This window comes from Notechis scutatus, chromosome 5 (genome assembly GCF_049901735.1).
Source record: "Notechis scutatus isolate UNSWTSFEM ecotype Mainland chromosome 5, rNotScu1.2, whole genome shotgun sequence".
Lineage (NCBI taxonomy): Eukaryota > Metazoa > Chordata > Lepidosauria > Squamata > Elapidae > Notechis > Notechis scutatus.
The window spans coordinates 60,521,425-60,593,513 of record NC_142013.1 but is presented as its reverse complement, the minus strand read 5'-3'; the positions used below and the strand labels follow the sequence as shown (position 1 = coordinate 60,593,513).

Genomic DNA, 72,089 nt, shown 5'->3' with positions numbered 1-72,089 from the left:
CCTGTAGATTAATGCTTATCTACAGGAAGGGATGGTGTCCCAGCACTTTAAGGAGGCTGTGGTTCACCCACTTCTTAAGAAGCCATCGCTGGACTCCACCCAGTTGGATAATTTCTGACCTGTCTCCAATCTTCCCCCTTTTGGGGAAGGTTGTTGAGAAGGTGGTCACGCAGCAGTTCCAGAGGTTTCTGGATTAAATGGGTTATCTCAACCCCTACCAGTCAGGATTTAGGCCTGGATTTGGGACAGAAATGGCATTGGTCACACTTTTGGATGATCTCTGGTGGGAGCGGGACGGGGATAATGCATCCATTCTTGCTGTACTTGACTTCTTGGCTGCTTTTGATACCATTGACCATGGGATTCTCCTGGGGGGCTTCAGGGGATGGGAGTAGGAGGCCTTGTGCTGTCTTGGTTCACTTCCTTCCTCTGTGGCTGCTCTCAGTCAGTGTTAATAAGATCCAGCCCTCGGCCACTGCTTTACAGGGTTCCGCAGAGCTTGGTACTCTCTCCGCTCCTGTTCAACATTTATATGAAGCCACTGGGTGAGATCATCCATCACCATGGACTGAGGTATCACCAATATGCTGATGATACTCATCTGTATGTCTTGGCCCGTGGTGAGTTAAGTGTTGCTGTGTACTCCCTCTCTGTCAGCCTCAAGATCTCTTCTATACCTTTGATCCCTTCTACACCTTTTCTACTGCTATGCTCACTATTCTCTTTCGGCTGTCATTAGTAATGGGGGGAGGGGGGAACTGGAGGGGAAGAAAGCTGGAGGTGTTACATTCCTGTACTATGGGTGAAAAGGAGGAGGGGGAGTATAAATTCTTGTCTTTAACTTTCTGTTTCCTTGCTTAGCTTTCTTTCCTTTTGCGCAGCTGCGAAGTTTTATCAAAATATGTCAAGGTCAACGGACAGAGGCCTCATCACCACCTGAAGATGCCCACATGATCATATTCAGAACTTTTAATTGGAAGAGTCTTCTGGACTTTGGGGGGTAGGAACAATTCCATCCCTTTGTATATGTGATCTGCGCGCCAAATTCTTTAGATTCAGAATCTTCCCTGTAGCTTCCACTTTGAAATTTAGTAAAAGAACAAACTTTGCTCTAACCACTGGAGTCTGAGTATTTCTTTCTTGGATTTCGAATGGAGCACAGACTGACACTCTCACAGTGCCTGGAGGCTGTTAGGGGCTGGATGAGGAGCAATGGGTTGAAACTAAACCCTTGCAAGACTGAGTGGCTCTGGGTTTGGGGTTTGTTAGCTCAGAGAGAATTGCCACCTTTTTTCTTGGATGGGGTGACACTACCCCAAACAGACCATGTGTGTAATCTAGGGTTTTTCCTGGACTCACAACTCCTGCTTGAAAAGCAGGTGGTGGTTGTGGCCAGGAGGGCCTTTGCACAACTGCGAGTTGTGCACCAGTTACGCCCTTTCCTGGACCAATGACCCCTACTCACAGTCACTCATGCCCTGGTCACTTCCCGTCATGATTATTGCAATGTGCTTCAGATGGGGCTGCCCTTGAAGAGCATCCGGAAGCTCCAGTTGGTGCAAAATGCAGCAGCCCGCATGGTTTTGTGCTGACCCTGGTGTGTACATGTGTCACCTCTCCTGCAGGACCTGTCTTGGTTGCCAATTTGCTTCTGGGTGCAATTCAAGGTGCTGGTTGTCACCTTTAAAGCCCTTCATGGCTTGGGACCAGGTTATCAGATGTCTCTTGCCAGTAACATCTACTGAACCCATTAGAGTGGGGAGGCAGGGAATGTTGTGGGTCCCATCCCTGAGGGAGATATACCTGGTGGGACCCAGAAGAAGGGCCTTCTCCATGGTAGCTCCCTCTCTCTGGAATATCATTCCCCCAGAGATTAAAATGGCCCTCACTCTAGCACTCTTCCAAAAGGCACTGAAGACCTGGTTTTGCCAGCGGGCCTGGGGAACCCAGAGTGGGATGGAGCCCATCAAATGGCTGGTGTGATCTGTTGTCATCAGGGCAAGAAGTGGGAGTTGGGAGGTGATTTTGTTATTTATTTTTTCCAGATTTTGTTCTATTGTACTTTATTAATTTATTTGATTCTTTTTGTTAGTTTTTATTGTTTTTTATTTTTATTTTTTGTTTTAAATATGGTTTTACATTGTGTAAGTCACCTCGAGTTGCCATGGGTGAATAGGCAGCAATATAAATTAAATAAATAAATAAATAAATCTTGGTTCCTTTCCAAGACAATCTGTCAAGCCCGAAATTGACATATGTGGAGCCATTTTAGTTAGGCTTAGTATACATTCTTTTTCTTACTTTCTCTTTAGCTGTCATGGGGGAAGGGTTTCGGGCTTGCCACATTCCTAAGGGGGGAGGAGTGGAGATAGGGAGAGTTGTTTAGGCTAGGTGATTCTTCTTTCCATGGGAAAATGAGCTGACCATGTTCAGGCCCCTTTAGGTGGGGATTTATGACATCAAGCAAAGCTGAATTACTTCTATTGGAGAATTTGACTTTTTGGGGTTTCTAACTTCTGATATTGTGGGGTAACTCCAGGTTGTGTCAGATCGAGAATTACCACAGATTTTGCCAATTAGATGCTTTCCTAAATAAAAGAAATTGTTTTGGAAGATGGACTTTGCTCTTTTCTTTTTTAAATGGATTTCATCACTTGGAAACCTGACACAATCCTTTGTTCATTGTCAAATCCTGAACGGATTTATTCAATTAATAAGAAATTTGAAAATCCAGACAGGGTAGCAGAGAATGAAGAGAAGTTAATGGAAATGAGGCAAGGCAAGCGACCTTTGTCAGAATTCATTTGGGACTTTAGAAGGGTCGCAAGCCACCTCATGGATTGGCCTGAAAGAATGACTTTACACTATTTTTAAAAAGCCATTGATCCAGAAGTAAAGAAGGCCTGTGAAATTAGGAGAATCCCAGAGACCTTACAGTCGTGGTATACCACCTCCCTCAGCTTAGAACACAGCATCAACCCACACAGGAAACCCCTTCCGGCAGCCCCGACTAAGAGAATTGTTGCGAAGAGTCCGCCAACTGGACCAGCCGAACCTGTTCGTACCCAACCCACCAAGTGCTGAAATGTTACCAATGTGGCCAAGCTGGTCATAGGGCAGCAGACTGTCTAACCCCTGCTCCTGTGCCACAAGCTTGAAGTTGAAGCCTAATACAGCTGTTAGAGGTCGGAAGAATCAAGGAAGACCTCCGGGCAGGGACGGATTTGCCAAACACAGCTGGGAAAGCCCCCTCTGTGCAGATAGGAGCAACGGACCATCAGACCAACAGCACGTCCCCGAAAACACAAATGAAAGAAGGGGAGGGAGGAAGCAACCAAAGCCTGTTCTGCTCTCTGGCTCAGAGGCTTCGGTTTCCTCCCGCCTCGTTCCTCTCTCAGTCGCTCTCTCACTCCTCCACCAGCCCAGGAAGAAACTGCTTCAAAGAAGCCGGGGTGGCTTTTCCTGTCGGTGCAGCTCCTCCGAGCGCCCGTTCACCCCACCCCACCCGCCCACGCGGTTCAATCCAGTGCTCCATTCTGCCTGCCTGCCTGCCTTCGTTTCTGGTTGATTCGGAGAAGCTTCGGCTGATAAAAAGAGGCGAATAGTTATTATTCTCAGCCGAAGCTGCTCCCAAACAACCAGAAACCAAGGCAGGCAGGCAGGCAGGCAGAACGGAGCACTGGATTGAACTGCGGCGGGCGGGCGGGGTGGGGGTGAACGGCGCTTCGGAGGAGGTGCGGCGACAGGAAAAGCCACCCCCGGCTTCTTTGAAGCAGTTTCTTCCTGGGCTGGATGTTAGAGGTCCATCGTAGCTCTGAATGATTCCTAAACAAGGACTACAGGAGCTTCCTAGGGAAAACACACTGACTAAATGCTGCTCATTCAATTCCTGTTTTCACCAAACAGAGATAAGAGAAACATCTGCATGAAATTTTGTAGCTACACAGCTGGGCAAGACCTAGAACTAGAGAGACTGCAGTCAGGTGTCTTTAATGCTAGTTGTAGGGTAAACATAAAGTTTTGGGAATGGAAAATAGAATCTCCCCCTGCCCCCCCCCCGCCGGTCCTTGAAAAAGTGTTTCTGCTTGAAACTGGTCCCTGGTACAAAAAAGGTTGGGGACCACTGTCTTATAGGACTCCCCATCATTGAACAATTGGGCATAAGGACTAACCCGCTAAAACACCCAATCAGATTTGAGCAAGGGGATGGAATCTTAATTGGGGGGGGGGGGCAGCCACTCAATTGACAGAATTAATCAAGATGGAATTAGGCCCCCATCGTGAACTCATATGCTTCATTGTGGCCCCCAAGATGTCAGAATCAATAATACTGGGACTTGCTTGGTTCGACAAATGGGTCCTGATGATCAAATGGGAGGATGGATTCAGAAAAATCCTTATTGGACCAGGCCCATTGCCCCCTCTTCCACCCACTACAAAGCCACCAGTCAGCTCAAACCCAGAGCCTGAGCCAGCATCCATGGCATCCTACCTTCTCCCAGATAACCCCCAGGTACCCCACCAATACAAAGATTTGCCTAAAGTATTCAGTGAAGAAGAGTGTAATGTTTTACCTTCCCATCGAGCCACTGATTGCTCCATAGAATTAGAGCCCGGGGCGAAATTACCAAAACCAAAGATGTATTCCATGACACCTGCTGAAATGGCTGAATTAAGGAAATATATTGACAGCAATTTGGAATGAGGTTTTATTGAGCCTGCCAAATCAAAATTAGCTGCCCCTGTGTTGTTCAAGGAGAAGAAAGATGGCAGATTGAGATTACGTGTTGACTTTAGAAGCGTGAAAGCCGTATGCATCAAAAACATATATCCTCTCCCTCTTATGAAGGACTTATTGAATCACCTGTCAAAGGCAAAGTATTCACCAAGCTAGATCTCAGGGAAGCTTACTACTGGGTCCACATCAAAGAGGGAGATGAGTGGAAAACTGCTTTTAACTGCCCTCTGGGTAGCTTCCAATTCAAAGTCATGCCTTTCGGACTTCAGGGGGCTCTTGCAGTGTTTATGCAGCTCATCAATGAGGTGCTACACCCGCACCTTTACTGGGGAGTCCTCGTGTACCTGAATGACATCCTTATCTTCAGCAAAACCATGGAAGAACATGTTCAATTGGTCTGACAGGTTCTAGAAAAACTTCTAGCCACCAAATTATATGTGAAACTCTCAAAATGCGAATTCCACAAAGAGTCGCTAGACTACCTAGGCTACCAAATATCCAACCTGGGGATTGAAATGGACCCTGGAAAGGTGAAAGCGGTGCTGGACTGGCAACCGCCCAGAACTCAAAAACAACTTCAAAGTTTCTTGGGGTTTGCCAACTTCTATAGACAATTCATTCCGTCCTTTGCTGAAGTTGCCCTCCCTTTGACAGAGCTATTAAAAACGGGCCCGTCACCCACCAAACCAAAGCCAAGTCAACCCATGGCTTGGACTATGGACTGTCAGAAAGCTTTTGAGACATTAAAATGCCTCTTTGCAATGGAGCCCATCCTCCAGCACCCAGATGTGACCAAACCTTTTATTGTCCAAACAGATGCAAGTGATGTAGTGGTGGCAGCCATTTTGCTGCAAAAAGACTCTCAAGGCTGACTGATGCCTTGCGCTTATGTGTCCAAAAAGCTGACAGACGCAGAGCAAAGGTGGGTGGTCTGGGAGAAAGAAGCATTCACCATACAATGGGCTTTATTGACTTGGAGGCATTTTCTAGAAGGGGCACCAGAGGCATTTGAAGTATGGACTGATCATAAGAACCTCGAGGCTCTAAAGACCCCTAGTAGTTTATCACTCAAACAAGTCCGCTGGGCCCAATATTTCAAGTGATTCAATTTCAACATTAAATATATCCCTGGAGGGAAAAATGTACTGGGGGATGCTCTGTCCAGAAAACCTCAGTTTGACAGCCACCGAGAAGAAATACTACAAGCCTTAATTTCAATTGGCCGGCCAAATGACCACTAGAACCCAAGCTAACTGCAACCCCAAACGCTGACTGCAGAATTGAAAACGGCCTTATGGACCGATCCTTGGTTCCTGGACCATCAAACCGAGTTGACAATGAATGATGGACTAGCTTGGAAAGGGACTAAGCTTTATGTACCCACAACCCTAAGACTACTGGTACTAAAGCGTAGCCACGACTCCCAGCTGGGAGTTACTTCAGATTCCTAAAAACTTCAGATTCCTAAAAACCCTACATTTACTGAGAAGACAGTTCTGGTGGCCAAAAATGAAACCTGATGTCAAGGACTTTGTAAAATGTTGTTCAATTTGTGCCATGATGAAACACAGAACTGGAAAAACCCCTGGCCTCCTGCAACAAGTTGCTGAACCAACCCAACCTTGGGGAAAAATCACAATGGACTTTATTGTTGAATTACCTAAGAGTGAAGGGAATACGGTCATTTGGACTATAATTGATTTATTCTCTAAACAGGCTCATTTTATAGCCTGCAAAGGACTTCCATCTGCGAAAAAACTTGCAAAGCTGTTCGTGAAACATATCTATAGACTACATGGTGTACCTCGCAGAGTAATATTAGACAGAGGGGTACAATTTACCGCAAAATTTTGGAGGGAATTTCTGAAATCCATTCGCTCTTCTCAAGGCTTTCCATCCTGCTTGTAATGGAGCAGCAGAGAGAGCTAACGCCATGATTGATTGAACAATACATTAGATGTTATGTAAATTATCAACAAGAAAATTGGGCTGAGTTATTACCTTTTGCAGAGGTTGCTTACAATAATGCAGTACATAGCAGCACGGGATTGACTCCATTCCAAATCAACACTGGAATGGATTTTGTCCCAATGCCAGAGTTACCTAGACAACCTCCCTCATCCATGTTCCTAACAGAATGGAGGAACTCATTAAAGAAAGGGTGGGAAGATACAAAAAAAGCTTTGACTGAAGCTGCAAAAATTTATAAAAAACAGGCGGATAAACATAGATCCCTTCAACCGCCTTTTAAAGTAGGGGACAAACTATATTTGTCAACCAAGTATCTTAGGTTGAAACTGCCCAGTAAGAAGCTGGGTCCAAAATTCTTGGGTCCGTTCCCAATTTCAAAGATAATCAATCCAGTCACTGTCCAATTACGTCTTCCTCGACTATTGGGGAAAATTCATCCAGTGTTCCATTGTAGTTTACTAAAACCAGCTACTACATCGATGATAAGATCACTACCACTCACTCCCCCAAAACTGTTGATTGTACATGGGGAAACACATTATGAGATTCAAAAAATTCTCAATTTTTGATTACACCATGACTGATTGCAATATTTGGTCTTATGGAAAGGATACCCCTTCTCAGATGCTAGTTGGGTAAAGAGTTAGGATGTTCATGCTGATCAATTGGTTAACCAATTCCATGAGGATTTGCCCCACAAACCGAAGGGTCCTCGTGGGGGGGGGGAGAGGGTGTTAAGGACAATGTATTAACCCCTATATGTGTACTTTTTTCTTTTCTTTTAGGAGGAGGAGTTTTCAAGGGGGGACACCTGTCAGCTTTGAAATTCAGCTGCCACATTTTTTTGAGAGAGAGTTAGAGGAGTTGAAAAGTTCAAGGTTATTCTGTGTGTCATATTAAGAATTTCCAGTTGCAGTTAATTGGTTCTCGTGATTTTTGAAGTGTAGAAGTGGGAGGAGAGAAGGGAGGAGAGAAGGTGGGTTCTGTGTAACATGCCAAAAAACTTTCACTTGGGAAATTGCTTTTGAACATGCCAGATCTGTTCCTAATAAATCAATTGGAGATATAACGTCTTGGAGTGATTGATATCATGGATACTTTCTGGATGCTTGATCATGGATTGGTTAAAAGTGCTGCTTTCAACTCGGCTGTCAGTTTGTCTTCTCGGTGTCTGGGGCTGCGTTTGGCTTGGCCTCGGGTTGTTACTTTGCCTGTGGGTTGGGCTTCTGATATCATACTTTTCACTATCTCCTCCCGGTGACTGTCAAATTGGGGTTTCCTCAACAATGCATCCACCAATATGTTTTCCCCTCCTGGGATATATTTCATGTTAAAGTTGAACCTCTTGGAGTATTGAACCCAGCAGACTTGTTTAGGTGATAGCATTTGAGGTGTCTTTAGAGCCTCGAGATTCTTGTGATCAGTCCACACCTCAAACAGCTCCTTCACTCCTTCCAGGAAATGCCTCCAAGATAGTAAAGCCCATCACATGGCAAACACCTCTTTTTCCCAAACCACCCACCTACAACTTTTTGGACACATAAGCACAAGGCATTAGCTGGTCTTGGGAGTTCCTCTGGAGAAGAATCGCTGCGACAGCCACTAGCATCAGCTTGGATGGATTTGATCGGATCCAGATGCTGGAGGATAGGCTCAGTGGCAAATAGGCATTTTAATGACTCAAAAGATTTCTGACAGTTCATTGTCCAAGTAAGGGGTTGATTGGGTTTTGGTTTGGTTGGGGAAGGCCCAGTTTTCAGTAACTCTGTTAAAGGGAGGGCGACCTCGGCAAACGAAGGAATAAATTGTCTATAGAAATTTGCAAATCCCAAGAAGCTTTGAAGTTGTTTACATGTTTTGGGGGGTTGCCAGTCTAGCATCACATTCACCTTTCCAGAGTCTATCTCAATCCCCTGGTTAGACACTTGGTAGCCCAGGTAGTCCAAAGACTCTTTATGGATTTGCATTTTGACAGCTTCATGTATAACTTGGTGGCTAAAAGTTTTTTCACTACTTGCCTGACTAATTTGACATGTTCTTCAATGGTTTTGCTGACTATAAGAATGTTGCCCAAGTAGACAAGGACCCCTTTGTACAGGTATGGATATAACACTTCATTGATGAGTTGCATAAATACCGCGGGGGGAGGGGGGCTGGAATCCGAAAGACATGACTTGGAACTGAAAACTACCCAGAAGGCAGTTGAAGGCAGTTTTCCATTCATCTCCATCCTTTATGTGAACTCGGTAGTCGCCTTCTCTCAGATCTAGCTTGGTAAAGATCTTGCCTTTAGACAGGTGATTTAATAAGTCTTTCATGAGGGGGAGGGGGTACATGTTTTTTATACACACACCATTCATGCCCCTGAAGTCCACGTATAATATCAAGCTGCCATCTTTTTTTTTCTTTAAACAGTACTGGAGCTGCCAACCTAGATTTGGCAGGTTCAATGAAACCTCTGTCCAAATTGGTATCAATGTATTTTCTCAACTCAGTCATTTCGGCTGCTGTCATGAAATACATCTTTGGTTTTGGCAGTTTTATTCTGGGTTCTAACTCGATGGCATAATCAGTGGCTTGATTGGGGGTGTGTGTGTAAAATGTTCCATTCTTCTTCACTAAAAACCTCAGCTAAGTCCCTGTATTCTTTAGGGACTTGGGGCTCTCCGGGAGGAGAGTCTGAAGCGGTAGCTGCTGCTTCTGGTTGTGGATCCCTGTTGGGTGGCAGTTTCTTTGTGGGAGGAAGTGGGGTAGTGGGCCAACCCCAATTATGATTTTTTGGTATCCATCTTCCCACTTGATAGTAGGGGCCCATTTATCCAGCCAAGCAAGCCCCAATATTATAGATTCTGACATTTTGGAGCCACTACAAAAGGTGTGAGCTCACGGTGTCTGCCCATCTCTAGTTTGATTAACTCTGTAATTTCTGTGGCAGGAACTCCTCCAATTAAAGTTCCATCTACTTGTTCAAACTTGATTGGGTGTATCAGGGCTTTAGTCTTTATTCCTAATTGTTCAATGATGGGGAGCTCAATAAGGCATCTGGAACATCCAGTGTCTATTACTGCTTCTACCTCCCCTGCCTTCCCCATATCAGGCACCACCAACTTCACCTTAACTGTAAAAGGGGGAATGGCAGCACTCACCATGGGGTCCTCTTCTTCATCTGCCTCTGGGGGGAGGATTTCTTGGACTGGAAGTTCCTTGCTCCCTTCTGTGTGGAGGGGACCCTCTACAGCATGTCTAGCAAACCGGCTAGTGTCTGGAGGCTTCTGTGGAATCCTTCAACTCCTGGCAGTTGTACTAGGCCTCAGTTGTGGAACAGGTACAGGAGCCAGAAAGTCAGCTAGCCTAAGGGACATGGCATACCAATCCTGTAAAGTCTCTGGTATTCCTCTGATGTGCATGCTTTTTTTTAACTTCTGGGTCAATAGCATTCGTAAAGTAGTGCAGAAGTATTCTTTCAGGCTAGTTTATGAGATTGCTTGTGACCCTTCTAAAGTCCCATACAAAGTCTTTTAAGGGTCATTTGCCTTGTTTCATTTCCATTATTTTGTCCTCACTTTCTCCAAGTCTATCAGGATTCTCAAACCTAGCCCTAAGGAGTTCAATAAAGGCATCAACATCCTGTAGCTCCAGTGCTTCCTCATAGTGCAATTGAATTACCCAATTGGAAGCATCCACCTCCTTCATCCCATCTGTGATTGCGGAAACCAGGTCATGATCTGTTGCATATTGGTTTACAAATTGATCTATGTGGGACCAGATCTGAGTAAAGAAGTAAGAGAAGTGTTCACACTGTCCATCAAACGTTGCTTTGAAAGCCAATGGATCTGGTCTGAGAGGGGGTGGGGGGATTGGCATAGCAGCTGTGGGGTGAGCTGGAATGTGTTGAGCTGGCTGTGGCATGTAGGGGCCCTGTAGGGGTTCTCCAAAGCAGTGGTTGCCAACCTTTTGGACCTCAGGGACTACCAACTTATAATTTTAAATCCTACAGACCACTAATATGAATTCTGACGATGACTTGCTGACGTTGGTGGGAAAGTCGGTCCTATATTCTAGAGCTGCTGTAGTCACAGGACTGGCCCTTTGGTCATCCTGGAGCATCTGCTCCTCCACCTGGGTGCACTGGCCTGCCATGGAGGAGCTGCTCCATCCAGGTGCACCAGCCTGCCATGGAGGAGCTGCTCCAGGATGACCAAAGGGCCAGTCTTGTGACTACTGCAGCTCTGGAATAGGGACCAACTTTCCCACCAACATCAGCAAGCCACCCACGGGCAGATTTCCCTCCCCTGCCTTAGGTCTTACCTTCCAGTTCTAGCTTGCGTGACTCTACTCAAGGTAAGGTTTGCACTTGGCCAAAGGGTGGGGGCCAGTGGGTGGGCAGGCCATGTGGGCAGTCCAGCCTTGTGTTCCTGCACAGCCTGGATTAATTGCTTTGAGGGAAGTGCTTTGGGGACATTTCTCTATGGACCACAAAATTTTCCCGCAGACCACCAGTGGTCCCCATCCCACTGGTTGGCAACCACTTCTCTAAAGGATGGCTGAGCTGGTATTTGCCGAGCAACTGAGGCATGCTGGAAGAAGGAGCCCTGAAGGGTTGCTCCAAGGGGTGGCTGAATTGGAACCTGCTGAGCAGGGCCCATCTGTTGAATTCTTTTCTGCTATGGGAAGAGGGGTGGTAGTTGCAGTCTGCTGCCTGCACAGATCCCTTTGCTGAGAAGGGATAACTGCTTCTCTTTGGGCCCAGGGTGCTCCTGAACCAGGTGGTGCAATGGGTGCTGGCATCCATTGGCATTGGACCCACCCTTACCAAGATAAAATCCCCACCCTGGAGGACTACTCTCTGCAGGGAGTAATAACCTTGCTGGTTGTGGAGGGGGAGGAATTGGGGTTTGTAACATACCCAATGTCGGCTGTATCTGTTGTCTCTCTCTTGCTGCTGGGGCCTGCCAGGCTGGGCCGATCCTTAGGCCACCTCCAACCGACGCCACGCTGGTTCCACTGTCAATTCTCAGACTAGGGAAAGTAAAGGTGGGCTGCATTAGGACCCAGCTTGTCTGGAGAGGTTGTGGCTGTGAGACATAACTTTCCACCTTAAGTTGCTGGAATTGCTCTGGGATCCCTGCCAACAACTGGCTTCAGGATGGAGGCAATAGGTTCCAGTCTTGGGAGTTGTCTGATTCCAACATCCCCCCACTTCTCCGCTCTGAAGAGGGCTGAAGAAGGAAAAGCATTCAGTCAGCTTCTCTGGTCTCATCTCTGGATTCAGCTCTGTCTGGCAGCTTTTCCATGAATCTGTCTCTTGAGGCCAGTTGCCTGAATCTGTTTCCTTGGGCTGGGCGCCTAGTTTCCATCTATCCTCTGCAGCTTCTATTGCTTGCAAAAATTATTCAGAAGGGGAGCGGGGGCCTCAATTAGTTCTCTGGTGTCAAGCCTCATAGCCCCTTCTGTAGCTTCTTCCCTTTCTTTCATCTTCACTGAGTCTTTGCACTGCTCCATTTTTGGAGTCAGTTCTGGGGCTCAGCAACCTGACAGCCCCCTTTTGGGGTGCTGGAGTTTGTTCAGAGATTAGAGATAATGTCAGCATTCCAGCACCCTCCATTCCAATCAATAACTCTGAGACAGACATCTCTCAAAGGTATCTTTATTTGGACAGTAACTGACACATCTGTGGAATCCCGAATCTGAAAGTTTCAGGTTTCCTTGCAAAAGTAAAAACTACAAATCCATCTCCCCTTAGCCATCACCACATCACATGGTCCAATCACCATCCATCCTAAAGTAAGATTCCCATTTCATTATGTGCCACACTTAGTGATCTTGGACCAACAAAATAATTTTATTTTGTCTAACTAGATATACTCAAATGAATTCTGCCCTCCTACTTTCTCAGGCTCAATTGTGGCAGCATGGGAGCATCAAATCTCAACATGGCTTCCAAAGCTGACAATCTAGTATGTACTCTAAATACTTCATCCATCTTTGCCAATATTTTTTCTTGGTCGCCTCCAAGACCACCGCCAAGAACTCTGCCATTATCTCTGTTAAGTTTTCTCCCTTTTCTTCTTCCATGTTTTGAAATCTCAAATAAAAGTCTGCCATGTTCCTCTCTAATGCAACTATTATTCTATTTTTGCTTCTGTCTGCCTGTGACAATCTATAATCCAGCTCTCCCAATTTTTTTTCTGTCAATTCAGCTTTCTCTTCTACTTTTTTTATACATTGTTCATTTTTCACCATCATTTGTTGAAAAGTCTCTATTTTTTGTACTTTCTCCATTTTTTCTTCTAGTTTCCCTTCCATTTTCTCCATTCTTCTTTCATATTTTTGTAAAGCATTTGTATCATGTTTTTCAATTCCTCTTGCATAATGTTGGCTTTCTCTTGCTGTAGCAGAACATCCAAGGTTCTTTGGCCTGCTGGACTAGAAGTTGCTGAAGAAGAAGCTGAAGATGGTACAGATGTTGTTTTCTCCATGTTAAAGTCCAATATTTATAATCCACCAGAGAATAAAAAAATTAGTTCAGTTATATCCCAAAAAGTTATAATCCAAGGCCAACTTTTATCAATTTTTCTTTTCTTCAGGTTCTTCAAACCTAATCCATCTTGTTAATGTAGAAGGAATTAATATAGCAATAATTTGTAATCCAAATAGGCCCAGAAATTCAACGACCAACAAGTTTATATTCTAAAGTAGAGATCACAGAGCAAACATTAAAAAAAAATCAAAGAAGAAAGGCAATATCCAGCTTCTGTTGACTTTATCTGTTACTTTCTTTTAAGTTCCAAGAGCTACACTCTTTGAAAAACAAAGTTTCAGTGCTCCACTCTCTATTTGATTCTTCAGTCAACCCATCCTCTTATCCAGGGGTGGGATTCTACCAGTTCGCACCTATTCGCTATAACTGGTTGTTAACATTCTAAGCAGTTCGGAGAACCAGTTGTTAGAAGAAATTACTGGCCTAATCCTGTAAGGAAGGCAGGAAGGAAACATTCTGGTGTTGCTTACAGAAACTGCCTCTCCATTAACCCTTATTACATTCTTGGCAGGACTAGATTTTCTGTCTCAGGAACTTCTCTGGAGTTTTTTTCCCCCTCCTTTGCTGGTACTTTGCTTGTGTGGAGTGACCATTCAAAGGTTACAGTGGCACTGAAAAAAGTGACATGACCATTTTTCACACATACGACTGTTGCAGCATCCCCACGGTCATGAGAGACCAGGGGAGGAGATGCTTGCCTCGATTTAAGTGATATTGAGTTGGCCACGCCCAGCCAATAACATAACTTCAGCTTCAACCATAATAACACAAGAGCAAACAATAGATACAAACTCAAGGTTAATCTCACCAAACTTGATTGCAGGAAATACAACTTCAGCAACAGAGTGGTCAATGCCTGGAATACTCTACCTGACTCTGTGGTTTCTTCCCAAACCCCAAATCTTTAACCTTAGACTGTCTACTATTGACCTCACCCCTTTCCAAAGAGTCTGTAGGGGGCGTGCATAAGCACACCAACATGCCTACTGTCCCTGTCCTATTGTTTCTTTCTTTTTTTCTTATATGTATCCATGTATTCATAACTATGTTTTTACTTATACCTATTATCTTGTAAGCAATTGACAAAAATAAATAAATAAATAAAAATAAAATAAATAAACCAAGCCATGTCCACCCAGTCACATGACCACCAAGCCACGCCCACCAACTAAGCCACACCCACAGAACCGGTTGTTAAAATTTTGAATCCCACCCCTGCTCTTATCTTATCATTTTGTTCTTAAACTTCAAGCTTCAAGGCTAAGTTTTCAATCTGTATAATTTCCACTGTAATTTTCACTTCTGCCTTTAGGTGGCACTATTGCTCTGCATCTTTCTTTTTCCCTCTAATATACTGTATTCTATGTAAATTCAAAAATTATAAAAGTTATAGAATAAGCTCCATAAAGTCAGTTTGTATTGCCCAAAAATTCTAGATTGGTTTTATAGTAAGTATTATATTCTATTTGAAATATCCAGTCCAGTTTTCCTAAATACACTCTTTAGTCAATTTCCTGTCTTAATTATGGCTCATAAAAGCTCTCCTCACCACTTTTATTCAGGAGGTGGAAAGAAAAACAATTCCACCCCCATCTCCTTTTAGGTCTCACTTCCCTCAGTTGTATTTCAGGGGGCTCTTTCTTCCCTTTGTTCTTAAATATTCAGATTTAAAAGTATATCACCCAGTCTATTCACACCGTCTTCTGCTTTCACTTTCTGGTGACTGCTCCAGCTTCAGAATGACATGCAATGGTCATCTTCCTTGCTGTCAGATAGCCTTCTCCGGGTCAATGAGGGAGATTGTGGACCCCCTCAGTCACCAGAGTGTACTCTCTACACTCATCACCCCCCAAGGTGATTTAGGTCCGTTTAAGACCTCTCTGACAGCTAGATTTCAACAGTCTCACAGAGCTCTCTGTGAGACACGTCGTATTGCTGTGATGTCAGCCCTGCCCTCCCCAAAAATATTTCTGTTGGGTAACTTGCTAGAACAGTATAATAAAGGGAGTACATATTTAATTTTACATGTGTTAACAGCAGCAAGATATGTATTTGCACAACAATGGAAAAATGAAAAGATTCATGCAGAGGAAAGTGTTATAAAAATATTGGAATGGATAAACTAGCACTTTAAATAAAAGAAAAGGAAGAAACAGAACACTTCTTAACATGGGACTTGTTTTACCAATGGCTAACTAACAGAAACAGAGGTTAGAAATTAAAAAGACTAAAAGAATAATTAATTATACATATACATACATATTTTTTTTAAGATGGAGAAGCTAATTGTACTATTACTATGTGATTAATATTGATATGTATACTATGATTGCCATTATGATTATTGTTGATCTGTACTCAAAACTAATCGTACCCAGGCAACATGTTGTTCAGATAGATATGGAGTTTTTTATACATATGTACATTTATACAATGCTGTGTTTCTATCCTACTTTCCACATACTATGAAGGATTCTGCCCGGCGCCAGGCAGGGATGGTGGCTGGGCGCTTCTCCCGGGGTGGGCCGATCCTGCGCTGCGGCCCCGGGAGATTCGTCTCCCCATGTGGGGTTGGGCTTCCCTCTCGGGCAGGGGAGTCTTTGTCATACTGGTAGTAGGGTGTCATTTTTAAAAGAATTGGCTTTGCCTTCGAAGGCCCTTCGCAGCGACAGGAGCGCCTGAAGCCGAGTTTCTCCACCGAGCTCCAGTTGCAGGGAGGAGCCCTGGCTGGCTGCGCATGGCTGTGCCAAATGCCGTGGCATTGCTCTAAACGCTGCGGCAGCACGGGGAGAAGGGAAAGCAACGGTGGCAGAAGGTCTCCCAATACGAAGTGCCCCACCAATGCCAAGGTCAACATCCAAGCCATCGCCGCCCGCCCGCCCGAGGATTCAAGGGGAGGGAATTAAGTCACCCCTGAAAACACGGCCTAGCCATTTTTGGGGGGGGGGTGTCAAAAAAAAAAAGGTCCAGCCTTATTTTGTGAGAAACACGGTATTATGTATGTTTATGTATGTTTAAACAATATGGTGATTGGCACTAGAAGGGCACATTGAAACATTGAATAACTAAATAATAAAGGACTATATCTTAATATAACTATTATTAACACTAGGATTAGTAATGGTGGCCTGACTAGAAACTAGAATAGAGGTAGAAATAAGAAACGGGGGAATATTAGCATACAAATTTTATGTAATAGAATAAAAGCAATAATTAGATGGAAAGATTCGAGGTTGAAAGATGGCATGTATGCCATACTTTTTTTTTTGAACAAATTTTATTAATTTTTAAAGACATACAAAACATGAAACATAAGAACATAAAACCTCTTTTCTGAAAGTTATTTGTAAATTTTAACAAAACAAATAAAACATTTTATACACCATTGGCACATCTCCTTATAAACACATACATATCCTTACGTTTTTATTCACTATACCTATTTTTCCTTCTGACTTGCTTTATTCTCTTCTATCTTTTATTCTCAATTGTCCTCTTCTAACATTCCTCCAAGGTTTTATTAGCTCAATCAAACATAAACACACAAAAACACAAAACATAAAAAACATAAAAAACATCTTTTCTGAAAGTTGCTTAGTCCCGGGTTACAACTCTTCGTACAGACACAAATTCAAATTCATATTCATTTTGTATACCATTCCATATCTTATTACCATTTTCAATTTTCTATATAGCTTCTCATCTCTTTTAAATTTTCTTAGTTTTATTTTATTTATCTCATCTCAATTCAAATCATAATATTTATTATTCTTTGTCTGTTCTGTTTTATCCATTTATCTTTCTTCTTTAAACAAAACTTCTCCTGTACACTAATTGGAGTATGACACCTTTGTCTCTTTCCCCTACATTTATAGTACTTAATATAAAATACATAACTTACATTGGGATTCTGTTTGGTACATTCTAAAATTATACAATATTACAATGCCAATACAAATCTATTCATTAATATTAATATTCATTTATATCTTAAACACTTAACACATTACTTTTCAATTGAATATCATACTTTTATGGGAACACCAATTTTCCATAGTTATTTCCCCCCCACATCACATATTTTAAATCATTATTTCATTAGAATGTTCCCCCTTCTCCTATTTCAAATCTCTCATTTCACAAAAAAATTCACTGGGATAACACCATCTAATCATTAATATTAATATTCTTAAACATTTTACCCATTTCAATTAAATATCATGCCTTTATGGGAACACTCATGCTTTCCATAGTTATTCCCCCCCCCACATCACATATTTTATATCATTGTTTCGTTAAAATGTTCCCCCTTCTCCTAGTACAATTCTCCCATTTATTTACTAAACATTTTATCAGATTTTAAATTACTTATTATTTCCAATTTTCTAAGATTATTTCTAAGTACAAATATAAAAATACAATCTTATGTACCTTTCCAGAATCCCCTTTTCAATAAAGTTTACCCATTATCTCTAAAAGACTTTTGTTTCTTTGCATCTTGCTCCCCACCATTGAGGCTTCTCATTCTCCCTTGCTTATTCTTCTCCTTGCCCTCTTTACCCCCATGTCTCTCCACCTCCCTTTTGTTCTGCTTTCCTCCTTTCTGTTGTTTTCTAACATAGTATCCATTTTTCACCTTATTCTTCTCTTTTTTGGTTGTTTTTCCAAATCTTAAAGTCCCCTTTTCCTTTTTCTCTTTCTCCTTTTCTTCCCCAACTAAAGTCACTTGTTCATCAAAAATGGCTTCTTCTTTATCCCAGTCATCCTGTTGCACAGTCAGCTTTTCATAAGTACAAACCGCCATTTCTAAAAATTGAAAAAGAGTGCCAAGAGAATCCTTCCCTTCTTGCTCTTCCTTTTTATATTTTTGGTATTCAAGTTTCAATCCATCCACAAGTGATGCCATTATAGAGAGAAAAGGTTTTTCCAAACAACCACCCAAATGCTTTTAATCAAAGATAGTTCAGAAGCTCCAAAATCACCAAGCAATCCAAATAAGCTGTTTCTTTTAAGTACTTTCTCCTTCTTCACTTTCTCTTTCTGGGGTTAATGTTTAGTCACAAAGTTTCATTTAAAATATATCTTTTAGAAGTCTTATTGGTGTTTAATAACTCTTTAAAATACTAGGCAATCTTCTCCTTATTTTCAAATTCTGCTCCAAATTTTTTTCCTCTCCCTTCCCACTCACAGCAAAAAGATTTTTATTTTATTTTTTTAAAAAGAAATGTTCAGAAATCCTTATCCCTTCAGCATTTAATTACCTCCAATGCAGGTTTTCGGATTTCTCTTATAGTTCCATCCACTGTCACGTTAGGAAGGAGAGTGAAAAGAAAGAAAAGAAAAAAACTTTCCCTTTTAGAATTCCATTCGCCGCTTGTAACTCTCTCTGGAAACAATTTATCTTTGGCAGCTTTCAAATTCCAGGGTACTTTCTCTTACTTTATCCCGGTCAAAAACCACTTTCACAGCTCTTCCAACTTTCTTCCTCCTGCACAATCTTGTCCAGCTGCAGGTTTCTTCGTGGCGGCCATTACTGACCGCCGCTCCTCCGCCTTGGGAAAAGAGGGTTTTGCCAGCTGGGGAGGGGGTCTGCGACACCCCCAAACCCCTATCCGGATCCCCCCTGTCTTCAGCTGCCCCTTTGGGGCAGCTATATCCCCCAAATCCAAGCGGATCGGGGGAACCTTGGCAGCAAGCGCAGCAGGGATCGCGCGGTATTGCGAATCCCTGCCGCTGCCGAAGCCTTGCAAACCAGAAGTCCAAGCATGTATGCCATACTTTGTATGCTCAAATAATGTTGTGATTGGCATTAAAATGCAACATTGAAATATTGAATAACTACTATAAAACAAACATGCTAGGATTACATAAGTTTAACTAATGTAACAAACATTATTAATATTATTATTGCTACTTGTATCAAAATGAAGGATACCCAGATGTCACAGTGTTCATGTATTGATGTTGAAGTATATATATATACTTCATATATTATACTTATATACTTATATATAAGTATATATAATATATATATATATATATATATATATATATATATATATATATATATATATATATATAAATATAAATATAAATATAAATATAAATATAAATATAAATGTATGTATGTATGTATGTATGTATATGTTTTCTTAAGTTTTCGTGGCACTTACGTGTATGGTATTCAGCTTTGTTCGGTATTTTCCCACGTCATTATAGTTGTGCTTTTAAAGTTGTAGCAACGTTTCGCGGAATCTCATCTGCCATCATCAGGCTTCTGTATTGTGTTCGTCTGTGAGTCTGACTATATATATATATATATATATATATATATATATATATATATATATATATATATATATATATGTATGTATGGTTTGGCTTGGTTGGGTATTTTCCCGTCATTGTAGTTCTTTTAAAGTTGTAGCACGTTTCAGCAGAATCTCATCTGCCATCATCAGGCTTCTGTTGGCAGATGAGATTCTGCTGAAACTTACAACTTTAAAAGAACTACAATGACGTGGGAAAATACTCCCGAACCAAGCCGACACCATACATGTAAGTACCAGCGAAAACTTAAGAAAACATATATATATATATATATATATATATATATATATATATATATATATATATATATATATATATATGTGTGTGTGTGTGTGTGTGTGTGTGTGTGTGTGTGTGTAGCAAGTATTAGATAACAGGTATAGGTATAAGCATGGTTATGAACACATGAAATGGATACGAATAAAAAAAACAATAGGACAGGGACGGTAGGCATGTTGGTGCACTTATGCACGTCCTCTACAGACCTCTTAGGAAAGGGATGAGGTCAATAGTAGACAGTCTAAGGTTAAAGTTTTTGGGGTTTGGGGAAGAAACCCCAGAGTCAGGTAGAGTATTCCAGACATTGACCACTCTGTTGCTGTAGTCGTATTTCCTGCAATCAAGTTTGGTGCTGTTTACCTTGAGTTTGTATCTATTGTGTGCTCTTGTACTGTTGTGGTTGAAGCTGAAGTATTCATTGACAGATAGGACATTGCAGTAGATAATTTTATGTACTATACTTACAGTAGATCGGACCAAAGGCGGTGTAGTTCTAGGTTGTCTTGGTCTAACATTTCAAGTCTGGTGGCATAAGGTATTCTGCTACGAGTAGAGGAGTAGAGAACTCTTCTTTTAAAATATTTCTGGACTTTCTCAACTGTATTAATATCAGATTCGTAATGTGGGTTCCAGACTGATGAGCTGTATTCGATTATTGGCCTAGCAAATGTTTTGTATGCTCTAGTTAGTAGTGTGATATTACCAGAGAAAAAGCTACGTAAGATTAGGTTAACAACTCTTAATGCCTTTTTGGCTATGTAGTTACAGTGGGCTCTGGCACTTAGCTCATTAGAGATGAGTACTCCAAGATCCTTGACAGAGTTTGGATCATCAACAAGGTCTTGACTATTCAGCCTGTATTTTATTTTCTGATTTTTTTGGCCAATATGTAAGACAGAGCATTTATTTGTTGAGATTTGAAGTTGCCATTTGTTTGACCATTCTGATACATAGTCAAGGTCTTTTTGAAGTGAAGAGAACGCAGTTGCTCTTAATATGATCACAGAGGTCATTTATGTAAAGTATAGAGAGAGTTGGTCCTAGAACACTGCCTTGCATGACACCACTGTTGACAGGTACAGGATTTGATAGGGTGTTCCCTATTCTGACAATTGGTTGCCTGTTGGACAGGAATGCATTTATCCAGTTATGCAGGTGTCCAGAGATGCCATAAGATTTTAGTTTTAGGAGTAGCTTGTCGTGTACCACTGAATCAAAGGCTTTACAGAAGTCTATGTAAATAGCGTCAATTGCTTTGCCTTGATCAAGTTGTGTAGGCCATATGTTTTTGCAGTGTAGGAGTTGCAGATTACAGGATAATTTTTTTCTGAAACCAAATTGTTTGTTAGAGAGTAGGTTGTTTGTCTCTAAGTGGAGGATAATGGATTGGTTAATAATTGATTCCATGACTTTACAGGTGATGCAACATAAAGATATTGGTTTGTAATTTTCAACCAACTGCCAAGCATCTGAATTCTGATCACATGATGCTTCAAAGAGGTGAAAAACAGTCATAAATTATATTTTTCAGTGCCGTTGTAACTTCGGTCACTAAATGAACTATTTAAGTCAAGGACTATCAGTACTTATGATTAGAAAGATTAGAAAGACTACACTTTAGTCTCTTCTTTGTTTCACCATGTTACCACAACTTTGTTTATATTCAGCTTCTAAATATAACAAGAATACAGTGATCTATAACCACTATTGCTATAAAGTACCCATTTTTCTACAAATGCAGTTGGAATTTATGTTTGTGGAAAATGGAAATAGCTGATTATTTAATTGTTCATGATAAAGGAATTAATTGTCTTAGGCAAGAGGGAAGGCTTTTTCTCAGATGAAAGATAATCTAACACCCCCACCTCACCCCCCAGGGCTAAATTGCATTCTCCTATGCTTTAAGAAATAATGTTACAGTACATACAGGTGAAACTCGAAAAATTAGAATATCGTGAAAGTTCATTTATTTCAGTAATGCAACTTAAAAGATGAAACTAATATATGAGATAGACTCATTACATGCAGAGCAAGATAGTTCAAGCCATGATTTGTCATAATTGAGATGATTAGGGCTTACAGCTCATGAAAACCCCAAATCCACAATCTCAGAAAATTAGAATATTACATGCAATCAATAAAACAAGGATTGTACATAGAACAATATCGGACCTCTGAAAAGTATAAGCATGCATATGTACTCAATACTTGGTTTGGCCCCCTTTTGCAGCAATTACTGCCTCAATGTGGCGTGGCATGGAAGCTATCAGCCTGTGGCACTGCTGAGGTGTTATGGAAGACCAGGATGCTTCAATAGCAGCCTTCAGTTCTTCTGCATTGTTCAGTCTCATGTCTCTCATCTTTCTCTTGGCAATGCCCCATAGATTCTCTATAGCAGGGGTCCCCAACCACCGGTCCGTGGACCAGTACCGGTCCGCGGAACAAGTCCTACCGGGCCGCTGGTTGCTGGGCGCCGCCATCTTTTTTTGATGAAAAAGTGCTTCCGGTGAGCTTTTCCGGTAGAAAGCTCACCGGAAGCACTTTTTCATCAAAATAGAGGCGCATAGCGCTCGGTGAGCTTTTTCGGGTAGAAAGCCATTTCTACCCGGAAAAGCTCACCGAAGCGCTGGCGCTGCCATCTTTTTGATGAAAAGTGCTTCCGGTGAGGTCACCGGAAGCACTTTTCATCAAAAGATGGCGCACCCAGCTGATGCCGGTGCCGGGCGCGCGCCCAGCTGATGCTGGTACCGGGCGCGGCATAAAAAGGTTGGGGATCACTGCTCTATAGGGTTCAGGTCTGGCAAGTTTGCTGGCCAATCAAATCACAGTAATCCCACTGTTGTTGAACTAGGTTTTGGTGCTTTTGGCAGTGTGGGCAGATGCCAAGTCCTGCTGGAAAATGAAGTCAGCATCCCCATAAAGCTCGTCTGCGGAAGGAAGCATGAAGTGCTCCAAAATCTCCTGGTAGAGGGCTGTGTTAACCCTGGACTTAATGAAGCTCAGTGGACCAACACATGGCTCCCCAAATCAACACAGACTGTGGAAACTTCACACTGGACTTCAAGCATCTTGCAGTGTGTGCCATTCTTCCTCCAGACTCTGGGTCCTTGGTTTCCAAATGAGATGCAAAAGTTGCTCTCATCAGAAAAGAGGACTTTGGACCACTGAACAACAGACCAGGTCTGTTTTTCTTTAGCCCAGGTAAGACGCTTCTGACACTGTTTGTTGTTCAGGAATGGCTTGACAAGAGGAATACGACATTTGAAGCCCATGTCCAGGATCCGTTTGTGTGTGGTGGCTCTTGATGCACTGACTCCAGCCTCAGTCCACTCCTTGTGAAAGTCCCCAACACTTTTGAATGGCCTTTTCCTGATAATCCTCTCCAGGCTGCGGTCATCCCTGCTGCTTGTGCACCTTTTTCTTCCACACTTTTCCCTTCCACATAACTTTCTATTAATGTGCTTTGATACAGCACTTTGGGAACATCCAACTTCTTTTGCAATTACCTTTTGAGGCTTTCCAGGAGGGAAAGGGAGTTATGGAGGGTGTCAATGATGGTTTTCTGCACAACTGTCAGGTCAACAGTCTTTCCCATGATTGTGATTCCTACTGAACCAGACTGAGAGACCATTTAAAGGCTCAGGAACCCTTTGCAGGTGTTATGGCTTAATTAGATTAGAGTGGGACACTTTGAGCCTAGAATATTGAACCTTTTCACAATATTCTAATTTTCTGAGTTTGTGGATTTGGGATTTTCATGAGCTGTAAGCCATAATCATTTCAATGATGACAAATCATGGCTTGAACTATCTTGCTTTGCATGTAATGAGTCTATTTCATATATTAGTTTCACCTTTTAAGTTGCATTACTAAAATAAATGAACTTTTGCACAATATTCTAATTTTTCGAATTTCAACTGTATGCTTTCTTCAACCATCTGCAGACCAGGAAGAAACTTTAGGAAAAGTGGATACTATAGATGTAATATGTGGACATTCAGTAACTTGGATTACTGTTTTTGATTATATGCCCCCCCCCCCCTCCACCACACACCTACACTCTCACTCACATACATACCAGTGAGGAAAAAGAAGAAGAGCTAAAGAATGAGATAATTCTCTAACTATATGTGTATGGAACATCTGCATGGACACAAGATAAGCATAGCAGAATAATACCGTAAAATAGGAGAATTGGAAGGGATCCTGGAGGTCTTCCTGCTCAGGCAAAAAACTCTGTACAGAGGGACACCTTTTCTCCAGGAACATGATCTGACCTTTAGCAATATGGAAAAAGTCTGGTATGGAGTATAAGTACTGTTATCACATGCTGATCTTGTCTTCTAATGATGCAACTATGAATTTTGCAACTCAGCTAACTATTAACACATTATCTATAGTATTTGTGTCAAGTTACATACCTTGCTTTTAGATCTAACAAATAGTAAAGATCTAAAGTCTCATGATTGTTTATCATTGTTGCTTCACTGAAAATCAGAGCATTCACTATTTCATCTGGCTCTGGTTAGAACAGTTTCTTCTACAACTAAAAATTATCCTTTAATAAATATGTTTAATTTCAGATTCCTATTTAATACAGCAAATATACATAAAATCAAGCATTCAGTACAATGTATTCGGTAAGTGTTTAAATATCTCACAGGTGAATCTTGAGCCATATAGACTGTTCTTTAATATCTGCTATAAAATTTATGAGATTGATAGCCTATATCTTCATTTTTAGTAGTGTTAATTTATATATCAAACCATAAAACTAAAACAAATCAATTTTATTGAAAAATAGGTATGTTGATGATATATTAGTCTTTGTCCTCTGTTTCTAGAGTATGTAATAATTGTATGTACCAGAAATAATTTGCATTTGTACTTTAAATCAGTGACATATTCTATTATTTACAAATGGTTTGACACTTTTCCTCTCTGATGTAGCTGAGAAATTATATAAATTTCTTTTATAAGTGTGGGGAAGGGAAACAAATCTTTGAAAAAAATAATAAGAGCAACTTATTTATTTGTCATGAATTACTTTAATTGTCTCAATATAATGTGAAAGGAAACATGGTGGCAGCAAATTAAATGTTAACTAAGTCTTAGAATAATGCTAATATGACCAAAAGAATTGAATTATATTGTCAAAAATTGTGTTGCAGTTATTCATTGGTTTTCAATCTCTCTGGATCTCTTGTGAATATGAGAGAGGAAAATAAAAAAGACACTATAGCACCAGCTTGAGTGGTCTCTAGATATATGGACTTCATATCCTATATTTCTTTGACCAAGAAAATCTTTGCATAAAATTCTGACAGCTGAAGTCCCACATTCATAAAGGCTGCAATACTGTTTTGTCTTCATTAACAGTCTTGCCAGTTCTCCACTTTGCATTGCTTCATGTAAATTGTATTTATTTATTTATCTACCTATATGGTAAAAATAAAAATAAAAAGGATGAGGACATCTGCTTTTAAAAGAGAGCTCATCTAGTAAGTATTTTACTTATCTGCTCTGCTGACTGTTAGTTCTAGTCTTGCCTTGGGCACAAAGCCAGCTGGGTGACCTTGGGCCAGTTATTTTCTTTCAGTCTTAGGAAGGAGGCAATAGCAAATAACTTTTGGGGAAAAAAACTTGCCATGAAAACTGCAAGAATCAGACACATTTGGACAGAAGGAAAAAAAAACCTTTATTCTACATGACAGCATGGCTATTAATAGGTGGATCAAATTGCTGAAAGTTATGAATATTACCAGTAGCTATCAACCTTAACTCTCTTTTGCAGAGTCATACCATTACACAGATAGTCCTCAACTTGAAACAATTCATTTAGCAACTGAACAGTTACAGCAGCACTGAAAAAATTACAACTGGTCCTCACACTTACAACTCTTGCAGCATTACAACCTATAGTTATGTGATCAAAATTCTGGCACATGGCAACTGACATGTATTTCTGAGGTTGCAGTGTCCCGAGGTCATGTGGTCATCATTTGTGACATTCCCAGCTGGTTTCTGACAAGTAAAATCAATGTGTAAAGCTCAATTCACTTAACAACTGCCTGATTTATTTAATAACTGCAGTGATTCAATTAACAATTGTGGCAAAAAAGTTGTAAAATTGGGTGTGACTCATTTAATCTTCTTGTCATCAATCAAAATTCTGGTCCCAATTGTTTATTTATTTTATTTCATTGTAATTTGTCAAATAGAAACAAAAACAAAAATTATATAAAAAAATAATGACAGGGATGGTAGGTACATTTTCAGTTCACTTATGCATGCCCCCACTATGAACCTCTCAAATAGGAAGAGAGGTCCACAGTCAATTTGTGACTAAAACTGTGAAAATTTGTAGCTGAAACAATTCCAGACCTTGACAACTCGATTATAAAAATCATATTTTTTACTGTCGAGTTTAGAACGATTCACATTGAGTTTAAAATGATTGATTGCACATATATTATTGTGATTAAAACAAAAAAGTTACCTACAGGTAAAACATTACTATGTACAATTTTGTATACAATACCTAAGTCTGACTGTAAGCAATGCAGTTCCAAATTATCCAAACCAAGGATTTCTAGCTTAGTAGCATAGGGGATTCTATTATGTACAGAAGAGTGCAAAACTTTTCTCGTAAAATACTTCTGAACCCACTCAATTGTACTAATATCAGATAGGGATCAGTAGGGATTCCAAACAGTTGAACAGTACCCTAAAATTGGCCTGATATAAGTTTTATAAGCTCTAGTTAGCAATATAATGTTTCCAGAAAAAAAAACTTTGTAAAATTAAGTTTACAACTCTTAGTGCTTTTTTAGCAATGCTGTTACAATGAACTTTGGAGCATAGATCGTCAGAGATAAATACATCTAGGTGAGTGGTGGTATTCAGCCGGTTCGCAATGGATTGGGCGAACTGGTAGCAAGAATTTGGCATGGATCGCCGAACTGGTAGTAAGTTCTGGCTGGCCACGCCCCCTCACCCGGTTGCCCTCCCGCCCAATGCTCGCTCACCCCGCCCGCCTGCCTGACATTCGCCAAAGGTAAGTATTTCTTTTTTTCCCCTCCCGATAATCAGCTGTAGATAAGATCAGCTGTGCCTGGATTCCCCTTGCCCAGGAAGGCAAAAAATGGAGGGAGGAGCTCAGCCCCCCTCCATTTTTTGCCTTCCTGAGCCCCAGAGAAGCCTTAGGGAAGCAACCCCCCCCCCAGGCTCCTCTGTGGCTAAGAAGCTCCAACACCCATCCAGTCACATGGCCACGCCCACCAAGCCACACCCACAGAAAGGGTAGTAAAAGTTTTTGAATACCACCACTAACCTAATTCCTTAACAAAGTGAGGGTCATTTGCTAGATCAATACCACCTAACTTATACTTGATATTCTGATTCTGTTTACCAATATGTAAGACAGAGCATTTATTAATTGAAATTTGAAGTTGACAAGTGGATGACCATTCAGACATATAGTCGAGATCACTTTGCAAAACAACAAAATTGGTCTCAATTGTGGTTGTAAGTCAAGAACTACCTGTACTAAGTGTGCCCATTATTGGTGCACCATACCATTATCTTAATTCATTATCTAATGTAACAGTGCAAAATATGGAGTCAGCTGATGCCACATACCAGTCATTTTTCCTTCTTGCAGTTTTGCAAAAATATCATTCCCATATATTTTATGGAGTAGTTTCTGAGCCAAATATGAATTCTGCAGAAAGCAAATTTTAAATAACTATTTGGATGTTACTTATGGGAAAATAAAGGTTAGAGTTCTTGATGAATGCATAGTTATGTCAGGAACCTCTGGATATTATTATTTATTTATTCATATCCTCTTATTTTGAAGTGAAGTTTCAAAAGAGATTTATTTTTAGTTCTATTTGTAACCAAAGAATGCAATTTTTTGAAGTCTTGTTTTGACTGAAAAATTCTACATTCCTCTTAAACTGTTTGTCTACTTCTTCCTGTTCTGTTCTGCCATTCCCCTCAACCATGATAATCCAGAAAAGCCTTCCTTTATCTAGCGACCTTCAGATAGTTTGAGCTACAGTTCCCATCAGTGGTGGGATTCAAACTTTTACTACCGGTTCTGTGGGCGTGGCTTGGTGGGCATGGCAGGGGAAGGATACTGTAAAATCTCCAGTCAGAGGTGGTATTTGCTGGTTCTCCGAACTACTCAAAATTTCCGCTCCTGCTTCTCCAGAACTGGTCAGAATCTGCTGAATACCACCTCTGGTTCCCATAATTGTGTTGAATCTAGAGGCAGAATGTGGCTGCTATGTATGTGCTAATGGCACTCTTGTTCCACAAAGAAGATTGATCTATCTATCTATCTATCTATCTATCTATCTATCTATCTATCTACGTGTGTGCGTGTGTGTGTGTGTGTGCATGTGTATTCCACAGAGTAATAAACTGTGAAGAATATATGTTCTTGGTGCCTGTTTGATTGCTGGAGGAGTTTCTCAGTGATTTTGTGGGAATTTCCTCTGTGCACTTTGCCAACTCCTGGAACTCAGATATGAGGAGGGTGCTAGATGAGGTTGGCTCTGAGTGGCCTTTTGTTCTCACAGATCTCAGAAGTCTCCTTTATCTCTTGAGGTGATTCAGGAAATTAAGCAGGTAAAGAGCACTTGGAGCACAAGTAAAAGGAACTGAAGAATGAATGTGATCATGCACATTTACATAATCCTGTTTGGGACTATAGAGAAATGAATAATCAATCACAGGGAACATAAATGATCACTTAATACTGATTAATTGTGAAAAGCAAGTTCTTAATTATAAATATTGTTGTCTCCCCCACCCCTCCAATAGTTCTAGACACAGGCAACCTATTGAAACTTCCACTAAGTTAAAAGGTCAAGACCTCTTAACCCTACAAAACTATACACCAGAAGAAATCAAATATTTGCTTTGGGTAGCATCAGATTTGAAAAACAGAATCAAATACAAAAAAGAGGTAATATGAATACTTTTGCTCTCATTTCTTTATGCCTTTCTTCCCATATGGATTCTTGTATTATTCTGTAACTATAGATATTCATTGTATTTCAGAAATTAGCAAAGTTTTAAAAATACTTTAGCTTGTCTGTCAAAATAACACGCTCATCATAATCTGTATTTAGTGTGTTATGACTAATATATTTAAGCTAAAGTCCTTGGGAATAAATATCACTTATTGAAATTTTATTTGAAAGTAAAATGTGTAACATTTTGTTTCTGCTTTGCATTATATTATGCCCTTAAATGAAGGAGGGTAGTCTCAATCCTCCAGTTAGTTTGGAACCACAACTCCCAGTTTTCTTCAGGCAGGATCAGAAAATCCATTCCTACTGAAAAGGAATAGTTGTATCATTTAAAAAAGAAAAAATCCCATCCTTCATCTTAAAACAATTCAACAGCAAAACATTATAAGCTAATTTGATTCAAAATAATTATTGTACATTTCAGTGTGTGATATATACCACCTTTTTCTTTCTTGTATTTCAGTATTTACCTTTATTACAAGGCAAATCTTTAGCCATGATTTTTGAGAAAAGAAGCACAAGAACTAGATTATCTACAGAAACAGGTAAATATAAACTAAAATATTATGGCTATACATACATTTTCTGTTGTGGCCTGCATAACATTTAACTGCTGACATTACAATATACTGTATTTAGAGTCTTAAGGAAAGACCAATATTGTTTAAAAATATGGATTGTCATTATTTATCTCACAATTAGTTGTTTAGAGTTATGATTTGTTACCATTACAAGTAAAACAGAATTTGTAACAGAAGGGATTCTTTCAAACCACTCAGAATTTAACCAAAGTAATTACAAAATACTTACAGTATATTTAACATAACCATCCTAATGTTTAAGGGACATACAAAGATTATTCAACTATCTAAATCTGCACATAATATTGTGACTGTGATACCAATAATAAAATATAGTATACAGATACCGGTAGTCTTTATCTTATGACCAAAATTGGGACTGGAATTTCCATCGCTAAGCAATGTGGTCATAAAGTGAGAGATCACATCACTGCATTGCTTACCACTGACAATCCCAACATTCCTTGTTGCTGTTGTTGAACAAATTCCATTGTGTGATGACCCAGGGTGGGATACAAAATAAATACAGTCACAAAAAACAGGTGAAGCCCTTTTATTCCTTCATTTTGCTTCCAAGCTCCAAATATCTTGACTGGAGACAACAAACTCCCACACAAGCAGTTACAAGAAGGAGGAAATGCCATTTAAATTATAAAGAATAAAAAAAACACAAACCAGGCAAGATAAGGGCTGGAAGACATCCACAAATATCAGAACACACAATGGGAAGAATGCCAAACTCAGAGAAGAACAATCAACTAGAGATATTTCCACGCTTTGTTTCCAGCACTCGCCCATACACATGTCTGTCCTCTTATCCAGTTGTCACAGCTGCAGTCCATGAAGAGGATCAAGGTCCTCTCCTCCCCAGTAGACCACATCTCTTCCTTATCCTCTCCTCCCTGCATGCCCTAGGATTGAGAGGGGATAGGCTTGGGTCCTCCTCTGACTGCTCAGCCGGCCTCTGCCCTTTCCCCAGCTTCCTCCATAACTTCTGAAGCCACACTTCCACTCCCTTTTGGCTGTTCCTCCTCTCCCTCAGTCTCCACTAGACACTATCCCCCCCCACAGGGCCCCCCTCCCCCAAAACCAGGCAGATGGGGACGTTGAGGAAACCGAGCGTGGAAGTGGTGGACCAAACAAGGAGCATGAACATCAGTGGCATTGACCCAGGTGAAGTCCTCCGGTCCATAACCTTTCCATTCCACCAAATACTGAAATCGGCCCCGCAACTGGAGTGAATCTCCGATGCTGTCCAGTTTGTACCCCAGCTCTCCCTGAGGGGCTACTGGGCCCGGCAGTGGTGGAACTGGTTTATGTGGGCTGTCGGCTGATACTGGGACTAACAGGGAGCGATGAAAGACAGGATAGATATGCATGGTCCATGGCAGGGAGAGGTGAAATGCCACAGGATTGATCACCGCCTCAACCAGAAAAGGTCCCAAACAACAGTAATCAAGCTTTTTTGATGGCTGTGTTGTCAGTAAGTACTGGGTAGAGAGCCAAACCCAATCACCTATTGCTAAAGGCAGAACCTCATGATGATGTTGGTCTGCAAAGCATTTGTAGTCCTCCTTGGCTCTCTCCAGTTGGTCTCGGATCATGTGGTGCACGGCTTTTAACTCTTGCAAGAACATATCCACTGCCGGAACTGGGGAGTCAGACAGGAACAAAGAAAATAGTCATGGATGAAAACCATAGCTGGCAAAGAACGGGGACACACGGGTGGATGCATGTTGAGTATTGTTGTAAGCGAATTCTGCCACTGACAGCACCTCCACCCAATTGTCTTGTTGGGTGTTGCTGAAACAGCAGAGGTACTGCTCCAAAATAGCTTTCACTCTCTCTGTCTCCCCATCAGTTTCAGGGTGATAGGCAGATGACAGACACGCCTGAACCTGTAGTTCCGCAAGTAGGGTCTGCCAGAAGCGTGCCATAAATTGTATCCCCTGATCTGATACCATGTGGTCTGGTAACCCATGCAACTGGAAAACATGGGAGATAAACAATTGAGCTGTTATCTTGGCCGATGAAAGACCCGCACATGGAATAAAGTGGGCCATTTTAGTCAACATATCCACCACCACCAAAATGTTTGTAGCACCCTTCGATGGTGGCAACTCAGTGATGAAGTCCAATGAGACTGCCCCCAAAGGTCTTTCTGGTGTGGGTAATGGCTGCAAGAGATCAGGGGGTACACCAGGAGCATACTTGGCCTGTCGACATATCCCACAGGAAGCCACATATCCCAACATGTCATGCTTAAGTCTTGGCAACCAAAATGTCTTAGAAATGAGGTGCAGCATTTTGAACACCCCAAAGTATCCCACTGCCGGACTATCATGACATTGACGTAGGATAAGGCCATGAAGAGGACCTCCAGGCATGTAAAAGTGCTCACGGAACTGCAACAGGTCCCCAATATATGCCCAAGGAGTCTCTTGTCTCCCATTCTCATCCAATTCTTGACATCGAGCTGTCATAAATGGGTCCTGCTGCTGTGCCTCCTGAATCCTAACTCAAAGGTCCACAGGTTCCTCGGTGGCTGCACACCGCTTCAACGGAATCACCGCCCGGGGAAAATTTTTGTCCTCCCTTTGGGTATACACGGGCTTCCGACATAGTGAGTCAGCAGATTGATTCCACCCACTTGGAACATAGGTCACCCGGAAATCAAATTGGGCAAAAAATGACCATCTCACCTGAAGCTGGTTCAATATCCAAGCTGTATGTAGGTGTTCCAAATTGCGATGATCCATCTGAATCTCGATCTGGTGATGAGCCCACTCCAGGTGGGGCTGCCATGTCTTAAAAGCGACCTTAGCTGCCAATAGCTCCTTGTCCCATATCGTATAGTTGTGCTCCGGAGCCGACAACTTCTGTAAATAATAAGCACAAGAGAACAAGGTACATGTGGGGGCATAAGCCTGGAAGAGCACCGCACCAACAGCCACATCAGAAACATCCGTTTCCACCACAAATGGCTGGAGGATAGACTCAGAAGCAAGACCTTCAGGGCATCGAAAGCTGACTGCTCCTCAGCACCCCAATGGAACTTCTCCCCTTTCTTGAGCAGATTAGAAAGGGGAGCAGTCAAGGCAGCAAAGTGGGGAATAAATGTGCAGTAGTAGTTTGTGAATCCCTACAATCGCTGCACATCCTTGACCTGCTGTGGAGGTTCCCACACCTGTAATGACTTGACTTTTTCCAGGTCCATTTCCACCCCGGCAGGTAAAATATGATGATCCAAGAAGTCAATCATGGTTTGTGCAGCTGACACTTCTCGCGCTTAGCGAACAGGTGGTTATCATGCAAGCATTGCAACACCAGCTGCACATGTTGTCAGTGTTCCTTCAGGGAGGACGAGTAAATAAAAATGTCATCTAGATAAATAACCATGAACTGATCCAATAAATCACGGAAGATGTTGTGCATGAAATACATGAACACAGCTGGAGCATTGGTTAATCCAAAAGGCATCACGGTATACTCAAAATGACCATACCTTGTTCGGAAAGCCATCTTCCATTCGTCACCTGCATGAATGCAAACCAGGTTGTAGGCCCCAGGCAAGTCCCACTTTGTAAAGATTTTAGCTTGACGAAGCTGCTCAATCAGTTCAGGGATGAGGGGAAGCAGGTACCGATTCCATACTGTGATTGCATTCAACTTGTGGTAATCACAGCACAGGCATAACTCACCCAATTTCATTTTAACTAAAAGCACCAGTGCAGCCAATGGGGAGGTAGAAGGCTGGATAAACCCTTTCCGGAGGTTCTTTTCAATAAAGTCCCGCAACGCAGCCAGCTCCAGTTCCGACAGGGAGTATATCTGACCCACCGGCAATTTTGCATTAGGCAACAAGTCAATTGGACAGTCATATGACTGATGCAGAGGCAACTGATCCACTTCCTTCTCTCCAAACACATCAGCAAAGTCCACCAACTCCACAGGTAGATCCAAGTCCATGGGTGTAGCCACACTCCCTGCACAGGAGTGCAAGCAATGAGTGGCACACTTCTTGCCAAGAAACTTCAAAGTTCCAGATGACCAGACGATCTATGGATCATGGGCTTGTAATCACTCCAAACCCAGCACCACTGGAAAATGAGATACTGCGGCAACATAGAACATGGCTTCTTCCACATGCTGTCCAATACGCATGTGCAGGAGTTTAGTTGCAGCAATTACAGGTCCCAAATGAAGGGGCCAACCATCAATCGTTTCCATCAATACTGGCGGGGACACCTGCTGCTGGGGAATTGACCACTGCTCAACAAAATGAGCGTCCATGAAATTGGCTGTGGCCCCTGAGTCCACCAGGGTCTGGATTTCTACCACTTTCTGACCAGGCACAAACACACTAAACAGTCAGCACAAGATGCTTCACCAAGGATGACTGGGGTGGAGATGGTGAGGATGTTGAAGATGTCGAAGATGACAAGGATGGTGAAGATGATGAAGATGGTGAAGATAGCAGGCCTGAGGACATTGGAACCCAACGTACAGACCAGGCAATGCTTGTTTCCCACCACTGCTGATGTCACTGTTTTAGGTGTCTTAGCAGGACACTTGGCTGCAAAATGGCCTCGATTGCCACAATAGAGGCATAAACCATCACGATGATGCCTATCCTTTCCCACTTGGATCAGGCGGGGGCAAGCAGCTCCCAACTGCATGGGCTCATCCAGAGGCACTTCCACCAGGGGCGCCATCTTGCTGGGAATGGATGCAGTCTCCATCCATTGTTGCACCTGTCGTTGCTGAAGCCTAGCATTGATATAAAGACACAGATGCATGAGCTCCTGCAGAGTGCGAGGGCATTCAGTGCACGTCAACTCGTCCAGGAGCTCCAATGACAAAACCTCCTGGAACTGGTCTGTTAGTGCTGCTTCATTCCATTGTAAGTCCTGGGCAACCACCTGAAAGCTATCAATATAATCCATGAGTGAGCCATGTCCCTGCTTCAATTCTCTCAATCACCTGTTTGCTGTTTGGGCCCGAACAGGGTTGTCAAACATGGCCTTGAACTGACGGCAAAACTCAGCATAATTGTCCAACAACTTGTTGGGCTGGGTCAACAGAGGCGTCACCCAATGTGCTGCAGGGCCTGACAACAAACTAATCAAAAACCACACCTTATCCCAATCAGTGGGGAAGTCCTTTGGCCGAAGGCTCATATAAAGCTGGCATTGCCCAAAAAATGCTGGAAATTGGGCCAGTGATCCATCAAATTTATCCGGCACCACTACCGGGCATTTGCGGTGTGGCCAGACAGCTTGCATCTGAGCAACCTGCACAGTCAAAAGAGGCACTTTCTGGCTTAACTGGGCGTTGTCTGCTCTGAGCTGATCCATGGTCACCCCATGAAAAACAGAAGCAAATCGAAGGAGTGGCTGGAAACAAAATGTGATGACCCAGGGTGGGATACAAAATAAACACAGTCACAAAAAACAGGTGAAGCCCTTTTATTCCTTCACTTTGCTTCCAAGCTCCAAATATCCTCGATTGAAGATAAAAAACCTCCCACACAAGCAAAGAAGGAGGAAATGCTGTTTAAATTACAAAGAGTAAAAAACAAGACAAACCAGGCAAGATAAGGGCTGGAAGACATCCACAGATATCAGAACACATACTGGGAAGGACACCAAACTCAGAGAGAAACAATAAACTAGAGATATTTCCATGCTTTGTTTCCAGCACTCGCCCATACGCATGTCTGTCCTCTTATCCAGTTGTCACAGCTGCAGTCCATGAAGAGGATCAAGGTCCTCTCCTCCCCAGAAGACAACATTTCTCCCTTATCCTCTCTTGCCTGCGTGCCCTAGGATGGAGAGGGGATGGGCCTGGGTCCTCCTCTGACTGCCCAGTAGACCTCTGCCCTTCCCCAGCCTCCTCCACAATCTCCGGAGCCACACTTCCACTCCCTTTTGGCTGTTCCTCCTCTCCCTCAGAGTCAGTCTCCACCAGGGGCATGACACATTGTTTGTTAGCTGAGACCCCATCCCAAATCAAGTCATTTGAAATTGGTTACTCCTAGCCCCAAACCTTGGTTGTTCCAAGGTAAGGAACTGGCTTCCCTTCAATTCTCCCCACCTATTCCCCCCCCCCATCTCTGTTTTTTTTGGTCACCCTGCAAAGCTCTGGAGCTGTATAAACATTCTGCAGCTCAGGGGTTTCTTGGAATGCTGTTGAGGTAATTGCCCGTTAGGAGAATGAGCGCATACAGGGAGATGTAGTGAGAGAAGTGAAGAATAACACACACACAGCACACAGATACACTGTACAGTTAATGTAGATTTTTACTTCCAATAAGCGTTTAAGCACAGTCCAAGATAAGCAGTCCAAGTCATTCACAGGTAAATCAGTCAGTGTTCAGTTCAGGGATAATCCAAATATCAAAGTCCAGTATCAAAAACAGTTCAGTAACAGACTTACATCAATGATTAGTAACAGTCATTAGGAGGAACGGCAACTCTCTCCAACAGAAGAAACAGAGACTCACTGAAACTAATCACACATTCCTGAGACTAAACAATCCAGGTTTCTGACTCCATCTTATGGCCATTTGCGGAACCACACCCAATTACAGTTTTAGCATGTTCTTAAAGACATAGTATTAAAATGTCTATCCTAGTTTATATATTTCCAACCCAAATAACTGTTAGATGACTTACATTCCTAACAAATGCCAAGGCTTTGGGGCTGCAAGAAGCCCCTGACCCATAGCACAAAGCCAAAACCACACTTGGAAGCCTCAGTTGCTCCAGCCCTGGTCCAGAAGCACATGTTATGTGAGGCTGCAGCCAAACTGAGAAGCCCCAGCCTAGTCCCAGCCACAACCGCCCTTGCCTCCCTGTGCTCCTCCACCACAGCTGATCTTCACCATCTTCTTGCTCCTACTGCTCATAAGGTGTGCTTGCACTGGCAATTTGTGAAACAGCTGCTGGCCACATGAGACCTTCTTCCCCAGGTCTTACTAAGAAACTGCCATGTGCAACCTGGGGAAGAAAAGCTCATGTAGCTGGCAGGGCAGGAATTCTTAGTAAGCAATGGGAGCAAGAAGACTGGTGAACGTTAACTGGAGCAGCAGGGGCCACAGAGTGCAGGGACCCAAAAGGCCATAGATGGAGGAAGTTGAAGCACCCCTGCAGCCATTAAATAAATGGTCATATGTATTGAAGTGGCAGTTGGGTTTTTGTAGTTCTATGCTAGTTTCTTCCAAAACATTCTTGGAGTTCAGCTACCATCACTACCAAATGGCATGGAAGTCATAAGCACTGTAGTCTAGTTAGACCTGGAGAACATCAATTAAGGGAACTCTGGCAATATATTTCAGAAGAATGTATTTTTGAGGAGAAAAAAATGGTATTTAACAAAAGATTTAGGATGTCTATCTTATCCTGTATCCCTAGAAAAAGAACAAGTTTTTTTTATTTTACAAAATAGAATTAATAGATACCAAGAATCACGAAGTCTGTTTGAAGCATTGATTTACATAGAATGTCTTCTTATTCTCTGCACCCTTATTATTGGAAGTATTTTAGGAATTATAATAAACACATGGCTATCACATGTTGAGCACTACTACTACTAATAAATTTATCTCTTACTCCTTTCACTGCTTTGTAGGACATATGGCAATGGCTGTGCTGCCATCTTATGGTGGGATTAAAGCAAATCTTGACACCTTCTTAAAGAACACACACTTCAGTATACTATTGTCAAGGGAACAGAAAGAGGAAAATGAATAGAGTCAGGATCATGACATAAGATTAGGATCAGTGATGGGATTCAATTTTTTTTTACTACCAGTTCTGTGGGCGTGGCTTGGTGGGCGTGGCAGGGGAAGGATACTGTAAACATTCCAGTCAGAGTGATATTTGCCAGTTCTCCAAACTACTCAAAATTTCCACTACCAGTTCTCCAGAACTGGTCAGAACCTGCTGAACACCACCTCTGATTAGGAAAGTCCACATTCTAATCAGAATTGAGCAATCTTTAGGGAACTGATTATATTGTTCCACAATTTCCATCTCCCATTTGTATGTAACATGCAAATATGTATTTTCACTGCAGAAGTGCATTCTATTGAAGGTGGTGCTATGTACATTCCGATATGAATTCTAAATTACACTTTTTTCTTTAAATCTGGATTGCTGCACAATGCTAGAGTTTGTGCATACTTATACTTTTATAGATTGCTTCTTTTAAAAAGCAAAGTTTTGTTGCTACTGAAATTCCACATGGGAATTGGATTTTGTTTCCATAGATTTGTTTAAATTTTTTGGAGAAGCTCTGCAGTCTTTGGACAGTAATTGTGCTTGTTACTACATCTTTCAAGCAGAACAGACTCATTGTATAGAAGAATTTCTGTAGTGTAGACATTGCTGGACTATCTAAGTGCATAGCAAATGCTATTATTTGTCTGTTTGATCATTTATTTATTTTAGGATTTGAACTTCTTGGAGGACATCCGTGTTTCCTTACATTACAAGATATACATCTGGGTATCAATGAAAGCATCTCTGACACAGCACGGTTTGTAGAATATTCAGTCATTCTTTATTTTCTTTGCATTTTTAGGTAATGTAAATATTTAAATTCAATGAGTTTTATTCAAAGATCAGATGTTTTTTCACCCAAAAAAATTGAAGGAAAAAACCCTGATGCTTCAAGAGCATTTGACTGGCTTGAATCTACCGTGTTTCTCATATAATAAGGCCAGGTCTTTTTTTTTTTTTTTTCGAGCCCCGAAAAAATGGCTAGGATGTCTTTTCGGGGGTGAATTAATTTCTCCCCCCCCCATGCACCCTCGGCTAGGACACTCCCAATGGCCAATCATGATGGAGCATAGTGGGCTCCCTACCCCCGCCAAGCGCCTTTGCTGCAAACCTGGGTCAGCAGGTGGGCGGCGGGGATGTCCGCTGGCAGCATTTCAGCTGCTTCTCAGGCCTCTGTAGCTTCCATGGTTCCCACTGGTGCTGCCGCCTCTCTCGCCAGTGCTGTCTCCAACAACAACATCTGAGTCGCTCCCGCTTTTCCCTCGTCCCCGTAACAACAGGGGAAAAAAAGATTTCAAGGTACCTGGGAGCACTGTGCACTGCATTTTGGTTTAATCCTGAGTGGCTGGGTGGGCGTGAGAAGAGCCGAGCAAGCATCTCTGCTGCTGCTACCCTTGGTGCTCCAGCCTCAGGCTCTGCAAGTTTCCAAAAGTCCCAGTGCGCAGCCCGCTCCTGCATTCCAAGTGTGCCCAGGCTGAGCTGCAGCTGTCCCTCTCTCGCCAGCACCATCTCCAACAACAGCAGCAGCAGCGCCGGGAACCATGGAAGCGTTTCAGCCACTTCTCAGGTGGGGGAGCCACCTCAATAATTTCCACAGTTCCTGGCGCTGCTGCCGCTGTTGTTGGAGACGGCGCTGGTGAGAGAGGGACAGCTGCAGCTCGGCCTGGGCGCACTTGGAATGCAGGAACGGGCTGCGCACCGGGACTTTTGGAAACTTGCAGAGCCTGAGGCTGGAACACCAAGGGTAGCAGCAGCAGAGATTTTTTCCTGTTGTTACAGGGATGGGGGAAAAGCGGGAGCGACTCAGATGCTGTTGTTGGAGACGGCACTGGCGAGAGAGACGCGAGCACTGGTGGGAGCCATGGAAGCTACAGAGGCCTGAGAAGCGGCTGAAATGCTGCCAGTGGACATCCACGCCGACGCCGCCCACCTGCTGACCCGAGTCTGCAGCAAAGGCGCTTGGTGGGGGTAGGGAGCCCTCCACACTCTGCCATGATCGGCTGTTAGGAGTGGCTGATGGCGAGGCGTAGCTGCCCGCGGGGCACTCCTAATGGCAAGTTCTCCCCACCTTCCCCCCCAATTTCACATGTTTTAAACTAGGCCTAAATTTGGGGGGAGGGGCTGAATTTCATTTTATGCCTAGAAAACATGCTGCGTCTTCCTATGGGGGGGGTGTATTGTTGGAGAAACATGGTAACAATATTAAAACTGTACATTTGACACTTTATAAGTAAGAAATGGCATTCTTCCTAAAATATGGACAAGGTGGAAGGTAGGATAGAGGTTGCTGTATTGCCAATATTGTTCATAATGCTGTATAAAAAGTCTTAACAGCCAAAAAAAAAAACAAAAAAAACCCCAAGGAATAAATTTACCTGTGTGGATATTGCACCTTTTTGTAGAATTCTGTGTCTGAAAAATAATGTCTACTTATTTTGAAGCAGGTGGAGATTATTGTGTGATACAAAGTCACAACTTTTACTCAAAAACACATGATATTGAATGATGAAGGTTGTCGATAAGAAAAGCTCTTTTAATGAAGATTTTAAGTTTTTGTATTTATTTTGATAAGATCGGAACTAAAAAATCCAGTAACAATGTAGTTTAGTATCAAAAACAAAACTTCTCCAGGACAGTCTCCAGGAAAATTTTTAAATAGCATCACAATGTAATATTAATAAAACCACAACTTATGTAGACAATCTTCTGCATTTATCAAAAATATCACTGTCCTAACATGTTCTTCACAGACCAAATCCATCAAGTTATGTAACCTACAATTAAATATTATTTAGATCCTTCATGTTCCTAAATTGTGTGTGTGTTTATGTGTGTAGGTACATATATAATTGGAGTTTAAGGATCTAAAGACTTTTTTTGCATATTTTAAAATTATATATATTTTAGTTTCAATAGTTAAGTTCATACACCCCTCTCTAAATAATGTTATTGCTTATTTTGAATAAATATGATATAGAAATTCAGCAGTTACAATATATTTTATGGTTGAAGTCAACCAATTTAACTTTATTCAATAATGACAAAATAATAAGTTAATATTATGTGTGAACTGAGCCATTTGCCTGCTTTTCCATATTACATTGATATTGTATATCTGCATGCATCCCCTGCAACATAACTAGCACATAGACATGTAGTGCTACATATTTTAAAGTGTATAAAATGATTAAAATTATTCAGGTAGGAGAAAAATTGGGAAAGATAATTATTGCATTGATACGTTGCAAAAGCTTTATATTTTGTTTTCTATAGGGTACTGTCAACCATGACAGATGCAATCCTGGCCAGAGTATATAAACATTGTGACCTAATCACACTGGCAGAAGAAGCCATAATTCCAGTGATAAATGGGTTGTCTGATTTTGATCATCCTATTCAGATTTTAGCTGATTATCTTACACTTCAGGTAATAGCTTTCTATTCTTTGATTTAAAGTATAGCTTTAGCAATTTGTACTAAAAAGTTCAGAATATTTGAGTTTAAGAAATATATATATATATATGGATCTTTGGTTATTCGGGTTTTTCCCCGCGTAAGATTGGAAGTATCTAGGCAACGTTTCGATGAAGTCTCATTCATCATCTTCAGGCTTGTGTCTTCAGCTCTGTGCTTCTCAGAGTGATGTGAGCTTGTAGCTGCTTCTTCCTTTTAACTGCTCGTGGGGGTGTGACTTGATTGGGTGGGGGCTTGGCTGTGTTCTGATTGGGTGGGGGTGTGTTCTCATTGGTTGGGGGTTTGGCTGTGTTCTGATTGGTTGAGGGGTTGGCCATGTTCTGATTGGCTGGAGGTGTGTTCTGTTCAGGTGGGGGCTTGGTTGTACTCAGGTTAGTCTTAGTTGCTGGGGGATTTGAGCTGGTGAGCTGTGATCTTTCTGTTTGGCTTCAAGTTTGTGGTCGTGCCGCTTCTTCATGGTGGGGGTCAGTTCGCTTCATGTATGGCTCGGAGGGGTTTGAAGTGGGTAGTGATGCAGCTGCAGTGCGGCTTCTGGTCCGTGGTCGTGTCTCATCTTCTGTGTGGGTGTGAGTCTGCTTTTTACGTGGAAGTGTGGTGGTGGCATCTTGTGTGGCCCTCGTGGGTGTGGGTCTTCTCAGAGTAAGTACTCTGACAAGCACAGAGCCGAAGACACAAGCCTGAAGATGATGAATGAGACTTCATCAAAACGTTGCCTAGATACTTCCAATCTTACGCGGGAGAAAACCCGAATAACCAAAGATATATATATATGTTTTCTGAGGTTCTTGCGGGTATTTGTATGTGGATCTTTGGTTATTCGGGTTTTCTCCCGCGTAAGATTGTTATAGTTGTGCTTTTAAAGTTGTAGCAACGTTTCGGCAGAATCTCATCTGCCATCATCAGGCTTCTATATATATATATAGAATATATATATTCTAAGATATATATATATATATATATATATAGAATATATATATTCTAAGATATATATATATATATATATATATATATATATATATATATATATATATATATATATATATATATATATCTTAGAGAGTTAAGATTTGAACTGAAGTTAAGAAATCAATAGAAGAAAATATTTGTAGCTCAGGATTGAACTGTGGGGGTCCTTAGTGCTCTCTGAACTGAGTTGTTTTGTTACAGACATTTCATTATGAACTAGGTAATATCATCAGTGCACAAGGACCTCATAGTTAAGAAATCACTGATTCAATTCATATTTCAGATTCAATGTCCTAGCAATCTGCTGTTAATACATTACTTCCATGTATTGTATATGGGCAATAATACTGACATATTTTACAGAGTGGTCATAGAAATATTAATATCATATTTAGAGAAATGTATTGTATATGGTAATACACACACACACACACACCAACTGATATTTTCTTCCAGACATCGATTCCAGTCATAGTAAATATTAGTACCATATCTGAGTATTATGCAATAGACATCAATTTGGTTCTTGGCTAGAATAGCAAGACAATGTGAAATAAGTTTATATTCAGGTTTCTGTAAGACAACCTCAAGGCAGAAAACCTTCATTATCTGATGAAGAATTCTGCTCTCTAAGGTAACCAAATAGGTAGCACCCTGGAGAACTCCAAAGTATACTGTAATTTCCATCAAGAAACCCTTGCCTGAATTTAAGGAGGGCCATAGTTTTGATGATTAGCAGTGCCTCCAGCTGTCAAATTCTTGAACACAAACCAAGGAAGCAAGAAGCACACAGATTCCAGTAAGGTATCTTTAATATTACTCTGGGATACAGGCTCCGCCAGTACTCATTATTTCTCCGGTTTCTTCCTCCATCTTCCCTGAGTCTTTTCCGCTGCCTGGGTAGACCAGGTAAGCTGCCAGAGCTCAGGACCCCAGACAGCAACTCCAGTTTGGAGCCTTAGACTTTTGAGAGCCGGTTAATGTCAATGTTTCAAATAATACATCCCCTTCAATAAGAGCTCTGAAGCAGGCATATTCCTCAAAGAACATTTTATTGGGACATATCAAATTGACACAGACTTGGTGGAAAACTGGTTTTAAGTTCCCACTGGTATTACACCCAATTAAAAGTAAAACTTTGTCATTTCCCCCTAGAATCTCCAGTCACATGGTCCAATCAGCAATCAGTTGATAGGTGACTTCAGTCTCCATCTTTTGAACACCTGCACAAACATCCTTGATTCCCAGGGGAAATAATTTTATTTAGGCTACAACACCTCAGTTATCTCTACACCTCCCTCCCTGGCCCCTTAGCTCCAGGTTGTGTCAATTCTGAAGCAATGTGAAGATAAATCCCCTTAGAGGAAAACTAAAAGGAGAAAATGGCCAGTTAGGGTCGACAGTACTATTGCTAGCTTCAGGGTCGACAGTACTATTGCTATATTATGTATATTAACTTTTTTCTTCTTGCTCCTTATCTCAAAATATTCCAATTTCTATATTCTTTCTCTCTTTCCTTATCCCCCTTTTTATTAATGGGGGGGGGTAGGAACATTATAGGTCTTTGAATGGATTGACCCTCAGTTGGATAGGTGATGGAAACAATGTTCTAAACTCTATTCTATTGAGTGCTGCTAAATTTGGGATGAATCTTCATGTTGCTACTCCAAAGGTAAGTGAATTTTACTGTTATAAACAGAAGTCAGTTTGTGATGCTTCAATGTTTAAAAGATTTTAAACATAGAATGAGATGTTCAGAAGAGGTAACTCATTTTTTTGCCTACTATGTCTAGTCATGGAGTTTAACTATGAGGAACTGATGAACCAGAAATAATTTAAAAGATAGCATATTATAACTTGTCCACATTTTGCAAATATGACTTGAAAATACTTGCTACCAAATATTTCACCTTATTCCCTTTGAACAGCACAAGGAGGGCATAGTGTGCAAGTGAGCACAGGGAGGTCAGGAAAGAAGGGCATGGGATGCATGCAAGCATGTGTGCAAATGCAGGGAGGCCCAAGAAAGCATGCTGAGATGCAGGAATGCGGTGGGGGGGGAGAGAACTTACCAGACCGACTTGCAACTTTCCCTGCTCATTTCCTTATTAACTTGGTTTGTGGAAACTGGCAACAAAGCCTGCAAGTAGTGGTCATGTGACTGTGGAACATTGCTGCAATCATTGTAAACATGAGGTGGCTGCCAAGCATCTGAACTGTAATCATATGACTGGGGTGCTCCAATGGCTGGGATTTTGAGGACCAGTACTAAATACCACTTATCCAGTGTCTTTGCAATTTCTAATGGACAGGGGGTCCTGCTGAATGATAAGTCAGTAAGCAAAGACTACCATATAGATGTCTAGAAATGATTCTATACAGCAAAAAGTTCAACCATTTGATTAAAAAATAGAATGATTTCTTAAGCTCTATCCATATTTCAGTTCAAACCATAACCAAAACAGCCCCATCTTTATCATTGTACTTGAAAAGAAAGATTATTGGCATTATATAATAGTAACAACTTACCAAGTGAACATGACAGTCCTTGAAGGAGGGTGGAAAGTATTATACACTGCTCAAAAAATAAAGGGAACACAAAAATAAGACATCCTAGATCTGAATGAACGAAATATTCTTATTAAATACTTTGTTCATTACATAGTTGAATGTGCTGGCAACACAATCACACAAAAATTATCAATGGAAATCAAATTTAGCAACCCATGGAGGTCTGGATTTGGAGTTACACTCAAAATTAAAGTGGAAAAAAACACTACAGGCTGATCCAACTTTGATGTAATGTCCTTAAAACAAGTCAAAATGAGGCTCTGTAGTGTGTGTGGCCTCCACATGCCTGTATGACCTCCCTATAATGCCTGGGCATGCTCCTGATAAGGTGGCAGATGGTCTTCTGAGGGTTCTCCTCCTACACCTGGACTAAAGCATCCCCCAACTCCTGGACAGCTGTGGTGCAACGTGGTGTTGGTGGATGGAGCGAGACATGATGTCCCAGATGTGCTCAATTGGATTCAGGTCTGGGGAATGGGCGGGCCAGTCCATAACATAAATGCCTTCGTCTTGCAGGAACTGCTGACACACTCCAGCCACATGAGGTCTAGCATTGTCTTGCATTAGGAGGAACCCAGGGCCAACCGCACCAGCATATGGTCTCACAAGGGGTCTGAGGATCTCATCTCGGTACCTAATGACAGTCAGGCTACCTCTGGCGAGCACGTGGAGGGCTGTGCGGGCCCCTAAAGAAATGCCACCCCACACCATTACTGACCCACTGCCAAACCAGTCATGCTGGAGGATGTTTCAGGCAGCAGAACGTTTTCCACAGTGTCTCCAGACCCTGTCACATCTGTCACATGTGCTCAGTGTGAACCTGCTTTCATCTGTGAAGAGCACAGGGCACCAGTGGCGAATTTGCTGATCTTGGTGTTCTCTGGCAAATGCCAAACTTCCTGCACGGTGTTGGGCTGTAAGCACAACCCCCACCTGTGGACGTCGGGCCCTCAAACCACCCTCATGGAGTCTGTTTCTGACCGTTTGAGCAGCCACATGCACATTTGTGGCCCGCTGGAGGTCATTTTGCAGGGCTCTGGCAGTGCTCCTCCTCCTTGCACAAAGGTGGAGGTAGCGGTCCTGATGCTGGGTTGTTGTCCTCCTACGGCCTCCTCCACATCTCCTGATGTACTGGCCTGTCTCCTGGTAGTGCCTCCATGCTCTGGACACTACACTGACAGACACAGCAAACCTTCTTGCCACAGCTCGCATTGATGTGCTACCCTGGATGAGCTGCGCTACCCTGGATGAGCTGCCACTTGTGTGGGTTGTAGACTCCGTCTCATGCTACCACTAGAGTGAAAGCACCACCAGCATTCAAAAGTGACCAAACCATCAGCCAGAAAGCACAGGAACTGAGAAGTGGTCTGTGGTCATCACCTGCAGAACCACTCCTTTATTGGGGATGTCTTGCTAACTGCCTATACTTTCCATCTGTTGTCTATTCCATTTGCACAACAGCATGTGAAATTGATTGTCAATCACTGGACAGTTTGATTTCACAGAAGTGTGATTGACTTGGAGTTACATTATGTTGTTTAAGTGTTCCCTTTATTTTTTTGAGCAGTGTATTTTAAGACATGCCACTTATTGTATATGTAGAAAGCCCAAGTTAAATGTGTTCAGTACCTATCAATCATCTAGGCAACTATAATGAAAACTAGAGAATCATTTTATTTCCTGATAGACACTTATCAGGGAACAAACTTTTATTTGGTATAAGTTAAATTGTGACATAACATACATTTCAGCATTTCCTTTTACCCTGTTAGGTAGAGAGATTAGCTCATTTTCAGAATGTTAAATCAAGTTTTATCAATATTAGAATATATTGTAATATGTTTCTTCTCATTTGATAGGGTTTTGAGCCAGATCCCACAGTAATCAAAATAGCTGAAGAATATTCTATAAAGGTATGAGCACTACATTTTAAAATGTGACTTCTAGTCTACAGCAAGTTAACTTAGCATATCTCTTTTCCTTTATCTGATCAGTATGGCACCAAATTGCTTCTGACAACTAACCCACTGGAAGCTGCTAAGGGGGCCAGTGTTTTGATTACAGACACATGGATAAGTATGGGGCAAGAAGAAGAGAAACAAAGGAGACTAAAGGCTTTCCAAGGTTATCAAATAACAATGCAGGTAAATATGTTTTTCTTTCATTCTGTGGTTTATTGATTCTTAAAAATTAGCTTCAAAAATACCACTAATGATTTGCTAACTTATTTGGGAAAAATTAAAGGAGATATCTATTTTGATTAAAACTTTCAGTTATATTGAAGAAATTGCGCAATGCCACAAGAATGACCAGTTCCTATTAAGGGGAAGAAGAGACTAAAAATTAATCTAATCTAGTTTGAAGATGCCCCCTGGGAAGTTTTGCTGTCCAATTTGAATCCAATCTTATTTTTGACAGTATGGAATAATTAATTATTAGGCCATGTGTTGTGGGCAGTAAATTATATATTTATTGCACTTATAATGTTTAGATTCATATGAGTTAGAATATATACAGATTAGAAACTAAGTTCTACAAAGACAGAACCTTTTTTTTAAAAACATAAAATTTCTTTATATACTTGATATCCTGTATCTATATCATATGGATATGGCAAAAAGTAAGAGATATCTGTTCTTCACAATGTGGTGTAATTTTCCATCTCCCTTAGTAGAGCACAATAAATCATGGATTATTAAATACATGGAATGCATGTGGATGGAGGAATAGATTCCACTGTAAAAGGGTGGGGGGCAGGGGCTGTGGGAAATCTACAGTACATTAGTTCTAAACGCATGAAGATCCTAACATAAAATATTAGCAATTTTCTAATCTAAAAACTAAATTAGTGTTATGTGAAATATAAGCAAAATGTATATTTTATATATAAAACTAAAGCTCATTTTACTTCTATCAACTCTCATGTTAATGAGATTTTTAATGAGTACAAACATGCTCTGTTTATTAGACATTATTTGTAGATTTTGGATTGCTTGTACCAAGCTGTGTGATATTTTCTTATTAACAGCTGTGCAGTCAGTGTTTATTTTATTTTCTCTAAATTTTGCTGCCTATTTGTAAAATCTTCTGATTAAACCTTACTGCAATTAAAAAAAAAACAGGTAATAGGTTTCTATACATTAAAATTAGATCTGGGACCTCCAATTTTAATTTTAGACGCAGTTGCATTTACCTGTTTGAGATGGGTGAGCAATCTGATAGTAGTCTTAGATCCTCAGCTCATGCTCAAAAGCAGTGCCAGCTTCGGCCAAGAATATCTTTGCACATTTGGGGAGCTAGTTGCACCCATTCCTGGATAAGTAACCCCTTGCTTTAATCATCTCATGATTGGACTCTTGGTAGGTGCTTTACATGGGAGTACCCTTAAAGACCAATTAGAATCTACATCTTGTCCAGAATGCAACAATGTGGGTAGTGATGGGCATGTCTTGGTTTACACATATAACACTACTGCATGAGCTACACTGGTTGCGTGTAAGTTTCCAGGCCCAATTTCAGGTGTTAGTTATCATATTGAAAGCATTTCATGGCACAGGGCCTGACTATTTCAGGACCACCTATCTTCCATGGTTTCTGACCATCCAATATGGAACATGACATAATAATATGTGTTTTAATACAGCTGAACCATTTTTATTGCTACCATTTAATAGCTGCCAGGTTATAACAATGATATTCCAGGTGGGTATGCATCTCTCTCTCTCTCTCTCTCTCTCTCTCTCTCTCTCTCTCCATTAATCCTTTTTATAGTGTTTATTCATGTACTGTATCACATGCCCACAGACATACACACAGATTCTTAAAGCATTTTTATATGTTCTTTTGGCTTTGTAAAAGTTGATTGTGAAATAGAAGAGGATATTTGTGTTTTGTCTGCAAAGTTTACTATCAACCACTGTTTCACATGCAATTCAATTGCACAGAATAAGGAATTTACGATAACTGAAAAACAAAAATACCAGATAATTTATATTTAATTTAAAGCTTACAGTATAGTGTTATGCAGCACTTCAAATATGCACAGGCAAAAAAGTAGTTTATAATGCTTAAAGGAAAGAATGCAATACTTTTTTTATAATTCCTTAAACCAGTGGTGGGATTCAAATAATTTAACAACCAGTTCTCTGCCCTAATGATTTCTTCCAACAACCAGTTCACCAAACTGCTCAGAAAGTTAACAACCGATTCTCCCAAACTGGTGAGAACTGGCTGAATCCCACCACTGCCTTAAACCAAACCCACCTTTTTATAGGTTAGTTCTGTAGCTAGAAAGAGCAACTGTACAATCCTGGGGAAAGATGCAGCTTTCAGGTACTAACACAATGAAACAAGTTTTTACCTTTAAATTTGAAGCATTGTGCAGCCTTATTTACATGATCACAATCATGCTATAGTTATCAATAATTTCCAGTTTTAATAAATATGGTAAGTCATACATCTTTCCAACTGTCAACTTTTAAGAGATATCATGATATAAAAGTTGCATTATTGGTGATATATATACACACATAGATACACACACACACACACACACACACACCACAATATATAATATGCTGCCCATGCCATTGATGGGAGAGAGAGAGAGATTATAAATTACAGACAACACTGTCCAGAGTTGCTTTCTTAGTGAGATGCACAGTTTCTACATTTAATATATAAATAAAAAAACAAAGTTGTTTTTCCTTTTATTGCAACATTACTTACTAATAAGATTCAAATATATGTAGTTCTTCTGAATATTTAGACTGCGCAAGAGGCTGCTTCTGATTGGACTTTCTTACACTGCTTACCCAGAAAGCCAGAAGAAGTTAACGATGAAGTATTTTATTCTCCAAAGTCACTGGTTTTTCAAGAAGCTGAAAACAGGAAATGGACTATTATGGTATGGATATTGTAATCACTTAGATGTGAGCAATTCTGTTCTTTAGGTGATGGAGCTTTATAGGCAATCCTTGACTTACAACAGTTCATTTAGTGATTGTTTGAAGTTACAACAGCCACTGGAAAAAAGTGACTTATGATCATTTTTCACACTTACAACCATGGCAGCATTGCCATGGTCATGTGATCAAAATTAGATGCTTGGCAACTGACTCATTTATGACAGTTGCTGTGTCCTGGATCATATAATCACCTTTTGCAACTTTCTGACAAGCAGAAAGATTTACTTAACAACCATTTACTAACTTAACAATTGCAGAAATTCACTTAATAACTGTGGCAAGAAAAGTTGTGAAATGGGGTAAAATTCACTTAACAAATGCCTCATTTAGTAAAAGAAATTTTGGGATCAATTGTGGTAAGTCAAGTACCACCTGCACTCTATTTTTCTTTTTGATACTTGGAATCATACCAACTATCCAATTTATATATTAAATTGAGGCCTGCAGTAGTAATAATTATTTTAGCCTTGACTAAATCATCTTCAGGTGTTTATGCTTAATAGCAAAAAGGACACAAATGGGCTTTTCCAGCACTTGTTTGACGAATATGGATAGGAGGGAGAGGCAGGACTGAGTATTAAAAATAAGAACAAGACAAGGCAAGGAAGTTTTGATGGATGTAGTCTCATTATTATGTATTAGACACACTTGTTGATCAATGGATAATTGGCTAAGTTTGAACAAATTACCTCTTACAAATTCATGATTGTCAACATGGAGGGAAGAACTGTGTTTAGGGTTATTTAGAAGGCAGCAGCACCCCTAAGTTAAGGCCAAGTTGGTAGCATCAATAACATGAGCTGACAATATTTTTTAAAAAAAATCTCTTAAAAATCTCCTCATCACTGACTCTTCCATTATGAGGTCCACGTCCCTTCTCCCTTTGTTATGTGACCCAGAGTTGTTATGGGGTTAATTGCAGCTTTCTCTACACAGTATTGCTTTTTTCCAGATTCTTGTTCCCTGCTGTCAAATATATTTTTTAAGATAAGCAAATCTATCACCACAAAAGCAGGTGATGTTCATTAACTAACTCATTCTACAGAGTTAGACAAATTCCTTGCTGATAAGGCTATCATTGGCTACAATGATATTGTATGCTACCTGCAAGATTACAAATGGCAGACCTTTGAACTCCATTTGCCAGCAAGCTGTATTAGGAAAAGCTTTTATTTTTTTGTCTTATCTGTAACATTCTCATGGATATCTAGTTAGCCTTTTGGGAAAATGTGATACTGGACTAGATGCAACTTGGTTTTGTTCAGCAATGTTTTTATGCATTGACTTACTAATATTGATATAAAGGGACACTGCATATATGTTCTACTTTATTATCAATTTACTTATACTTCCAATGCTGTCTGCAAACATTGAGTTGGATTTTGGTACCAATGAAAATTATGGGCTGAATTAGTCATGGCCCATTCCAATTGATTTGGTTATTAATTTAACAAACTAAACCCACACTATATATGTAATAGTTTTTCCTAGTGTAATTGTATTAATTCTCTCTTCTAGGCTGTCATGGTTTCCCTGCTGACAGATTATTCACCACAGCTTCAAATGCCTACATTTTGATTTTGAGGTTTCTTTCACAGAAAATATTATTTACAGCAAATGATTTGCTTTATAAAGGAACTTTTTCTTTGAAAAGCAAGATCAAATCAGTGATAATTATTTAACAATATATAAACATGTTATATTTTCACAGTGGGTCTTTTCTTTTATTTAAAAAATGCAGCTGCACTTTTTTCTATTGCCTACCTCTTTTGTGGTCTGCATTTTGATTAGATTCCCATATATTTAGTATTTTAGCAAATGGATAATTTCAAAATCACATTGTCTGGTATAATTCATTTGATTATATATATATATATGAACTGAATAACTTCACATCCCAAATTAAAATGACCCCTAAGCTGCTTTCATGCAAATGACTAGCTGTCTGCAAGGAGTATAAATCCTTTCATTCCCCACTATCCTGTCAGAGCTGAAGAAGCTTCTTGCATGTGAAGTGAAACATCTTCAAAGAAAAAACCAAGAAGTCCAATTGCTTCCTGAAAAATCACCTTTAGGACAACCATGAGCTGGATGATTGAGAATCTCTACAGACTTTTGAGCTATACAATTTGGGATGAACACTCTTTGAATGGTGTGGGAGTAGGAATGGATTTCCAGAAGAAAAAATTGCAGACTATAGAAACCAAGAGCACTACTCAGGTGATCCTAAGGAGACAGATAAACCTCCAAGTGCTTCAATGACCCTCTAAAGCAGGGGTGTCAAACTTGCGGCTCCCAGACAGATCCATCACACACTGGCCACGCCCATGCCCGCTTTAACAAAGGGGAAAAAAGTTGTGATTCATCATGTGATGACCTGAGTTTGACAACCCTGCTCTAAAGTCTAAAAGAATGCAAATGACCAGCTGTCTACAAGGAGTATAAATCCTTCCATTCCCCACTATCTTGTCAGAGCTGAAGAAGCTTCTTGGATGAGAAGCGAAATGTCTTCAAAGAAAAAAACAAGAAAATCCAGTTGCCTCCTGAAAAAGTACCTTTGGGACTGCTTTTATGGAGCTTTCCTGGAGCTTCCTGACATGAAATAATAATGTAAAGACATAAAAAACAAATATCAACTGTAACATAATTTTTCAAATGCATTCAACATCTTTTTTAAAAATCCCCTTCCAATAGGTCTACATTATAAGCCATGATAGCAACAAAATCATGTGTTATGATTATGTAATTTGCAACAGTTGCATTATAATGTTCGATGCAAGTAAATACATTGCATTGTTTTCATAATGAACTGTCATGTTGTGAATGCCTATGCCTTTCCTACCTATTCTAAGTAAAAACAGAAAATTCTGGCTCCACCCACATGGTGATGCATTCCCACCTACTTTGTATCCCCTCCCACTATAGTCCCAACAACAAAAATTGCCTCTTTATTTTAATTGTGTATTTTACAAATTATAAATTTGGAAGTGAAGTCTGCAACCAATAAACAGGAAAACTAAAATCTAACAAGCAATGTTGCAAAGGAGTTCCATTTCTGTACCTACTGGGCTCCATATAAAATTCTTAAAGTAGTTTTTGGATGCTTTAAAGACTACAATGTATTTAAGTTGCCAGAAGACCCTACAGTAATATATTTGGAAGGACAATTTTAAACAAATAGTCATAATATTGTATGCATTTAAACAGCTAGGGGATTTCTCTCTTTTCATGCATTCCATGTTTTCCCAAATGCTTATAGTCACTAAGACCCAAATTTCCAAGAGAATGCAAATTATTGCAGTGGAAATGCTGACTTTTTCATGGCACATTATTTCACTTAACAGTATATCCTATGAGGCAGTTCTCTTGAGAGATTTAATTTTCTTGAAGTTTGCACAATATGTTTGCAAAATTTAACTTATTTTTGCCATATGTTGAAAAATATGCATGAAGGAAGCTTGATTTGCTTGTTTGAAAATAATGGAGCTACTGCATCTACTATGAACATGTTTTGATTATTAAAAAAGTGGTCTAACACTCAATTAGCTGTTTAAGGAATAATTATCTTTGACTTGGTTTGAATCAGGGATTGCCAATTTCAGCTGAATGTCTATACTAGTGTTGGCAAATCTTTTTGGTACCGAGTGCCAAAATGGGTGTGGGGCACATGCATGCGCACGCCAAAAATCAGATCTTTTGGTTTTCGGCACGGGCATGCGCACTGGTCACCTAGTTTGCTGGTTTCTGGCACACATGCACGCGCAAAGGCCAGTTGTCCTGTGCACATGTGCCGACTCTGCCTTGCCTTTTGGGGGTCCTTGTGCCTCCCTCCCCCCAGTCCCCATTGGGGTGGCGGGACATACACATTGTGGCCTCCCTCCGCTGAAAAGTCAGAGCTCCTTTCTGGCCTCAGAACAAGCCAGCGTAGCTACCCACCTCTCCCACCACTTCTTCCAAGGGAGCGCAACAGCTTCCTGGCCAGCATGCCGCTTCTCAGTTGGTGTGCTGTCCCTGGCGTTCCTCCCACCCGACTCAGCTCCTGTGCAGCCCTGCCTCCCCAGAAGAGCAGCTGCAGCAGCAGCAGTGGCTGTCAGGATTTCGGCACTTAACCCAATTTAAATCATGAGTTTTGGGCCAAACTTCCAAAAAAAAAAAGGATTTATTGGGAGTTAAAAGGCCTGTCATTGCCTGGGTGTAGCCGACTCTGAGACACATCATTGTCACCCTTGTCTCTGGTTTTCCCCCACCCCTCTGGGTGTATCGTAATTCATATTCTCCAATGGGACACATCCATAATCAAGAGTCATCAATCATGTGCTCCAGTTAGATTTTTTTTATCAAATTTTACTCAGTTGTTTTACATTAAAAACAAAAATCTCTTTTTACTGGACAACATATTTCTGGGTCATCACCTTTACATACAAATATGACAGCAATTATACATTCATATATGCATACTTAATTCTATTATTACCTTTTCCATTCCAAATTTTCAGTAAGGAGAGAAACAAACACATTAATTCTAGCCTCTTTCATTAATCTCAATCGAAACATCTTTCTGTTTCATTTCAATTATTTCAAATATAATCCTTTAATATTTATTTTAAAAATAAAGTCAAACAATATGTGTTTGAATAATAATAATAATAATAATAATAATAATAATAATAATAATAATAATAATAATAATAATAGGTTACCAATGTCTCTCCTTGTTTTTAATAGTCTATATTAACTTATTAATTTAGTTGGTTCTTTAGTCTGTCATATTTCCTTTCCATTACACATTCTTTTTATAAATTCTAGATTAATACAAATTTTAACACTAAAGGAAAAAAAACAAGTATAGGTTTCCCCACTTTTATTGCTTTGAGTGTGACACCTCAATGATTAAAATATACCTTTATTCCCTCATCTTGATTCCCAATAAACCATTATTTTTAAGAAGTTACAATAATAATCATTGCATCTTTTCATTTGGATTCCGCAGCATATTTTCCCCCCTTAATTTTTAATAAAAGTTATCAGTATCTATATTACCCTATTTTCTAAATATTTTTAATTGCAGAAATATTCTTATGACCCCTTGTCACCCTGCAGAATCCCCCTTTTAATTCATCAACCATTATCTCTGAAAAAACAATTTCTTTTCAACATTTTACTATTTCCGTATTTCTTTATGCACCTGTTTCTTACTGCTTCTCCCCCCCTCTTTTCCCCATATCTTTTCTCATTCCAGTTTATACCCCTCTCTTTCTTAACATCTTCCTTTCCCCTTTTCTGCTGGGTCTTTCTGCCTTTCCTGACTTCACAGGTATTCCCCCTTTTGATTGCCTTCTTAAATCTCAACTTTTTAACCTTCCTTCTTTCCCCATTTCTTTGTAGTGTTCTTTGTGTTAATTGTCTATTTAAAATGTCTTCTCCTTGAGTCGACGCCTCCTCCTCTGAAGCTCTTTCTTCTTGTTCTTCAATAGCCATTTCCATTTTTTCTAGCACAGAGCAAAGTGATTCGCCTCTTTCCTGTAGTAATTCGCTCATATTTTTAAGTTCCATTTTTAATTCCTGAAGAGATATCATCATTATACACTCTTGTATTTTATGATTGTTAAAGTCCACAAAAAAAAAAACCAAACACTTTTGCTTTCCTTCTTTCTTCTTTCACTTTTCTAAAGTTTTCAATTATTCCAGCCCAGGGTCTATACCAAAAACATCAATCAATCCCACAGTCAGTCTTTCCTTGCTTTTTTCTTTATTCTGGTTCTGCTTTCACTTTCTCAGATTCTTACTTTGTTTCAATATTTCTTTAATGTTATATCCACATAAGTTCATTCAGAAACAGGATGCTTTCCCTTTTGTTTGAGCTCAAGTTTTTGTCAAAAGGTGGCACTCTCCATTATACAAAGTCTTCACCTTTTCCCCCTATTTTTTTATTTAGGGTTTTTCGAACCTCAGTATTCCAGCACAGTCCAGTCTCCAATTTGTAAACTTTATTATTATTATTTTTTGACAATCTTAAGTCCAGCTTTATTTTATGCCTGTTTATTGCCAAAATATTTTAGTCCAATTTAGTTAAATCTTTAGTTCGGCTTCTTCCTTTCCCGGTTCGAAGCCCCGCTTAGCTGTCAAAAATATTTTCTTATTTTTTTCCTGTCCCTTTGTAATTTCGCGGATCACTTTTCTTTTTTAAAAAATTCCATGTTACCTTAATCTCGGGGTACTTTTGTTTAGTTGTATTGCCCAGTTGTCCCAGTTCAGATGTTATCCACCTCTTTCTTCCCTTGTGCACAAATTTTAATCCAGCTGAGTCCTCCTCTCCGGGGTGGCCATTTTAAACCACTGCTGCAGTCGTCTTCGGGGGAAAAAGACCAAGCCCAGGAGGGGAGATGCTGCTCCCGTCAACCTGGCTTGTGGCTTCCCCTTACTCTGCCACCCCTCCAAGGCAGCTTCAGCCCCTAATCGTAATGATCGGGGCTCTCCAATGAAAGAGCACAGACCATAGCCGCAGAGAGTCGTGATCTACGGTCTGTCAGCGAGGAGGCTCTGCCTTCTTCCTGCTCCAGTTAGAATTTTGTGCGGCAGAAACTTCGGTCACCTAGTTACTATCTTTGAAAACATTTATAGAATGCAGCTGCCACACTGCTCCCCCTCCGTTTCTGTTGGCAACTCTAAAAGACCATAGAAATATTTTATGAGTTGACAGCGGCAGCTGCAGGGGGAAGGGAAGGAGCAACCGGCTGGCCACCGCAGCTGCTCCCACATTGGCGAGCCATGCAGGCAGCTCGCCTCCCCGCCGGCAGCTCCTCCAGCATCCTGCCCGGAAGTGGCAGCACAACAGCTGTTGCCACCGGAGGAGAGTGGGCAGCGGAGATGAATACAGGAGGGCCGGGGCTTCCTTCCCTCCTTGTATGGTCCCAGCCATCCTGGCTGGCAGCTCTGCTCCCTTGCTCTTCTGGGTTCCGGAGCACTGGCCAGCTTGGGCATGGGGCAGCCATCCACCCAACCAGCAAATGCTGCCCCATGCACCCGAGCCAGCCAGGTGCTCCAGACCACAGATGCACTTCAGTTCTGTGGACTGGAGGGTTGGGGCCATGAAAGAAGCCCACTTGGGGTGGGAAGGAGGGAAGCCCCGGCCTAGCTGTCCATGCCTCCACTGCACCCTCACCCCTGGCAGTAGTGGTTGTTGTGCTGCCACTTCTAGGTGGGATGCTGGAGGAGGAGCTGCCAGTGGGGAGCCCGCATGGACTCTGCTGAGGGCCCAACTCACCAGCATGGGAGAGGCTGCAGTGGCTGGCCAGTCACTCCTGCCCTTCCTCCCCCTGCTGCTGCTGCTCTTCTTGGGAGGCACAGGAGCTGAGCCAGGTGGAAGGAATGCCGGGGACAGTGCACCATCTGGGAAGCGGTTGCACCTCCTTGGCAAAGAGGTGGGAGGGGGGCTGTGCAGGGGCCAGCCAGCTGTTTGCAGGTATCCAAGCTGGCCAGGTGCTCCAGAGCATGGATGTGCTGTGGGCTGCAGCCACACAAGAAGCCCACTCGGGCGTAGAGGGAGGGAAGCCCAAGCCTGTCCATCCTGGCCAACATCTCTGCCCCTGTCCACGTCTTTTGGCATGCGTTCCCGATACTCTTCCCATTGCTGGTCTTTGAGCCCCATGTGCACCAGAAAGTGGTCAACACATATGCGCATGCTGGAAACAATATCATTTTCCTGGCATGTGCATGTGCACCAGGCAGCTGCTCTTCTGGTTTTTCATGTGGATGTGCACATGAAGTCCAGCTGGCTGGTGTGCTGGAACCCAGAAGAGCAACAGGTAATGGCTCCACATGCCCACAGAGATGGCTCTGCATGCCACTTCTGGTACATGTGCCATAGGTTCACATCACTGGTCTATACCTTCTCTGACAAGTAATGATAAAAACACAAGACATGTGTGTAAGGGGAGGGGGTCCCCAAACAAATGGAATTAACTTTGCAGGAAAATTATGATGGAATGAAATAAATGCACATTATGCCTTTATATTTGTTTCTCTTTTTTTTACAAAGAATTTTATTCAATTTTCACATATTAGAGAAAGAATTTTTTTTTCAGTGAACAGCATGATTCCAGGTTAACACATTCCCATTGCAGACTTGACTTACATTTCATATTCATCTTTCACATTTGATAACTTATCTTTTCTTAAACTTACTTTATAAATTTTCTTTAATTTTAATCTTCAAGCTTTTTCCATCTTATTTTATAATTTTTTCAATACATTGCTTGATCTATTTCTTTAAATCCTTAATACATCATTATATATCTTCATATTCATTATATTTTATCTTCTTATTATGTCAGGCCTGCAATTTACTCAACTATTAATTCATCATTCCAGTAATTCACCATTATTATTTTAATAGAATTAGAATTAGAATTAGAATTAGAATTACAATACAACACCCCTATTTGCCGGTTCCAAGGTGCCACAAAAACACACTGAGATATAATGGAGACCTAGAAGATGAACAGACCTATGGAACAGCTGTCCTGTCCTACATAAGAGGTACTACAGACAAAATCAGTAAGATACTACACAGGCATCACATCAAGACAGGCAGAAAAATAGCAGCCATCCTAAGAAACCCCAAAGATAAAATTGACCTGGAAAACCAAGGCATATATGAAGTCCCCTGTGCATCATGCCCTGCCACATACATTGGACAGACCAATGTAGAATAAGTACCCACCTGGATGAACACAAAATGCAGTAAAAAAACTGGAACACACTTCCTCACTAGTCCAACACATGAAAGCCACAGGTCATAGCATCGACTTCAATGGCACCAAAACCCTAGCCATTATAGAAAACCCCAGCTACAGAATTATCAGAGAAACCATAGAGATTGAAAAAGACCTGAAAGCATGAATAGAAGAGAGGACTCCACCAGACTGTCAATTATCTGGAAGCCTGCACTCTCAAACAAAAAATTCTCCCCACCATAAGCCAGGCAAACACCTGGGCACAAACAGACCCCCCCCTGATACCTCCAGCTCAAACACACCCCAACCAGGCACTCAGATGAAACCTAGCTTCCTAATAAATGATAGTCTGTTTACTAGGAGCCAAGCCGCACTAAAAGCCTCCAATACAGGAAACACAATGTTGCCAGCCAATCAAGACAAAAAAAGCCACAAAACAGACAGAAGATATTTTAGAAACACCAATCAAGCAGAACACAGCAAACTCCAAGACCAATAAATACAGACCAAGACTCCCAACCAATCAGGATGAAGAAAAAACCATTCTGGCACAGCATAGGCCAGCACCAAATTTAAAACATAAACGGCTGTGAAAGTCTGACTCACAGATGAACACTATACAGAAGCCTGATGATGGCAGATGAGAGTCTGCCGAAATGTTGCTACAACTTTAAAAGCACAACTATAATGACATGGGAAAATACCCAAACAAAGCTGAATACCATACATATAAATACCCGCAAAAACTTAAGAATATATATATACATACATACATACATACATACATACATACATACATACATACATACATACATAATGTTCTGTCTCACCTGTATCCACAGGTGAGAATCCAAAGTTCCAAAGTTCAAATGCTCAAACAGACAAACACAGACAAGGCAGAGTTAACTGTTTCTGTTTACACAGTCCTTGGCAGTCTTCCTGGAATCTGTCTGGCAAGTCCGAACTGACCATAAATCACGACGCTGCAGCTGAGAGAGTCAAACGTATTCTCCGAATCCCAAAATACACTTTGCTTCAGACAAGGATTAAGGGCCAGAACACCTCCTTAAATCCCCTGGAGGGGCGTGTCAGTCTCTCTAATTAATCTCTGGCTTGACGTCTCCTTTCAGATTGTGATTGACGTTTCAATCTTCTTCTAGTCCTAGCATCAAGCCAACTAGTCCTATCATCAAGTCAGTCTCGTCATCACTCGAAGCCTCTGGCTCATTCTGTGGATCAGCTGCTGACACCTGAGGTATGAATGAAGTGGAAGGTTCTGGAGACGACCGTGTCTCCAACACTCTCTCATCCTCCTGGCTCACATCTGTGTCCTCTGACACATCAGACTCCACACTCACAGCAGGCTCAAACCTTCCGTCTTCAGATGCATCAGATTCAAAACTCACAGCAGGTTCAACCCTTCCAGTCACAACACTATCCCTCACTGCAGGGCCCTTCCCCCGAGTCTGACGATCAGGATGTGGTTTCGAGGGGAATTGTGCATGATATATCCGAATAAGGTCCAGGGCATGCACCTTGGACACATCCTGCCAGGAACGAATCTCTGTTTTGTTTTCCAGCCTCCCTACGAAGTACTGAAATCGTCCCTTCAGCCATCGTGAATCGTAAATGCCGACCACTGTGGTATCCGCAACAGGATCAGTGCTGGGCCCAGATGGAGAACCTGTATCGTCTGGAGAATGGAGAGTACAGGATGGGGTGTCAGGTACCAAAAGGGAGTGTGAAAAACAGGGTGAATGTGCATGGAGTGCGGTAGGGTGAGCCGATAAGCCACAGGATTAATAACCGCCTCAATAGGGAAGGGACCAATAAAGCGATGATCCAACTTCCTAATCGGACGATCAACCCGGAGATGCTTCGTGGACAACCACACCTTGTCACCCACAGCCAACGGAGGCGTTGCCCGACGTGAACGATCCGCGAAATGTTTATAGTCTGCTTTTGCTCCTTCCAATTGTCTGGAAATTAATTGATGCACGGCATGTAATTCAGACAAAAAGTCTTGTGCCTCTGGAACTGGAGAATCTGCGATCGACAGGGGAAAAAACCTCGGATGGTAACCCACATTTGCGTAAAAGGGTGTCATGTGAGTGGAGGTGTGCCGAGAATTGTTAAAAGCAAACTCTGCCAATGGAAGATAGGTCACCCAGTCGTTTTGCCGTTGATTGACAAAACATCTGAGGTATTGGGCGAGAATGCCAATTACTTTCTCAGTCCCACCATCGGTTTCCAGATGGTGCACCGACGCTAAACATACTTGTACCCGTAGTGCATTCATTAGGCTTTTCCAGAATTGAGTGGTGAACTGAACACCGTGAACTGAAACAATTCTGTCTGGTAAGCCATGTAAATGGAATACGTGTTGTATGAAAAGCCGGGCAGTAACAAGAGCCGATGGTAACCTTCTACACGGGATGAAATGGGCCATCTTGGTCAACCACCACAAGTACCGTCGTATAACCCAACAACGAGGGCAAGTGCGTTAAAAAGTCCATAGAGATCGCCCCCCAGGGTCGGTTCGGAGTTGGAAGTGGTTGAAGAAGTCCAGGAGGTGCACCTGATGCAGCCTTCGCTTGTCGACACGTAATACAAGAGGCAACGTAAGAAAAGACATCATTTTATACAAAAGAGAGGATGTCAGTGAAGATAGAATAAGGAATTATCTAGATGAAGTAAAGGATAAGGCAATTGGGGAAGAAATGGCTGAACTATTAAATAAAGACATTACTGAATCGGAATTGAAATCAGCAATAGAGAGCCAGAAAAATAATAAAACCCCGGGCCCAGACGGGATCCCAGGGGAGCTGTACAAGGCAATAGCAGATCAAATCAGACCACTTATGGTGGAAGTTTTTAATGACGTTTTACTAGCAGCCAGGATGCCGGACTCATGGAGGGGGGCACTGATTTCGCTGATCCTGAAGGAGGATACAGATCCCAGATATATAAACAATTACAGGCCGATTTCACTCCTAAATACTGATTATAAAATATTCACTTCTATTATAGCAAACAGATTAAAAAGATTGCTAAACTTGTATATACATGAAGATCAAAACGGATTCCTTCCAACTAGGCAAATAAAGAATAATCTAAGAGTAGTATTAGACGTACTAGAATTTTATGAAGCCCACCCTGAGAGACAAGTAGCACTCATGTTCCTAGATGCAGAAAAAGCTTTCGATAATTTGAATTGGCAATTTTTAATTCAAAAATTTATAATTTGAATCTGGGTACCAAATTTGAAAATATTATAACAACTATATATGATACACAACAAGCTAATATAATAGTGAATGGGGAATGCACCCGCCCAATAAAGATAGAAAAAGGAGTGAGACAGGGGTGCCCACTCTCTCCCCTGCTCTTCATATTAGCATTAGAGACATTATTAACACAAATTAGGCGGAATTCAGATATAAAGGGATTAACAGTTAAGAAAGAGGAATATAAATTGCAAGCGTTTGCGGACGACATGATTTTCTTCCTTGAAGAACCAAAAGACAGGGGACCAAAATTGATGAGTGAATTAGAGAAATTTGGAGCAGTAGCGGGACTTAAAATAAACAAAAAAAAAAAAACCAAATTAATGACCAAAAACCTAACAGAAAAACAGAAAATAGAACTAGAAGAAATAATACATATACAAGTGACAAAGAAAGTGAAATACTTAGGAATTTGGCTAACCCCACACTGTAAGACACTTAAAGAAAACAATTATGATAAACTGATACACCAGGTAAAGAAAGATTTAGAATCGTGGGGGAAACTTCAAATTTCACTACTAGGCCGAATTGCTACTATTAAAATGAACATTCTCCCTAAATTCTTGTACCTATTCCAAACGATCCCAATTAAATTACATAAAAAGTTTTTTGAAGAACTCAATAGAACAACCCTGAAATTTATTTGGCAAGGGAAAAAACCCAGAATAAATGTAAAAGCAATGCAGGATATGAAGAGCAGGGGAGGGTTAGCATTTCCAAACTGGGAGTTATACCATATGGCCACCTCATTAGTTTGGTTGAAGGATTGGGTGAATTTAACCAATAAAAGAATACTATTTCTAGAAGGCCATGATTTACAAAGGGGGTGGCATGCTTTTCTATGGGATGTAGGGAAACCAGTCAAAAATATTTCCATAGACATTTAATTAGAGACGCACTATTAACAATTTGGAGGAAAATAAGGAAAAAACATTATACAAAAGTACCAGTATGGATTTCAACAATGGAGGCAATGATTCACCCAAACAATTTGGAGCTTACCAAAATGATTAAATACAAAGACTTATTAGACCCACAAGGAAATTTGAAACCGAGGCTGGATCTTCAGGAGCAAGGACATAAAATTGATCAATGGGTTTACCTTCAGATTCAAAGCAGATATAAACAAGACAAAAAAGAATTCGGAATTAATAACAAACTGCAACAGTTAGATAAAATTTTATTAGGATCAAATAAAAAAAACATAACAAAATTTTATAACTACTTATTAGAAACAGAACTAGAAGAAGAAATTGTAAAAGGAAATATGATTGCTTGGAGTAAGAACGTAGGGCGCAGCATCACATTAGCGGAATGGAAGAAAGTTTGGGGCAGAAACAATAAGATTACCAAATCGGCAGCATACAAGGAAAATCTTTATAAAATGTTTTATAGATGGCATCTCCCCCCTTCGAGGTTAGCGAAGATGCATCCCAACATGAGTCCGCATTGCTGGAAGTGTAGGAAAAAAGAAGGAACCTTTTTCCACATGTGGTGGTCTTGTGCAGAAACCCAAAAGTATTGGAAGAAAATTAAAACTTGGTTGGAAGAAATCACCAAAGAGCAGATCGAATACAAACCAGAGTCCTTCCTACTAGGGATTTTTGATAAGCAAATTTCCAAAAAAACCAAATACATAACAATACACATTTTAACAGCGGCCAGATTAGCCTTCGCTCAACACTGGAAACAACATCAAATTCCATCAGAAGAAATGATTATTGAAAAAATCTCAAAATGCACAGAAATGGATAAATTGACTTTGGCGCTAAAAAACAAAGACACTACACTATACTACGATAGCTGGAATTGTTGGTATAATTGGATTGACCAAAGATAAATTATATATCATAAGGCATAAAAGAAAAGTATCAATACATAATAACGAGGTAGCGATATAAGTTAAAAACAGGTGTGGTTATATGACACAAGTTAAGGTGATGAAAACAAAAGAAGATCTTGCAAACTGTTAAAATAAGAATACTTTTTATCCTGCAACCTCTTTCTTTCTTTCTTTTCCCAAATTCTTTCCCTCTCTTCCTCTTCTCTCTTCTTTCTTTTTTTCTCTCTTTCTTTTGCTTATTTGTGTATGTATTGTGACTGGTTTTAATTGTAAAAATTAATAAACTATATTTATAAAAAAAAAGAAAAAGAAAAGACATCATGTCGGACTCGAGGCCACCAAAAAGTCCGTGTGACCAGGTGAAGAGTTTTAAAGAAGCCAAAGTGGCCAGCAGCAGGATTGTCATGACATTGAGTCATGATGAGGTCTCTAAGTGTCCTGGTGGGTACGTACAATAGTCCTCGATGTCGTAGCAAGCCCTCCTCCAGAGTCCATGGGGAGTCAGGTTCAATTTCTCCCATTCTTTGCTGGGACCAAGCATCTAAGCGTTGTGCCTCTCTTACTCAGGCCCTAAATCCACCGGGTCCTGAATAATGGCCAAAGATTCTGAGGGCAGCACCGTACGTGGAGGAAGAGGGTCCTCGGGACCAATGTACTCGGGTTTACGGGCAGGGCGTCCGCTCTCCGATTTTGTCCACTGGGAACGTATGTGACTGAAAAGTTGAACCTAGTGAAGAACAACGACCATCGGATCTGTCATTGGTTCAACTTCTTAGAAGTGGACAAATGTTCCAGATTACGGTGATCCGTCCGAACCTCCACCTTGTGCCGAGCCCCCTCTAGATGATGTCGCCAGGTCTCAAACGCAGACTTGATAGCCAGCAACTCCTTCTCCCAAATGGTATAATTGCACTCAGAAGTTGTGAGCTTCCTTGAATAATATGCGCATGGAAAAAGAGGTGTGCCATCCATTGGGGCTTGTAACAACACCGCCCCAATAGCTATGTTAGAGGCATCTGTCTCGACCACAAATGGACGATTCGGATCAGGATGCCTCAATATAGGTTCAGCAACGAAGGTTTTCTTTAGAGCCTCAAAAGCCTGTTGCTGCGGGGGCCCCCACTGGAACGGGACCTTCTTGCGAAGGAGCTGGGTGATGGGATCCGTCAGCTTGGCAAAGTCCAGGATGAAGGTCCTGTAGTAATTAGAGAACCCCAAGAGACGTTGCACGTCCTTTACTCGACGAGGGGGTTCCCAACTACACAAGGCCTCTACTTTCCTCGGGTCCATGGCAATGCCCTCGGGAGAGATGATATGTTCCAAGAACTCTATGGAAGTCTGGAAAAAGAGGCATTTCTCCAGCTTCGCATAGAGTTTATGCTCCCGAAGACATTGTAATACCTGACGGACTTGACGAAGATGACTATCCCTGGACTGAGAGTAGATCAAAATGTCACCAGGTACACCACCACGAACCGATCAAGCAGGTCCCGTAAAATGTCATTCATTAAATGCTGGAAAACCGCGGGGGCGTTGGTCAACCCAAACGGCATTATGGTGTATTCAAAATGTCCGTATCGGGTGCCAAACGCTGTCTTCCACTCGTCCCCCTTGCGCATCCGCACCAGGTTGTAGGCCCCTCGAAGATCGAGCTTGGTGAAAATAGTGGCCTCCCGCAACCGCTCCATCAATTCTGGAATGAGTGGCAAGGGATAACTATTTCTCACCATGATGGTGTTTAACCTGCGGTAGTCACAGCATAAGTGCAACTCCCCCGTCTTCTTCTTCACAAAAAGGACGGGTGCAGAAAGAGGAGACGACAATGGTCTGATAAATCCCCGGGCCAAGTTCTTATCCAGAAAATCTCGAAGAGCAGCCAATTCGGGCTCAGACATGGAATATAGACGACCCTTGGGCAGTGGGGCACCAGGTAGAAGGTCCACGGGACAGTCATAGGCGCGATGCGGTGGTAACTGATCTGCCTCCTTCTCGCTGAAAACATTGGAGAAGTCCAATAGTTTCGATGGTATGAAAACAGCGGGGGCAGCGATGTCCTGGCCAGCGCAGGTATGTCTCAGATGATCCACGCACTGGAGACTTGGGAACGAAATGGCATTCTGCACCCAAGCCACCAGAGGATCGTGCAACCGTAGCCAGGCCATGCCAAGAACCAAGGGGAGATGGAGGTCCGAGGTGATATAAAAGCTAATCGCCTCCTTGTGATCCCCTATAACCAGACGCAATGGCTGGGTGGCAAAATGAATGGGCCCAGACCGAAGCTCACGCCCATCAATGGTTTCCACCCTAATGGGTGGTTCCACGGCAACCAATGGGACATCAAAGTGGGTTGCAAAGGCCTGGTCCATAAAACTAGTAATAGCCCCCGAGTCCACCAATGCAACTGCAGGAATCCCCTCCTTCTGGGACTGTAGGAAAACCTGCGTGTCCAAAAGTAAATGCTTGGGAGGACCAGCTACTTCGGGTGGTGGTGTGGTACATGCCCGACCTAGGGTTTCCCCGAGGTCGGGCCTACCCCATTTTCCTGACGGCCCAGGATTAGATTCTGGAGCTGATCTTCGTGTCCCCCTCCGTTTACAAGAACTGGCAAAATGTCCCGGCCCCCCGCAATAAAGGCTCAAGCCTCCCTGGAAACTTCACGAGCGTTCTTGCACCGTCAACCGAGGGCGGAGTGCACCCAACTCCATTGGCTCCTCGGTCCTGGTCACGGTATTATGGGAAACCAAAGGCGCGGGCTGTACTGGAGGTTGCGGCCGTGAGTGGGAGGGCAGTTCCATAACTGAGCATTTGATCTTGCACTGTTGAAGCTGGGTGTCAATGCGCAAACATTGCACCACTAGCGCATCCAGGGTTAGAGCCCGCTTTGCATGCACCAACTCCTCTTGAATTTCATCTGCCAAGCCCTCCTGAAACGCATCCATGTGGGCTGACTCATTCCAAGTAGAGTCCATGCAGAGCAGACGAAACTCTGCAATATATTCTTGCAAAGGATGTTTCCCCTGACGAATGTCCCTCAAACGTCTGGCCACAGTTTGAGTCTTTATAGGGTTTACATGACACGTAATTGTTGCTGGAAACCCTGGTAGTCATTTAATAAAGGGCTATCTTGTGCCAGCAGAGGAGTAGCCCATCTAGCAGCCGGTCCTGACAAGAGGCTAATAATAAACCCCACCTTAGCCCGGTCATTAGGAAAATCTTCAGGTCGTAAGGACATGAATAGTTGGCACTATCCCATAAACGCCAGGAACATATCAGTCTGTCCCGAGAATTTATCCGGCACAGATACCGGGCTTTTCCTAAGGAGAGGAGCTGGGGGAGCAACAGGAGCCTGCAACTGCGTAACATGATTAACCAGCTGAGTTACCTGATGTTGTAGGACCTGGTTATTCTATAAAAGTTGGTCTATTTGTTGCTGCTGCTGCTCTACCAGTTGCTTTAGTTGCGTTTGGTCCATCTTGGTTATAAGATGGAGTAAAGGTCTGAAGCAAAAATGTTCTGTCTCACCTGTATCCACAGGTGAGAATCCAAAGTTCCAAAGTTCAAATGCTCAAACAGACAAACACAGACAAGGCAGAGTTAACAGTTTCTGTTTACACAGTCCTTGGCAGTCTTCCTGCAATCTGTCTGGCAAGTCCGAACTGACCATAAATCACGACGCTGCAGCCGAGAGAGTCAAACGTATTCTCCGAATCCCAAAATACACTTTGCTTCAGACAAGGATTAAGGGCCAGCACGCCTCCTTAAATCCCCTGGAGAGGCGTGTCAGTCTTTCTAATTAATCTCTGGCTTGACGTCCCCTTTCAGATTGTGATTGACGTTTCAATCTTCTAGTCCTAGCATCAAGCCAACATCCGTCAGTCTCGTCATCACTCGAAGCCTCTGGCTCATGCTGTGGATCAGCTGCTGACACCTGAGGTATGAATGAAGTGGAAGGTTCTGGAGACGACCATGTCTCCGACACTCTCTCATCCTCCTGGCTCACATCTGTGTCCTCTGATACATCAGACTCCACACTCACAGCAGGCTCAGATGCATCAGATTCAAAACTCACAGCAGGTTCAACCCTTCCAGTCACAACATACATACATACATACATACATACATACATCACACACACACACACACACACACACACACACACACACACACACACACACACACACACACACACACACACACACACACACATATATATATATATATATATATATATATATATATATATATATATATATATATATATATATATATATATATATTCTGAAGTTTTCGTGGTACTTACATGTATGGTATTCAGCTTTGTTCGGGTATTTTCCCACGTCATTATAGTTGTGCTTTTAAAGTTGTAGCAACGTTTGGCAGAATCTCATCTGCCAGAAGCCTGATGATGGCAGATGAGATTCTGCCGAAACGTTGTTACAACTTTAAAAAGCACAACTATAATGATGTGGGAAAATACTCGAACAAAGCTGAATACCATATATATGTATGTATGTATGTATGTATGTATGTATGTATGTATGTATGTATGGCATTCAGCTTTGTTCGGGTATTTTCCCACGTCATTGTAGTTGTGCTTTTAAAGTTGTAGGCTTCTGTATAGTGTTCATCTGTGTATGTATGTATGGCAGATGAGATTCTGCCAAAACGTTGCTACAACTTTAAAAGCACAACTATAATGATGTGGGAAAATACCCGAACAAAGCTGAATACCATATATATGTGTGTGTATGTATGTATGTATGTATGTATGTATGTATATATATATATATATATATATATATATATATATATATATATATATATATATATATATATATATATATATATATATATATATATGGCATTCAGCTTTGTTCGGGTATTTTCCCACGTCATTGTAGTTGTGCTTTTAAAGTTGTAGCAACATTTCAGCAGAATCTCATCTGCCATCATCTGCTGAAACGTTGCTACAACTTTAATACCCGAACAAAGCTGAATGCCATACATGTAACTACCCGCGAAAACTTCAGAAAACACACACACACACACACACACAAACATGTTATGGCTCCCCCTTCAGAGTTCAAACAACACAAAACCAAAAACAGCCGTTCCAAAACTTAAATCCAACAGAAAGAAGTCTTACAAGATAACAGCTGTCATAATTTATATTCCACAACAATAATATACGCCCTGTTTCAGCAAAACAGTCCTGGCACAAATTCTCAAACCTCCGAGCCTCTGCTGAAAACCTCTTCACGCAATCCGACACTTTGTTCCTGACAATCTTCCCCCATACAGCTGTGTCCTTTTATGCTCCTTGAGGCAACGTGCTAATTACTGACTCACCCTCCTCCTTCTAACTGAGTTTGCCTCCGTAAACCACCTAGATGGGCGTGTCAATCTCCCTAAATCAACGTCTGGCTTGATGCCTCCTCACAGCTTGACGTTTCAGCCTCCTTCTGGTTCTGGCATCAAGCCACGATCTTTCAGCTTCCTCGCTCGACTCTTCTGACTCATTTTGTGGATCAATTGCTGGCATGAATGAGGTCGAGGGTTCAGGCGAAGAGTGTCTGTGTGATAACCTCTCATCCCCCTGGCTCACATCTGTGTCTTCTAATAATTCAGACTCCAAATTCTCAGCAGGCTCCAGCCTTTCATCCTCAGAGTCATCAGAGTCAAAACTCACAACAGGATCGATCCTTTCAGTCACAACACACACATATATGTATATGTATATGTATATGTATATATGTATATATGTATATATGTATATATGTATATATGTATATGTATATGTATATGTGTATATATATATATATATATATATATATATATATATACATACATACATACATACATACATACATACATATATACATATAACATATATACATATATATATATATATATATATATATATATATATACCCTGTTTCTCCAACAATAAGGCCTCCCCCAATAGGAAATCCCAGCATGTTTTATAGGCATGAAATGAAATTAAGCCCCTCCCCCCAAATTAAGGCCTATATTAAAACATGCAAAATGGGGGGAATGGTGGGGGGGGGGCTTACCGTTAGGAACTTTTGTTGCACACCCGGATATGGTGCTGCCTGCGTTGACCCTGATACAAAGTGCCCCACCAACGCTGAGGTCAACATCCAAGCCATCGCTGCCCACCCGCCCAAAGATGCAAGGGGGGGGAATTAAGTCACCCCTGAAAAGACGGCCTAGCCATTTTTTCGGGGCTCAAAAAAAAATAAGACCCGGCCTTATTATATGAGAAACACGGTGTGTGTGTCTCTCTCTGTGTGTGTGTGTGTGTGTGTGTGTGTGTATGTTATGTCTCACCTGTATCCACAGGTGAGCAATCAAAATTCTAAAGTTCCAAAAATATAAGCAACCAAAACCAAACCCCAACGAAGATAACTGCTGAGGTTTTTCCAGTCCTCAGCAGTAGTTCTGAAATCTGTTTGGCAATCCTGAAGTGCCTATAAATCACAATGCCTCAGATAATCTTCACAGTACTTTTGATCTAACAAGACACTTTGCTTCTGGCAAATTTCTCAAGCCAATCCGTTTCCTTTTATCCCCTAAGGGGCGTGTTAGTCTCATTAATTAATCACTGGCTTGATGCTTCCTTCCCAATTGAGATTGACGTCTCAATTTCCGTCTATTTCTCACGTCAAGCCAGGATCCCTCAAAGTCCTCCTCCTCACTTGAAACCTCTTGCACGTTTTCCTGATTATCTGTTACCGGCTGCTGCGTAATCAGAGAGGGAGATTCGGGGGAGGGAGAGGACTCCGACACCTTCAATAAATTAGGTTCGTCTCTCATAGCTAAGTCCACTTCCTCATCCTGGCTACCTTCAAAATCACTTAATAATGCAGGCTCGAATCTCAGAGCCAGATCCTCCTCACTCGAGCTCACACCTGCCGACGAACCAGAATCAAATCCCGGAGTCACAACACTATCCCTCACTGCAGGGCCCTTCCCCGAGTCTGACGATCCGGATGCGGTTTCGACGGAAAGCATTCATGGAACCTCCAGATAATGTCTGGGGCATGAACTGTGGAAGCATCCGTCCACGAAAAAACCTCTGAGCCATCCGCTCTCCTCCCGACAAGGTACTGGAAGCATCCCTTTAACCAGCAAGAATCAGTAATGCTGACCACCATGTCATCAACATTAGCCTCCTCACTGGGTGTTGATGGAGAAACCGCACCAGCGGGAGCACGAAGAGTACACTCTGGGGAGTCAGGAACCAGAAGGGAATGATGGAAGACAGGATGAATGTGCATGGAGCACGATAGGGTAAGTCGATACGCCACAGGATTGATGACCGCCTCAATAGGGAATGGACCGATGAAACAGTGGTCCAGCTTCTTAATTGGGCGATCCACCCGAAGGTGCCTTGTGGATAACCACACCTTGTCACCCACAGCTAGCGGAGGCGTTGCCCGATGAGAACGATCCGCAAACCGTTTGTAGTCTTCCTTCGCCCGTTCTAATTGTTGCGCCACTAATCGGTGAACCGACTGCAATTCCTCGAGAAATTCTTGTGTTTCGGGAACCGGGAAATCCATCATTGACAACGGAAAGAATCGTGGATGATAACCCACATTCGCATAAAACGGCGTTACTTGAGTGGAGGTATGCTGAGAGTTATTAAAGGCAAATTCTGCCAAAGGGAGGTATTTCGCCCAATCGTTCTGTCGATGGTTGACAAAACATCTCAAATACTGAGTGAGGATGCCAATGACTTTCTCAGTCCCGCCATCAGTTTCCAGATGGTGCGCCGATGCCAAACACACCTGTACTTGTAATGCCGTCATTAAACGTTTCCAGAACTGAGCAGTAAACTGGACACCGTGATCCGAAACCACTCTGTCCGGCAGACCATGTAGGCGGAAGACATGCTGTAAAAATAACTGGGCCGTAGTGTGGGCTGATGGTAGTTTCCGACAAGGGATAAAATGAGCCATCTTAGTAAGCATATCGACCACCACGAGCACTGTCGTGGAACCCGACGAGGAGGGCAAGTGCGTTAGAAAGTCCATGGAGATTGCTCCCCATGGTCTGCCCGGAGTTGGCAGTGGTTGAAGGAGTCCAGGAGGTGCACCTGACGCTGCTTTCGCTTGTCGACATTGTACACAAGAAGCGACGTAGGAAAAAATATCAGGTTGAACTCGAGGCCACCAAAAAGTCCGGGTGACCAAGTGCAGAGTTTTGTAAAAACCAAAATGACCAGCAGCGGGGTTGTCATGACATTGCGTCATGATGAGGGCTCTAAGCATCCTGGTGGGTACATACAATAAACCCCGATGTCTTAGCAAGCCCTCCTCCAAAGTCCATGGGGAATCAGGTCCAACTGCCCCCCTTCTTTGTTGCGACCATGCGTCCAATTGCTGCGCCTCCCGTATTCGAGCCCTCAAATCCACCGGATCATGAATCACGGCCAAAGATTCCAGTGGCAACACCGTTTGTGGAGGAAGAGGATCCTCGGGACCAATATATTCGGGTTTTCTAGATTCTGCTCTCTGATTCTGTCCACTGGGAACATAGGTGACGGAAAAGTTCAACCTCGCGAAAAACAACGACCACCGGATCTGGCATTGGTTCAACTTCTTGGCAGAAGACAAATGTTCCAAGTTACGGTGATCCGTCCGAACCTCCACCTTGTGCCGAGCCCCCTCTAAGTGATGTCGCCAGTTCTCAAATGCAGCCTTGATAGCCAGCAACTCTTTTTCCCAGATAGTATAATTGCACTCAGAAGTTGTGAGCTTCCTTGAATAATATGCGCATGGGAAAAGAGGTGCGCCATCCCTTGAAGCTTGCAACAACACCGCCCCAATAGCTACTTTAGAGGCATCTGTCTCGACCACAAATGGACAATTCGGATCAGGATGCCTCAATATCGGTTCAGCCACAAAAGCTTTCTTTAGAGTCTCAAAAGCCTGTTGCTGCGGGGGGCCCCC

General features: G+C 41.7%; 1 protein-coding gene across 2 annotated transcripts; it reads left to right on the top strand.

Annotated features, from left to right (window-relative positions):
- The first annotated feature begins 24,353 nt into the window (after positions 1-24,353).
- On the top strand, positions 24,354-50,954 carry OTC (ornithine transcarbamylase). 2 transcript variants are annotated; one of them, XM_087967705.1, is made up of 10 exons: positions 24,354-24,499; positions 28,692-28,836; positions 29,367-29,448; positions 37,938-38,025; positions 40,542-40,695; positions 43,258-43,380; positions 46,139-46,192; positions 46,274-46,423; positions 49,048-49,185; positions 50,765-50,954. In XM_087967705.1, exons 1-10 carry the CDS (start codon positions 24,429-24,431, stop codon positions 50,822-50,824), a joined length of 1,065 nt encoding a protein of 354 aa, XP_087823831.1. In that variant the 5' UTR covers positions 24,354-24,428; the 3' UTR covers positions 50,825-50,954. The 2 variants fall into 2 exon arrangements, with proteins under 2 accessions (XP_087823831.1, XP_087823832.1); XM_087967706.1 differs by lacking the exon at positions 50,765-50,954 and having other exon boundaries at positions 49,031-49,166.
- Positions 50,955-72,089: the final 21,135 nt, after the last annotated feature.

Bases quoted from the DNA above. Each gene is read 5' to 3' on its own strand.
- OTC (XM_087967705.1), top strand. From the start codon at position 24,429: ATGTTTAATTTCAGATTCCTATTTAATACAGCAAATATACATAAAATC. The intron at 29,449-37,937 runs GTAAATATAAAC...TATTTATTTTAG, and splicing joins TAGATTATCTACAGAAACAG to GATTTGAACTTCTTGGAGGA. The intron at 46,424-49,047 runs GTAAATATGTTT...CTGAATATTTAG, and splicing joins GTTATCAAATAACAATGCAG to ACTGCGCAAGAGGCTGCTTC.